We start from the raw sequence: 71191 nt of genomic DNA on the forward strand, positions 1-71191 counted from the left end.
GTTGCTGTGTGTGACCGATTTAACCAACGCCCTATGCATCGGTTTAACCGATGGTCCCTGGAGACGCTGCAACTGTGTCAGAGAAGCCAACGGCTACTTCAGTTGCTGTGAGTGACCGGAAGATCCGATGGCCTGCACCAGAAGTTCCGATGCCTACGCAGAAATATGCCCAACGGCTCCAAACGGCTAGTTTGTGTTGGAGGCCTATATATATGAGCTCCCCCGGCCATTTGAAGTTTGCTGGAGCCCCAAGATATCTCATACACATTCAAGAACACCTCCAAGCCATACAAGTGCTCATTGATTATATCTTTAGGTTTTAGCACTAGCTTTGTAAAGTATGAGTGCTAGATTAGCTCTTAGTGAGTGAGATTGCAAGGCCTTGAGCCTTTGTGCTGTGGTTCTCTAGTGAACCAAAAAGAAGAGCTTGGTGCGCCGGCCCTTGGAGCTGTGAATCTCACCGGCAACGTCATCGACCCTCCGACTTGATGTGGAGCGACGACGACAACTTTGTGCGGGGGACGTGGAGACCCCCATCCTTTGTGGTGAAGCTCCTTAGTGGAACCCGGGGCCAAGGCGATCGTGATTGTGTTCACGGAAGAGACTTGGTGGCCGAGTAGCAATACTCTTAGTGAGTGCTACAACAACGTGGATGTAGTTGTGCCTTTGTGGCTAACCGAACCACGGGATAAGCATCCGCGTCGAGAGTTTGTTTTCTCCTATCCCGCTCTTTAAGTTTCCGCATTTCATAATAGCAATTTGTGTGCCTTTACTTTCATAGAATAGTTTCTTAATAAAAAAAGCTATAGGTTGCTAAACTTTTTTGGGATAGGAGTTTCACACTAGAACAACCATAGTTGCACATCTAGATAGCATGTTTTAGTTTAATATTGTGTAATTAGTTGGAGCTATAGGTCTAAATTTTAGTTTGCTTAATTTACCCCTCCCCCTAAGTTAGAGCGCGCTACCGGTCCTTTCAGAAGGCCGTCAAGCCGGCTTATGGCGGTGGCGGGGTCGACGGCGCTCCATCCGCCACCGCCGTCCCGCTCACCGTGCTCGACAAGGCGAACTTCGACCAGTACATCTCAGGCATAAACTTCTTCCGCCTGCCGGCGCCGCCCAACGCCGTTCTCACGGCAGGGTTCGCCAGGGCGCTCGGCGAGTACCGCGAGTGGGCCGGGCGGCTCGGCGTCCACGCCGCCGGCAGCCGCGCGATCCTGCTCAACGACGCCGGCGCGCGGTTCGTCGAGGCGACGACGACGTCATGCCGCTGGAGCCGACGCCCGAGGTGCTGAGCCTGCTCCCGGACGGCGACGGCGCCGAGGAGCTGATGCTCGTCCAGGTCACGCGGTTCAAGTGCGGCTCCATCGCCGTCGACCACACCATGCACCACGCCGTCGCCGATGGGCGCGCCGCCTGCAACTTCCTGTTGGCGTGGGGCCAGGCCACCCGCGGCGCGGCGTTCGACCCCGTCCCGGCGCACGACAGGGCGTCCCTCTTCTTGCCCCGGCAGCCGCTGCGGGTCGCGTTCGAGCACCGCGGCGTCGAGTTCATGCCCCGTGAAGAGAAGAAGCCCAGAAGAGACGGCGGCGACGACGACGACGAGGTGGTGGTCCAGAGGGTGCGCTTCAACCGGGAGTTCGTCGCGGAGCTGAGGTCGCAGGCGTCGGCGGGGGCGCCGCGGCCGTACAGCACCTTGCACTGCGTGGCGGCGCACCTGTGGCGGTGCATCACCAAAGCGCGCGGGCTGGACGGCGGCGAGGTCACCAGGTTATGCGTCGCCGTGGACGGGCGCATGCACATGCGCGACCCGCCGGTGCCGGAGGGATACACCGGCAACGTGGTGCTCTGGGCGCGGCCAAGCACCACCGCCGGGGAACTGGTGTCCATGCCGCTCCGGCGCGCTGTCGAGCTCATATCCCGGGAGGTGGCGCGCGTCGACGACGGCTACTTCAGGTCGTTCATCGACTTCGCCAACTCCGATGCTGTCGAGGAGGAGCGGCTGGTGCCGACGGCGGACTTGTCGGAGACGGTGCTGAGCCCGGACGTCGAGGTGGACAGCCTGCTCCACGCCCCGTTCTACGACCTGGACTTCGGCGGCGGCCCGCCGTTCTTCTTCATGCCCAGCTACCTGCCGGTTGAGGGTTCAGTGTTCATCTTCCTGTCTTTCTCGGGCGACCGCAGCGTCGACGCCTACGCGCCTCTCTTCAGACGCGCCATGGAGACCTTCAACAAGTGCTGCTACTCGCTGGCAATGGCGGACGCACGTCTTTAGGGGAATGAAATGGAACCCATCTGATCTGGTGCTTGGTTTGCTCTTGCATTGCATCCATGGCCGATCGATCGAATTGTTGTAAGAAACATATATGCTGTGTGCTGATCTTAAAATTGTCGAATTTGCTATAATTAGCCGAGGTAAGATTATTCAGGTCGAATTCTCGTTTATACATTTGTTTCACGACTACTGGGCTGCGGTCATCAACTGCAGTAATATCAATTTCTAAAAAACTGCAGTAATATTAATTTCTCAAAAACTGCAGTATTATTTGTTGGGGCTTTCTATTTGTTGGTGTAGCTACTACTCTAAAAGTGTATATTTTTTACCTTTTCAATTACAAAATATCAATTCGTTAAAAATGCTGGCTCAATAAATCTACTCTTTTGTTCCAAAATATAGCTAAGTTTAGACTTTTTCAACTTTGATCGTGAATAGCGAAATAATTATAAAGATTAATAACATAAAAATGATATTGGTACATTTATCATGAAACCAACTATCAAAATATGTAATATTTTCTATTTAAAATAAATTATTTTAAGAGTTATTGTTGATCAAAGCTAAAAAAAATTGACTTTGAAAAAGTATAAACGCAGCTATATTCTGGGGTGGAGGGAGTATAAAATATTGAATCGGCATTTCTTGTAAAAGATTTTGAATAAATATATATAGTTTGTAAAAAAAATTGAGTCAATATTTCACACGTAAATAAGTTGACAATGCAAGTACCACCCCTAAGGCTATCGTGGCAGGAGGATGTCAGCAAGTATGACAAGTCTACTACGTAGTGGGCCATATGACGGCAAAGAAAATGAAAGAATTATCACGTACACATATTAGATTTTCACTTGGGAGAACACGTACTAGATAGGATTAGGTACAGGGTGTCTCATCTCATCATGAAAGGTTATAGCATCAATGATTGCTCGAACTTATTAAGAGCTGTCTCACATAAAATAATTTTGTCAGGAGTTCGTTTTACCTACTGGCCTATCTACGACTTATTAACAAAGTCAAATATAAAACACCGTTCAGGTATAAAAAAACAAGTCCGTCTGTATTTTTTCTGCAAATGGTTTGATGCTATTTGCTAACTGTGACTTCATATCGAGAGGGCTCAATTATGTACACACTAGCATATACCTTTATATATGTAGATGACGCGTGACAGACTCATGCATACACTATAAATTAAGAAGGGAATGTTAGCTACAAGATAAGTAACTTAGTGTGATTTTGTCAGAGCTCCAACAGCTTTGAGGACTTTGACTCTGCCAACATGACTTAGAACTTGTCTCAAATAATATTTTTTTTATAATTCATGTTTAGTCTAAAATATTAGCATGCATAACCAAATTAAATAACCCCAATATTTGACCCCAATTTTCTGCTCTAAAATTCTAGAACTTTGACTCTACCAACATGACCTGCAGCTACATGATTAGTGAACGATATAATCCGGATGCTCTTAAAGAGAATGAATCAAATGTAGGAAGAGGCCTCTCAAATTTGTCATACGGTTGAAGCTTTGAATGTTGATAATCATTCATTCTTTGAATGCTCTTAAAAAAAATTTGAGAGGCATCAGCTGCCCATCCAATAGCTTTCTTGGGCTCTATCTATCGCTTCTTTGCCATGTAATTGTCATTTCGACTATTCCAAATCGACCAAATTCCACACAGGATTATGCCACGGTCCCTCTCAGTACAGAAAGAATCATCCAAGAGATCATTTGTCCAAGTTCTCGGACAAAGCTTTGGAAGTTTGATGCCAGTCATATGCTTCATTTTCCACCAAAAGCTCCTAGCAAAAGTGCATTCATTCAGTTAGTGCATGGAAGGTGGATTCCTCACATGCTCCACAAAGCTCGCACGTTGCTAGACGATCAATATGGTGGTGAACTGGTGATGTGGTGATGGAGGTTAGCTCTGAACGACATTAAATCATTTGAAACCCTACACCAGAATACCCTGACTTTTTTTTTTTTGGGGGGGGGGGGGGGGGGGGGGGGGGACTTTCAGCAACCACAACTTCCACCAAAGAGGGTTGTTGTTTCCGGCAGAGTGAGATGTTTGGCCTGATTTATGATCTCGCTCTTGCGACTCGTTATCCACCAAGGCACGATAGGCAGACCGTACAGTGTAGAGAATATGATGTTCGCCTTCTTCCCAAGCCCAGAAATCTTCTCTCACCCTTCCCAGGGGAATGCGGCGAATAACATGTGTGTCCATCTGCAATAAGTTCTGATGCAGCGCTTGTTCATTCCATGTTATCAGTATCAAGGAGCTCACTAAATGTTGACACTGATTGGTAGGTGTAATAAGAATAAAAGGGATTGATCTAGAACCGTACCCCAACTGGATAGTCTTTTCGAAAGTAGCATATAAGTTGTTATTTTCTGATGGTTAGTCTGGTATAATCAACGAACAACAACAGAATAGCGCATCCTCTAGGATACATAGCTATTTTCTCGGTTTACTAGATTCACCAAACAATTGCCTAATGGAAGGGAGTGGATATGTACATATACAATGTGGGTAGTTGATATTCAGTCAAATAATAATCCAAAAGAGATCGTAGATTGGCCGTAGCTACTAATGTGATCTTCGTACCTTGATCTTTTCCATCGATCCTTAGAGGAATTCATTTACTTAATACTATCTTTTTTATACTACTATAATTTTTTATAATTGGTCACATGATTTGGGTGCCAAACCAATTCAAAGGGTGTGATTCTTTCATGTAAAACTTTTTTAAACATAAAGAACTAAATGCATTTTAATCTCACCTAAAAAATAATAGTAAAAATAGCATGGATTAGTACTTGTGTGTCAAATGAACTATTTAAGTCCATGACCTATCTTGCTAGGGAATGTAATCTTTTATCCGCAGGGGTGTTTTGTAGATAGTTCTAGCTATGGCGCTTCAGATATTATTCTGCACATGCATTTGCAAATTAAGCTCAATTTGTTAATCGATATATATCTAGAATTCTCCCTCAACTTCGGTTTTCAACTGCGCGGCTAATAATCTAGGGGCTTGTAAAACTATTCTATTCGTAATTTCATACACACACCTAAAATTTATTATTTTTGTATGATTTTTCTAGATTGAGTTTGGATCTCCACTTTTGCAACAAAAACTCTTATGCTTCTTATGCTTTCTAGGTGGGTTTTCATGTTTTCATTGTAGTGGTGGTTTGCACTTGATATATGTAACACCCAGGAAATCAGACGGTCCGCTCCGGAGCGGCGGATGGTCCGCCCAAGTAACGCCCAGATATTTATCTGGTTGTGGGCCCGGTCGCCATCTCCTCCTTCCTCCTTCCCCCATCAATCAGTGACGAGCTCCGCTCGTCTGCTCGCCCCGTCGTCGCCCCTTTCCTTCGATCTCCCTCCTCCGGCCACCATACCTCGATTCCTTGCACGAGCATCTTCCCCAGCACCTCCTCCACCTTCCCCAACCCCTAGCCCAGCTCCTTCCAGGCCGGAATCACCCCCGCCGCCGCCGGTCACCATTGGAGCCGCTTGAAGCTTGCTCCACTATCGATCCGCTTCTCCGATCATCCTCCGCCCGAACCGACCGCAAGAATGGATTCGCTGTGAGTTACTTGTACTCCCCGGCCTTTTTCCCTTCTATTGTGCGCCGCTGGCGCCGGTGAACGGCCGCCGCCACCACCGCCGTGCTTGCTGCCGCCTGTCATGCGATGTTAAAGAGATGAACCGCGGACGGTCCGCCAAGGAGGGCCGGACAGTCCGCCGTTAGGATTAGAAATTTGTCCAAAGACGTCATTGTCTCTGGTGGATTGGCGAAGGTGTATAGCGGACGGTCTGCTAAGGGTGAGCGGACGGTCCGCTAAGTGTGATCGGACAGTCCGCCAGTCAGTCTAGGAATTCTCTAGAAACATTGGTGGTTCTGGTGGGTCGATCGAGTTGAACCGCGGACGGTCCGCCAAGGAGGGCCAGAAGGTCCGCCGGTAAGTTTAGAAATTTGTCCAGAGACGTCGCTGGCTCGGGTGGGTTCGTAGAGTGAACTGCGGATGGTCCTCTACTGGGGAGCGGACAGTCCGCCGTAGAGTTTGAAATTCGTCCAGAGACGTTATTGGTTCTGGTGAGTTTGCAAAGGTGAACTGCGGACAGTCTGCTACTGGATCGCGGACAGTCCGCAGTATAGTTTTAAGTTTATCCAGAAACGTTGGTAGTTCGGGTGGGGCGACAAGTTGTGATGCGGATAGTTCGCTACCGCATACCGGACAGTCCGCCAGCTAGTTCATTTTTAGTATGGTTCTTTTGTAAGTAGGGAATTTTAGCTGCACTAATTTGTATCCTATGCAGGTGTATTAATTGGCATTTCATATATATTCATGCATATGCATTATTGCACCTCATTTAGGTACGCTAGAGGTACACGTGTGGACGTGAAGCACGCGGTGTTGGAGTCGACCCACAAGATGGTGTTCGACGGATATCGCCAGAAGATGGAAGGACCTGCGGAAGCAACCAAAGACCCGGCCCAAGGTCGGAAGGGCCTAAGGCCTTGCTAGAATTAACACTAACTTAGTGTTACCCTCAGGCAAGCCCTGGTGCACAACCTATTAATTTAAATTATGATATATATATATATATATATATATATATATATATATATATATATATATATATATATATATATATATAATTTGTGCATTACGTATAGAAATTGGTTGAAACCCTAGTTGCATGATCCCTAGGTTTCCTTGAGTTTATACTAGTATGTTAGGACGATAGTAATGATATGCTTAAGAGTTCTCGGCAGAAGTCGAGTGACTTCTTGTCACTCGCGAGATATAGGATGTTTAGAAGTCGAGTAATTTCCGGTTATTTGCGAGATATGAGATTTATTTATATTTCGACACATGAGTTGTTGAATGGATATAGAATGCATGGAAATTTGAGATCGGACGGGAATTGATGATGATGTATAGGTACGGCAGCAGGACAGGGTTCTTGGGTGTTTTAGTCCTGTCTGAGTCGGTTAAGGACCGAGCCGTTGTTGGCCCTACTGATCATGTTTGAACTGTACTAACCGCATGCCGGGAGTAGGAGGTAGTCAAAACCGGTAAGTCTAGTACTACCTCGCTTCGAAAGTACAGAACTTCATCACCACCCCTTAGAGCGAGTCGAGTAGTCGCGGAGAAACAGGATGCTTATGTTTACTTTTGGTGGTCTCTCGTTGAGCCCGGCTGACTATATGTAGGTGGGGGCGGTTCTGTAGTTCGAGGCGGGGAGGGGAAGGGTTGGTGCGTGTGGTCCGACAGGGCTTTTGCGTGCCGTGTTGGTTAGATCCACCTTGCAAGGTTAAATTGAATCGATTCGCCGTCAGTCGCTTTCGGATATGAGCACCTTGATCACTGCGTCGCAGCGTAGTGTTATGACGATATGATGAGTATATTTATATACATATGATGATGAACACCTTGAATTATTATTGATTGCACCACCATGTTTGTTATAGTTGATTCATGCAAATATTAGAATAGAGTTAAATCGTATAGAATCTGGGGCTAAAATACTGAAATTAAGGAATTACTTTAGTCGCTTTTCTGCAAAATAATCATCAGCCAAAAGTCTTGCATGTCTAGATATGTGGGCTAAGTTATACTCACTGGTCGGGTAAGTCTTGCTGAGTATTAGTTGCTCAGGGTTTGTTGTTTACCCTATTTCAGGTATAGAAGCTAACTAGGCTTCACATCGGTGGGCTCGATGTGGCGCTTTGGCTCCACGCCTTGGTAGTTCTTCATTTATTTTGTTTATTTTATTTGTTCTCTATTAAAAATGCTCCTCAGGCTAAATTCTCTTCTGCTGCTATCATTTCTTATGTTTATTCTAAATGGAAAGCGGTTTTGTAAATAATTTAAAAGTAATTACTATTGTTGTTAAAATTTTATCATGCTGGTACCGTCTGCGCTCGCCGTCGTGCGAGACTTCTGGTGTGTTTCGATCGGCCTGTGGGTTGGAAATAGCATTTCAAATTATACTTAATTAAGCTAATGTGTAAAATGGCGGTTACGCTTAATTAAGCGTTTTAATTTGGCGGGTCTGTCACAATATATAAAATGATTGATTTTGTTATAACACAGGTTGATGCACAAGGGTCTAGGACGCCCTTGAACCAGGAGAGAACTTAGTCAAAATTGGTCGCGTCGTCGTCATCCAATATATAGCAATCCTGGTAAAAGTTGAAAAGTTTGACTTTAAAAAAGTCTAAATGTAGCTATATTCTGGGACGGAGGAAATATAATTTATTAACCACCACAAGTTAAGAACACAGGTTGACACAGAAGGGCACCTCAAACCACGAGAGAACTGTCGTACAGACACCCAATATATAGCAAGAACTCTGTCAAAATTTGTCGAGTCGTCGTCGTCCAATATATAGCAACCCGGACGTGCCTAGAAATCATCGTCACGCCGGCACACCCTGGCCTCTCTGGCACACCTGCTGCTCGTGTCGTTCTTTGTTAGCAGCAGGATAGTGGGGACAGAAGAGAAAGGAATTTGGGAAGGTAGCAGGAGCTCGGGAAGGAAGAACACGAAAGGGAGAGCAGAGCATATGGCAGGAGGTCCGCTTGCTTGCTTCGGGAGGAAGAAGAACAAATATCTTGTGTTACAATAATTGATAATCTCTCTCTCCTCTCCTCTCCCGTACATATAAAGCCTATCAGCAAAACATGGGATGGGCCCGATACAAGTGCTTGCAAGCACTAGAAAGTCCAATCTGGGCCAACGAGTCACTGGTTGCTCTTCTGAGCCTCGACCTTGCCATGGGCTTCTCTTCTCCCACTTGCCTGGGCATTGAGCTACTGATATTCCCCCCTTCTTAAAATTCGGCTTGCCCCAAGCCGATGTGAAATATAACTCAAGCAGGTTCCCATGAAGCTTGCAAGTATTTGATGGTTGTTACGTACTTGGTCTTGATCTCCAAAAAGGAAGCAGGTAGCAGAGTTTCTTGTGACTTGACTAATATTTCAGCAATTGGTGATATATATACCCTGTCAGTGACAAGTAGAACTGCAGGGCAACCAGAGCTACTTGTTCCATATCAATGGAAAATTGAGCATCCATCCTTGAAAATGATTGTAACAGAACCAAATAACTTGATAGCAGCGGGTTCTTTCCACCGTGGAGTTGTCCATAATTAATGGCAGCTTCACCATGACAACATTCAGGTAGCCAAAGTATTGCAGAAACTGATGCCAAAATGGAGAAAGTAATGGAAGCCAAAGATGCCTTTACTGTATAACCCCTTTGAGCTGATTCAAGCCACATTAAAACTGCTAGAACGTAACAGAAATCACATTGGACCATTGCTGAGCATAATTGTGAGATAGCGACAAAGTGACCAAGCAAGGGCATTGCAATTCTGATGAGAGTGCAGTTTCAAGGAAGAGACTGAGAGACCGGATCCTTTTTTGCATATGCTCATATAGACCAGCACTACACTGTGAATGTGTAATATCCTTCTCTACCAAATTGAGTCTCTCATAACTGAACATCATTTGAATTCAGGTCCAAGTAGCAGCATACAATCATGTATAAGCACATCGCAGACACCCATGAGAGCTTCCACATCACTGGCTCATGAGAATGAGGAATTGACATCCAACACACATCTACCCAATATATAAATGATGAGGTCTGAAGTAACATATCAGAGACATCGATGTGAATTTTCAGTCTGCAGCTTGTCAACCAGAACCGAAAATGAAGAGTATATATCACCAAAATGACTTGAAAGGTATGCTGTGAAACCCTTAACTTGAGGTTCAGATGTAAGTATTGGAGGAACGCCGAAAGGCTTAGATTACACAACGTGTGATTACCCTATTATAGGAGAAGAGAGGGAGCCCAAAGGGCCAAGCCAGCCTGGAGTGGTGCGGGACCCAAAGAGCCAAGCTAGTAGGGTAGCCAAGCTAATAGGGTAATTAATTTTAACACCCCCCTGCAGTGGGAACGTCGGTAGAACGGACGTTCAGACTGGAGCGAAAATCCATAAAAACATAAGACGGGAGGCCTTTGATGAAGACATCGGCGAACTGCGACGTGGTGGGGACGTGAAGCACACGGACAGCGCCAATGGCGACACGTTCCCGGACGAAGTGAAGATCAATTTCCACGTGTTTAGTGCGCTGATGCTGGACGGGGTTGGTGGAGAGGTAGACGGCGCTGACGTTGTCGCAGTAGACGAGGTAGGCAGAGTCGAGGGGTTGATGCAGCACCTGCAACAATTGCCGTAGCCAAGAGGCTTCAGCAACACCATTGGCGATAGCCCGGTACTCGGCCTCGGCGCTGGATCGAGAAACCGTGGGTTGGCGCTTGGAAGACCAGGAGATGAGGGTGCTGCCAAGAAATACTGCATAGCCGGAGGTGGAGCGCCGAGTGTCGGGACAGCCGGCCCAATCGGCATCAGTGTAGACGATGAGCTGAGTCGGGGCTGAGCGAGGAATAACAAGACCATAGCCAACGGTGCCCTGAAGGTAGCGGAGGATTCGCTTGGCAGCAACAAGATGAACTTCCCGAGGGTCATGCATGTGCAGGCATATCTGTTGGACTGCATAGGCGATGTCAGGCCGGGTGAAGGTGAGATACTGAAGAGCACCAGCAATGCTTCGATAAGCTGTGGGATCATCAACAGGAGGGCCGGCATCGGCAGCAACTTTAGCACAAGTGTCGACCGAGGTGAGACATGGCTTGCAGTCGTTCATGCCGTGGTGAGCAAGGATGTCCAAGGTGTACTGACGTTGTGAGAGGAAGAGGATGTCTTGTTGCCGCTGAACTGCCACGCCAAGGAAATGGTGGAGGGTGCCGAGGTCTTTCATGGCGAATTCCTTTTTCAGTGCATCAATCACCCGCTGGAGAAGCTGCTGAGAAGAGGCTGTAAGAACAATGTCGTCCACATATAGAAGTAAGTAGACTGTCTCGGTGTCACGGCGATATATGAAGAGAGATGTGTCATACTTGGCTTCAGTGAACCCCAGCGAGAGCAGGTAGGAGGCAAAATGGCTGTACCAAGCCCGCGGCGCCTGCTTCAATCCGTAGAGAGACTTGTTGAGCTTGCAGATATGTCCGGGAAGAGTGGAATCGACAAAGCCAGTGGGCTGAGAGAAATAGATAGTCTCTGTCAAGATGCCATGAAGGAAAGCATTTTTCACATCCAGCTGATGAATTGACCAATCCCGAGAGTGAGCCAAGGTGAGGATAGTGCGGACAATAGCGGGCTTGACAACGGGGCTGAAGGTCTCGTCGTAGTCGACACCGGGACGCTGAGTGAAACCGCGGAGGACCCAGCAAGCTTTATATCTGTCCAGGGAACCATCAGCATGAAATTTGTGTTTGAAGATCCATTTACCGGTGACCACATTTGGCCGTGGAGGGGCGGGGAATGAGGTCCAAGGTGTGGTTAGCCGATAAAGCAGCGAATTCTTCTTCCATAGACTGATGCCAGTTGGGATCTGCAAGGGCGTCACGAACTGACCGAGGCAATGGAGAGAGAATCTCGGCGTGCAGGGCACGAGGTTGCCTAAATCCGGATTTCCCACGAGTTGCCATGCCATGGGAGTTGGCAACTGGCGGGATGGGACAGCACCAGCCGGAAGTGCCGCCAGATCCGCGGGCGCTAGGGGTGCCCGAGCCGGGGCGCGGGTGCCGGAGGTGCCAGGGTCCGGGCCACATGTGAGTGGAGGTCCGGGACCGGGGCCGCGGGCGCCGAGGTCCAGAGGTCCGGGACCGAGGCCGCGGACGCCGAGGTCCGGGCTACATGTGAATGGAGGTCCGGGACCAGGGGTGCCGGGGTAGGGACCGGGGGTGCCGGGGTCCGGGCTACATGTGAATGGAGGTCCGGGACCAGAGTCGCGGGCGCCGAGGTCCGGGCCACATGGGAATGGAGGTCCGGGACCAGGACCGGGACCGCGGGCACCGAGGTCTGGGCCGCGGACGCCGAGGTCAGAGCCGCGGGAGCCGCGGGCAACGGGGTCAGAGCTGCAGGCGCCAGGGTCGAAACCGCTAGCGCGGAGGCCGGCCCGGGCTGGGGAAAGCCGGGTGGAGGGGATCGATGCGCTGTGGTAGACCTGTAGGAGGGAAAGGAGCTGGTAGAGGGTCATCGTTAGTTAGAAAATCGAGCTCCGCCGAAGAGGGGAAGGCTGGCGGAGAGAGAAAGGAAATGTTGTTTCGTCGAAGACAACGTGGCGAGAGATGATGATGCGATTGGTGGTGAGGTCGAGGAAGCTGTACCCCTTATGGTCTGGGGAATAGCCAATGAAGGCACACAGAGTTGAGCGTGGGGCAAGCTTGTGAGGAGCGGTGGCGGAGAGGTTGGGGTAACAGGTACATCCGAAAGCATGAAGATCATGATAGGAGGGAAATGTGCCGTGGAGGGCAAAGAAGGGGGTGCTCATGTTCAAGGTCTTAGTGGGGAGGCAGTTGATGAGGTGGGTGGCAGTGGCAAGAGCGTCGGCCCAATAGGTCGTGGGCATGGATGCTTGGAAGAGCAAGGTTCGGGTGACATTGTTGGCGGTGCGAAGCATGCACTCGGCCTTTCCGTTTTGCTGCGAGGTGTAAGGGCATGACATACGGAGGGAGACACCGTGAGCAAGGAAGAAAGCGCGAGAGGCGGAGTTATCAAACTCACGGCCATTGTCGCATTGCACGGCTTTGATGGTGCAGCCGAACTGAGTGCGCACATGAGCAAAGAAATTAGAAAGAACAGAAAAAGTATCAGATTTTAATCAAAGGGGAAAGGTCCAAAGAAAATGAGAGGAATCATCAAGAATAGCTAAATAATATTTGAAACCGGATACACTGGCAATGGGTGACGTCCACAAATCACAGTGGATTAAATCGAAGTTTTTGGAAGCCCTAGACGAGGAACTGGTTAAGGGCAAGCGGACATGACGCCCCAATTGGCAAGCATGGCAGAGGGAGTCGTCGTCGGGCTTGGCGCAGGGGATAGAGGACGACTGGGCGAGGGACCGCAGAGTAGCCGCGCCGGGGTGCCCAAGGCGATGATGCCAGGTGGTGGGGGAGGGAGTGGCCACGAGAGTGCACGGGGCGGAAGTCGTCGATGGCAGCTGCAAGGTGTAGAGGGGCCCCGAGCTGTTACTGCGAAGGAGGATATCCCTGGTGCGAAGGTCCTTCACAGAAACACCGAGAGGGTCAAATTCGACGGAAGCAAGGTTATCTATAGTGAATTGACGAATAGAGAGAAGGTTTTTGATGATGTCAGGGGCGAGAAGAACGTTGTTGAGGCGAAATGGACCGGGTAGAGTGGAGTAGCCGGTGCCAACAACAGGAAGTGTGGCACCGTTACCCACGATGATGGAAGAAGGAAAGGAGGAAGAGGGGGACAGTGTGACCATACCAGGGTTGGAGGCGACATGGGAGGAGGCACCCGAGTCAAGAACCCAGTCCGAGGAACTCGGTGGAGGAGTGAGGTTGACGGTGCTGAAAGCAGCGGCAAGGGAGTGGGAGTCCCATGGCGAAGGTGCCTGGTAGAAGGACCCAGGAACCGACGGCGGACTGTAGAGGACCGGAGGCGCACCGGTCAGCAGCGCCTGCTGTGGCAACGCCGGCGGGCCGGGGCGGGGTGGTGGGCCTTGAGGACCACCGGATGGAGGTCCGGGCCACATGTGAATGGACCCGGTCCACGGATTGTAGATGGAGGGCCATGGAGAACCCCCGGTTGAGCCGCCAGGAGTGCCACCGTGGCCACGGCTGCCACGACGATGCCGGCCGCGGGTGTTGCCGGAAGAGCTCCCCCCGGCACCCTGCGGAGGGCGAGGGGAAGAGAGTCTGGCGGGTGGCGGCGCGGCAAGTGGCTTGCCGGGTGAGGTGGTGACGAGCGCCGAGGGAGGTGCCGCAGGGGTCGTCATGTTGAGCTCGGCGAGGCGGAGGTCGGCGCAGACGTCGGCGAAGGACGGAAACGGCCGCTGCCGGGTGATGAACTGGGACATGAACTGAAACCGCTCGTTGAGACCTCGGAGCAGGTTCAGAACCAGAGTACGGTCCAGAATGGGCTCGCCGAGATCGACGAGATCATCAGACATACTCTTCATCTTGCGGCAGTAGTCATCGATGGAGAGGGCGCCCTGGGAGAGGGTGCGAAACTCAGCGTCGAGGATCATGGCGCGAGACTCGCGGTTGTTCAGGAGGCCGAGCCAGGCGGTGCGGGCGGGGATGTCGTTGCGCTCGTGGAGGACGTCCAGGAGGTCGGGGGAGATGGTGTTGAAGATCCAAGAAACGACCACGCAGTCCATGCGGAATCACGCCTGATCGTTGAGGTGGGTGGCGTCGCTAAGGACGTGGTCCTGCAGCGAGAAGCGGACGAGGATCAGGAGGACGTAGCCGCGCCATTTGGAGTAGTTGGAGGCCTGGAGATCCAGGACAATCGGAATCAAGTTCCTGATGTTCTGGACGACGGCGGCTTGACTGTGGAGACGAGCGACGGCCGTGGCATCGGAGAGGATGGAGTGGTCGTCGTCGGCCTGGGAGGCGTCGTCGTGGGGATCTTCCGGGCGGAGACGATTCCGGAGGGCGGCGGCCTGCTGTTCCAGGGTGTCGGCCTGCGCGCGCTCCGTTTCAAGGGCGGCGGCGGCGGCGCGGACACGCTCCTGGGCAGCGGCGACGGACTTGAGGAGGACGACATCCTCCTTGAGCTGCTGGCTGCGCTCGGTGTTGGTGGATTCCAAGGAAGCGGCCTCCGCTTCCAGCGCCGTGGCGGCGGCGAGAGCTTCGTCACGGAGCTTCTTCGCGGCGGCGGCGGCGGCAGGGGCGCCAGAGTTGGAGGTGGAGGCCATGGGCGCGGCAGCCGGAAGGGCGCGCAGCTCGCGATGGGCGCGGCGGCCGAGGGGTCGGGCTCGGGCGACGGGGTGTCGGACGCGGCGGCCGAGGAGTCGGGCGCGGGCGACGAGGGGGGAAGGCGGAAGGAGTGGTGGGAGAGGAAGGGTCCAGGACCAGATTAGTCAACTGATACTATATTGGAGGAACGCCGAAAGGCTTAGATTACACAACGTGTGATTACAGGAGAGTTTATATATATATATATATATATATATATATATATATATATATATATATATATATATATATATATATATATATATATAGGAGAAGAGAGGGAGCCCAAAGGGCCAAGCCAGCCTGGAGTGGCGCGGGACCCAAAGAGCCAAGCTAGTAGGGTAGCCAAGCTAATAGGGTAATTAATTCTAACAGTAAGCATGGACTCCAACTGAAAATAAGGACTTGACAAATAGTGGATGCCCAGCAATAGTTGAAATGCCACAAGGTAGGAAGGTTTGAACATATAGTGATGACAATAGGTAGACCATTGAACATTAGGAAATCCTCTAATTGCAATGCAACTATATGATAACAAAAGGATGGCCGGGGTATTGGCCTGAGTTGAGCATTCAGCATTAGAAGAACCCGTTGTGTAGGTGGAGGTCGCGGTGGTACGTGCTTCACAACTTCCTGACCACAACTGAATGACAGGACTAAACAAAAATGTGAATCGATGGAGACACTGAATAATGTGTTCTTATTTTTCAGAGGGGGTGGCCAAGGTCCTATGTCGACCAAAATAGCATGCACTGGCTCTAGGATTACTGAATTCTGAATAGTCATTTTCTCAAGCACTTTGTAGTCTGCAGGAATATAGATAGCAGTCCCAACAACACCAACTGATAAAGCAGGGGTAATAGGGTTGATGTACCTTCTCTTCATTTTGTCAAACACCAGATGATCGTCCAGGTCTGTCTCCCTGAGACCGAATTCATATTGGTGATGTCCAGTGAAAATCTCCACCGTGAAGAGAAGCAAGGTTGTTGACGCAGTCCAGATAGTGGTGTCCACAGACTTGAGCTCGTCAACATTGCAGCTGAAACATTTTGTCGAACACTTGATGGGCGAGTTGGTGGGGGTCGCATCTTGTGCACTCGGAGCAGCTGGCGCTTGATCCGCTGGTGCTAGGAAGCATGACGGGGCAACAGGTTGTGCGGACATTCGTCGATGCCGTCGAGGACGCCGATAAGGGGGTCGCAGGCATCGTGCTGTCCTTGCTGCCGGAGTTGAGGACGACGGTCGTGGCGGCGGCGGCTGCTACAAAAGACGTAGAGGAAGCAACGGTGGTTGTTGCCGAAGGTGAAGCAGTGGGCGGGGACGCGGTGGTTGCCGGTGTTGGAGTGAGAACATGTGTCGAAAAGGAGACTTGCCAGCACTTATTTTTTTTATTCTGTAGTAGCTGTTAGGCTCTGGGACACAATTTCTCAAGTGGCAAGCAGGGGCGGATCCAAGGGGGGGCTAGGGGGGATCAAGCCCCCCTACCTCCCCAATATCAATGGATACCCTCTTAAGTCCTCCCTTTATTTTTAGGAAGAAATTATGAAGAAGAAGGGGAGAAGAAGAAAAGAAGGGGAGGAAGAAGATGAGAAGGGAGATGAGCCCCCTCTAGATATGTTTGCTAGATTCGCCACTGGTGGCAGGCACCAGGCTAGGGTGGTAGCTTTGAATCCATATGATCCTGCTGACTGAGTAATAAAAAAACCCGTTGACTAACATGATTAGTTTTGCTACTCTTTGGGGTTTATGGAAACTAAGAAATAACATATGTTTTCAGAATGCTCCCTGGCCTTCCACGGGAAACCTACTGCAGATGATTGTGGGGTTGGCGCAGGATTGGATAATTCTGTGTCAATTCTGTGAACCCCGGACAAGAAGGAGACTTTGATGAACTGCATAGCAAGTTTAAAGACATGTGCAAAAGGACCAGAGAGACTACACTGAGCTCCGCCAGATGGGATGGATCAACTTCCTAACCAAGAACGCGGCGAACTGGGATATCTCCATTCCACCCGACCTACAGCAGTGGTTCGTGCAAGGGGGAGAAGACCTAAAGGAAGTCGCAGGCACAAACAGATGGGTGGATATCAGAAGGATGGTGCAGGAAAATGATTCTGGGTTTTATCTGTAGTTTCCAGTATGGATGGATATGGTACAGGAAAGTGAGTCTGGGTTTTATCTATAGTTTCCAGTTCAATCAGTTTGTTTTTGTTGTTCCGAACTTTTGAAGCACGAAGCTGCTTCCTGTAATCGATGGGATGCCATCGTTTCATGAACTGTAAACCGCTAAAAACGGTCTTCTGCAATGCTTAAGACGGCGGCCTATGCCCTAAAACTCAAAAAACATGTGTCGCGAACACCCTGCGGGCGTGGTGCTGGTGATGACATCCTCTGCACCACAAGCCACTGGAGGTGAGGTGCATGCCGACGCATCAGGCTGGACGGGTAGCCACACAGTTGGTGTAGCGGTGGGTGCTGCTGAAGTAGTCGGCGGGGACACGGTGGGTGCCAACGATGGAGTAGGCAGCTCGCCGGAGAACCCCCATCTCGCATCCAATGCGTCAAAGCGCTTGCGGAGGGCGTCGAGGATGAGCTTGGTGTCAAGAGACATGGTGGTGCACGAGCGATTCGGCGTGGACGGGAATTACAGGAGACAGATCCAGATCGACTCTACCAAACCAATCCTGTGCCAAATCAAGCTACTATGCAAATCATGACTTCACAGAATCGAACTAGACTTATACCAATTGTTAGCAGCAGGGTCGTGGGGGCACAAGAGAGAAAGGAATTTGGGAAGGGAGCAGGAGCTCGGGAAGGAAGAACACGGAAGGGAGAGCAGAGCATACGGCAGGACGTCCGCTTGCTTGCTTCGGGAGCAAGAAGAAAATATATCTTGTGTTACAATAATTGATAATCTCTCTCTTCTCTCCTCTCCTGTATATATATAGCCTATCAGCAAAACATTGGCTGGGCCCGATACAAGTGCATGCAAGCACGCAAGCACTAGAAAGTCCAATCTGGGCCAACGAACGAGTCACTGATTGCTCTTCTGGGCCTCGACCTCGCCATAAGCTTCTCTTCTCCCACTTGCCTGGGCATTGAGCTACTGACATTCTTGGCTTCGATGTGCTCCTCTTCAAGCATCAACGACAACACGTCGTCTCAGTACACCATGGAATGAATTGCAAGAGTGAAGAGTTGCATATAAAATGAGGAGCCGTACCGGCGAGCCTGAAGGTCTCAATGAAGAATGTTGGGGTGGGCCAGAAGCCGACCATGTCGTTAACACCGTCGCCGGTGGTGTTCACCGGCACGCGGTAGACGGCCTTGCGGTGGCCGGGGTACCAGATGATGTCGGCGAACTCGTGCTCACTCGCGAACGCCACGACACGCTCCGCCAGGTCGGAGTCGACGTGCTCCTCGAACCTCACGGAGCGCTTGAACATGGGTTGCAGAGCCAAGGTGACCTGAGAGATGACCCCGAGCACCCCGAGGGACACCTTATTGGCCGCGTCCAGTTCAGGGTCGCCGGCGGCGAGCAGCCTCACCTTGGCGTAGCCCTAGCTCGCCGGCCCCGGCGTGACGACCCTCATCCCGACGACGTACTCGTGCACGGCGGAGCCGTTCCCCCACAGGGAGCTCCCGTGGGCGCCCGTGGAGAGCATTCCCCCGACCGTGAGCCCAAGCCAGTAGGGCGTGTACGGGAGCGCCAGCCCGGCGACCCCGCCGCGGCGTCGATGAGCTCGCCCAGCGTGACGCCGGCCTCGACAGTGACCTCCATCCTGCCGGCATCCACAGCGACGACGCGGCGCAGCAACTCGGTGCTGATGAAGAGACCTTGGTTGCCGGCGGGGCAGGCCAGCTTGGGCACGCTGTGTGAGAACCGGGTTGCCACCTCCATCCGCGTCCCGGCCGCCGTGGCGTTGGCAACCACGGCCAGGAGCTCGTGCTCGGACGCCGGGAACGCGGCCGCCGCCGCATGGCACGTGGAGCGGTCCGGGAACGCGCCGTACGCGTTGGTCACGGTGCAGCCACCGGACCCGGCGCACCGGACCACCGTTGGCGGGGGGCTGGCCCCGGCGAGGTGGCATTGGGACACCACGGCGACGACGACGATGATCGTTGACCAGGAGGCCATGCATGGGCATCGTTCGCCTTGGGCGCCGGCCTTCGCGTAGTCGGCGATGATGACCAGGGAATGCTGCCATTGGTTTATAGTGGCAAGCATCCAGATGATGGATAGGTAAAATATTGGGTTTGTCTGGATAACGATCGACAGATTTCTTGCAAGTATGGCATGCTAGGCCTTTGTATTCGCGCCGTACGTGTGTGGCGTGGTAAGCATATGATCCTTCGGTACCATCAACTGCTATGGCAACCCATAAACTTTGTGGCTCTGTCAGCCTGTCATTGACAAGGAAAGTGTGGGAACCACATGCCGAGCTGACCTCCTCCTCCCCTGCGTCGCCGCTCTAGTCATCCCCTCGCCGGCGATGTCTCCTTCCTCTTCCTCCGCCGTCGCCGCCACCGCTCCTGCCACCATCGGGTTTAGGGTTTCGGGTTGGGACCTGCCGAGGAAATTCATTTGCCGACGACATTAGAAAAGGGCGTGGTGGCTGCATGTAGGCCTGGCAGCGGAGGCGGGTTGACAGGCGGTGCGGCACGGCGGCGGGGACGCCGCCGGTCAGGGACGGTGGTTGGACAACCGGTGAGACAAGGAGGGGCGGGGGCAAGGATCCGAGGGGAGCTCCCCGGCAGAGCCGGGTTAGGGCAGCGAATGATACGGTGGTGACTGCGGATTCAGCAGTGTGAGGCGCCAGAGACGGTGGAGGACGACGGCGCGGGGGTGAGCAGTGGATAGAGGGGAGAAGGAGAGGAGGGGCACCAACGGCGGCGCGGGGTCAGAAGGGGAGCAGTGGCGCGGGCAAGAAGATCCAGTCATGGGCTGTCATTGGTCGCGTGCCCACGCTGAAGGCGCACGATGCCGAGACGCATCCGCTGGCCATGGGGTACTCAAGCATTTCTCTCGAGCCCAAGACACCCGTATTCAGTGGACACACGATACAGATCGAACAGCTAGGACATAATATTTAACCTTCATTCATCTTCCTCCTTATTTTTTTAGATAATGAATACAAATCCGGCCTCTATATCCACATATGTATATATATAGCCAAAAGTTACAACAAGTTCTTAGACTCAAAATTTCAAAACTGAGAACCGAAAACTAACAAGATATGAAGCTAAAAGACAATGGAAGAAAAAAAAAAGAAAGACTAAGCTTTAAACTTTCTCCATGTCTTCGCTTCAAACTGGTTGTATCCTAGCAGCAACAACTCCTTCCATCTGTCGTCTACTTAGAAACTTTCATGTCGGAATCATCTTACCATGAAACAGCCTTATGTTGCCTCACAAACTCTGTCATGTGGAAACCGCACTGAGTCGATCTCAAACACGACCACAAACAACCACTCAGCACATCCTCTCAACAATCACAAAAACGACCTTGCTTTCTCCCACGGTGCTGGATCTGCCTGACAACACCTTCATCAAGGTCATGACGCCGAATGCGCTGACAATGTCAGCCCGAATTAGGTTGAGTTTTCACCTTCATCAAGGTCATGACGCCGAATAGGACGAAGAGGTCGAGGACGCCTCCAAGAAAGGTAGCGACGCCCGTGCACATCGTCGTCCAGGTTTTCTCCTTGAGCTCAACAGACCCATCCCCGTGACATCAACCATGGCACTGGCACAACGGCCGCCGGCACATGGAAGCAGCTGCTGGTCCCAAATATGGCCGCCGGAAGCCGAAGAGAAGCAAGGGAGAATGAGACCTCACCAACAACAGGGCCTACCACCAACGGTCGCCTCACCCGCCCCTGCGCCACGCCAGAGACGCCGCCGGCCCAGGACGCACGGCAACGCGCCGCTGCACGCTCCTATCGCCGCCACCGGCCGCATCTCCATGGGGTCGAGTGTTTCATCTTCCTCCTTATGTGTCTCTCCTTTAATTTTTTTGAGCTATCTGCCCCACCGCCACCAGGACAACCTGCTTACCCGCCGTGACGGTCTCGCCAGTTCTCCGACGAGACCATAGCCCCGCCTGCGGCAGCCACCCTCTCCCGCTCCCTCCGCCACCACCGTCGCGACCCCCACCCCTACCTGGTCCAACGGGCCTCTTCACTGTCCGGACCGGCCCACCACCGGGTCTTCCCTCTAAACTCGGCAATAAAGAGCTCACCGAAGCACAACCCCCCCCCCCCCCCCCCCCCCCCCCCAAACTGGAACCCCGAATACTAACCTCGCCAATGAGAGCACCAGAGGCAGAGAAGAAGCAACACTTCCTTTGATTGGTGAGATGGAGAAAATTAAAAAAAAATAGAGTGTGAGGAAGCTAGGAATGCTCAGATGTATTTAGCAATCCAGAACTTTAATTCTAGGTGATTGCTAAAATACAACCTAGCATTATTTTACTGTTTTATTTTACTGGTTGAGTGCTCGTGTTGTTGATGATTATTGATTAATGGTAAGGGAAATTAGAAGCTTGATATACAATAACTCATGGTCGTTGTATTCTAAAATTTTTAAAAGAAATCGTGGATACAACATTTATTAGCATGGAGTTTGAGACAAAAAAAAAGAAGGAAGTTTGGATCTGTACCATTAAAAGATTGCAAAGTTAGATATATACAATCTCTATCTCACTTACATGTGAGGCTCACATGAGTCAATGACATGTGTGTCAGGATGGTATATATCTAACTTTGCAATCTTTCAGGTATATATCTATTTTTTTCCAAAAAAGAAACACTAGAGGACAAAAGGACAATGGGGCACAATTATTTTATTATTAGATTTGGGCAGCAACATACTACGGATTCATTACATGGAAGAGCATTATGGTATTGGCTGCATCCACGAAATGAATCTAGCCATCGGCATGGATCAATCCTTTTCAACACTATTCAATCAAGAGATCCATTTCCGCAATGGCAATTGTTCCAACATCACCAGTGACGAGCGGGGGCGGTTGTTGCTCCCGATAAAATAAATACGCAGCAACACTCCTTAGGTGTGTCGCACTTAGGACGAAAAGGCAGGTTGTTAACCTTTTTGCTCTTCTCTGAACATTCAGTGTCGCATTTTTTATAAGTGCATGGGCCCATAGGGTCACACGACGTGTGATCTGCATGTGCATAAAATCCACATCTCACTAAACCCCACGACTATAATGAAACCATAGTACTAAGTCGAAAAGCAGTTAGGTACACACCTTCCACCAGGGCTGAGAGGGTTTGATGAAGACATCATCAAAAGAACGCAAAGCGCAGCACACATAGACCTCACTATGTTCCTTTTGACCACAGCCATATGAAGAACACTATTGGTGTGCCTCTAGCTATTCGGTTCCGGTCGGTATGCACGTACATATTGCTTTGCTTGCTCTTGTCTATATAGAGGCAAATTAAGACACATCTTGAATATCTGTGACCACATCTAAATTAATGTTGAGCTACCTTTGTTGTATGGTTCCATATCTTTGCTCCATTATAAAATAAATGCAGCAGCATCACGAATTCAAATGTGGAAATCCTCCAAAATCTGGATTTAAACTATGCGACCAACCCAGCCAAAATAAGTTGGATACCTTGGGGTCGATTCAGTGATAAATACTGCACAATAAGGGGCACTATTAGTATTTTGGTAATTTAGCAGTGCAAAACTTGGATGCCTTCAAGAATTTCCAGCTTCTCAGGTAATGAGATGATGGTTAGTTAGCTAGGTGATTGGCTAAAAGTTTGCTACGCTACTATAGCTGCTTTAAGGATTGATGACTACTATTAGCTCACGGATTCCAATAGAGGCCTTTTACGGTGCATAATACTACCAGGTGGTAGTATACAATATAACTGGTTTTTTGTATGAATAATTATTTGGATTTTTTTCCCGCAGATGCATCCTCATTTTCCATTTATACTCCTATACTATAAATACAGGATATCCATGTTAAATATGGGATGAGCAAAAACAAAAGTAGAAAACAAGATGAGATGGGATATATCCCGGTTGTTTTAAACCCAAGTTAGGAATTTACATATTTGAGGTCTTAAACTCCAGGAGACTAGGTATAATCCTAGCTAAATTTAGAGTTTTTGAAGGTTTGTAAAAAATTAAACAGCTCCATAATCGAATGGTAAACCAACCGACTCTTCAAATCTCTTAGCTATCCATCATAAATTCACTCTTCCACTTGCACTGACAAGTGGGACCCACTCATCATCTCTTTCCTCCCACCTTATCCACTCACTCTCCTCCTCCCCCTCCCCCTCCCCCTCCCCCGTTCTCAGTCCCGACGGCCAGCCGCACCTCCTCTCCCGGCCGGCGGACGGCTGCGCGCGCTGGCCGGGACAGGAGACCCGCAAGTCTCCTCCTCCAGCCGGCCCCTCTCTCCCGGTTTTGCTGCAACAATTTTGCATCAGATCTTAACAACCTGCCCTTTTCCACAAAGTTCCATTCACCTGGGAGGCTGGGACTCTTTCGTACTGCATTGGATCGAGCAAAAACAAACAACAAGATGGGCAGCGTTGCTCAGATCGGAGCGCTGAAGATCAGACACACATACCAGACGCAAATTATTTTTCCGAAGCTTTTTTTCTTCCTCAGTCGGCGAGGGGCCGGGGCGGGCGCCGGCGAGGCACGGCTGCGGGGCGAGCAGTACCTCCTCTCGATCCCATTTAGCCTCGCCGCCGTCCTGCTCCGGCACTTCAAGTGGAGAAGAACCAAGCACTACCCCAAGTGCCAACGGCCGACCGAGAAGAACTACCACCGCCAGTGCTCACGCTACGACTACGACCAGCCGCGGGAGCTCAGGGCACGACGACGGGGGCAAGCGCACCAAAAAGGAGGGGGAGGGCGCGGGAGAGCCCGGGATAGTGCGAGAGATGCCGGGAGCGGGCGGGACGAGAGGGATGGCGAGGGCACCGCCCTCGCCAATTTTGGCTAGCGAGGCCGCTCGGATGACGAGCGTGATGGCGAGGAGAGGTGGATGCCGAGTCTCTTGGAAAGCTTTTTCACCTTCTAATCTTTATTTTTACCTAAACAATCTCTTTTGGCTAGTCTGTTGGAGCTGCTCGTTTAGTAGTTCAGCCGGTGCTGAACGTGGTTTGCGAGTATAAGCCAGCGAAGCTCTGCTCTTTGTCTGGTTACAATTGAATCGGATTCGCATGGAATCGAATCCTGATAGCACTTTTCACCACATTTTAACTCAAATTCAATTGTTCTCGAATATGAATGTAAAATGAATAACTCAAATCTGGATATCTAATAATATTAGAAGATTTTATTTACATATTTTCTTTATTGATTATTGTAGAAAAATAAATAAGAAAATAGAGACTAAAGTATGAGTACATTTATCAATAAATACTTCAATAGTGTATCTATACTATAAAGATCCTAAACAATTGAAAATGTTTCTCACCAAAACAATTCCCGCATACCTCTCATAGAGGTCCCACCTAGCATGTCGAGGGGGTTATTGGAAAGTGTTGGAAAGTGGTGAAAACCGCATGTTAAAATGACTCTGCTGTTTCCTCCTATTTTTTTCACCGAAATTTTTCCTACCTGCCCATCGTACCCGCTCCAATGTTTCCATATATGCTGCCGATAATTCAGCTATTTACTATCCGACGAATCGGCTATTTGTTTCCTTTCAACGGAAACCAATCTATATACATTGAAGGATACTATCAAACATGTCCATGCGTTGCTACGGACGGAGGTCACTTGCATTTCTGAACGACTTAGAGTCGATAACAAGCAATAATTTTTTGGTGATTTAATTTCTACCATCTCTGTATGATCTGTTCTATACAAACTTCTTCTGTTCTTTCGTTTCACTTGGGCATCAAAATTCAGAAAGAATTGTTAGAAAATACAATTTGATTTTGCATGGATCCCGGCTCTAAGGTAGACCCCACATTTCAAATGATGCAGCAATAATAAACAAACAAAAGAGAAAACGCATCCTGTTTATTTGATAATTCATTGCTTCTCTTCCTTTGTCGCAGTCGCAGACACACAAACCACATTGATCCAGGATACATGAGTGCCACTGCGACATAGTTTCTATGGCGTCATGCAATTCTACTTAGAAATGGGCTTCAAGTCCACCATGCTGCGCATGCCCTGCTCTCCCGCGCATGCCCAGGCTCCTGTGCGGCTCCGCCTTGCAATGCTTCTCTTTGCGCCCTTGGGCCAGCCACGGCTATGCAGGCATGCTGCATGCAGCACGTCCTGCTCCTCTTCTCTCCGGTCCCTACCGGTGCAGCTCAAGTTTCTTTTGGCGACTGGGAGGCATTGACTCTGCTGCATGGAGGATAGGGTGGGTATTTTTTCCCCAAAAAAGCCTATCACCAAGCTGAACTGAGTTGAATTGTCAGTTTTTGTTTTTTTTCTTTTGTGTCGCCGTGTCGGTATCGATTTTTAAGGGTCGCGGTAAACTGAAGAACCGCTCACAACAGGGCTATTTATACGAGAAAAAATAGTAATCGTTTTAAGATCCAAGAACTATTTTATTTACAGTTTAGTCCTTAGATCTTAAAATGAGTACTATGTTTTCTCGTATTTTTTTCTCGTATCTCCGCTTTAAGTATTTCAATTTATAATTAATCTTCATATAAATATTTATTATTAAATTAATATCATTGGTCATTAAAGAAGAGATAGCTTTATATAGTTTCAATGGACACAACAGTAGTAATATTAAAATTAACATCATTTGTCATTATGGAAGGGCCTCTAACATAGTGGTTACAGCACCTAAGTAGCACCCAGCACTCTTGAGTTCAAAAATATTACTTCAGTCAAAAATATTATTAATCATTAGTCATGGAAGATAACTTTTAAATGTTTTTGTGATAAATTGTCACTTTTAATACTATATATAATATCTTTTGTCCTTAATCATAGAGATATACTTTTACATAATTTCGATTCACATGGCCAGATATACACATAGTTAGATATTGTCGAATATGGTTGCGGAATCAGATAGAGAAAATCAATGAAAAATGAATATATATGGATACATCCATTTTATAGTGCCACACTAATTTTTTTCTCTTTTCTTTTTTGACCGAAGGCAGCAAGGGAAGCTCCTATCTATTTTTTATATTTTTATTCCAGCCCCGTTTATTTTAGCTAGAGTTGCATTTTACGTGGGCTCATCCCAAAACTACTAGAAAACAGGCCAAAAGTCCTGGCCAAAAGTACCAGCTGCTGTTGCAAAAGTCCTGGCCAAAAGTCCTGGCCAAAAGTCCTGGCCAAAATGCCACACATCAGTACCGGCTGCAAAAGCAGCTGGTACCTTTCGCCAGCGGCGATCAAAGGTAAGGGGTTTGGTACCGGGTTAAAGCATCACCCGGTACCAAAACTTCAATATAGGAACCGGTTAGTGCCACCAACCGGTACCAAAAGCACAAGGAGGAATAGGTACCGGTTGGTGGAACCAACCGGTGCCTAAAGGGTGGACAATGACACCGGGTTTTGCCATGGCCCGGTGCCGCCACGTGCCCACAACAAAGGCACTGGTTGGTAACATCAACCGGTGCCTATGCCTTTTGTTTGGCACCGGTTGTTGAGCACCAACCGGTGCCTTTGAGCCACGCCTATAAATACACCAACCCCTCCCCCCTCCAAACTGCCGTGAACTCACTGTAAGTTCATAGATCCCTTGAACAGGTAAGTTCAGTTTGCACAATCAAATCTTTTTTCTGTTAATAACAATTCATGAATATCAAACTTAACTTTGAGCGCAGGGTTTGGAAAAAATTTGTGAAAAATAACAAAGGACGTGGTCAATGGAGGCCCGAACTGAACGTTAACATGGATTATCCGGTATTTTCATTCATAAAGATTTGTCTAGTTAAGTATATAATCCCAAATTGTTCTAAATTGAGTAATTTATTTGTTTCTCCTTAAGTGTGCGAGACAACAACAAGGAACTGATTGGTGCGGGTACTACGTATGCGACTACTTGCACATCATGACTTCATGCGGGAAGGCTACTGATGAAGAAACGAGAGTACGTCCAAACCGTTCACTAGTATATTTTCATAATTGTACTAACGCACATAATGTTAATGCTTTTTTCCTAAATAATAGATGTCTCAAATGGGGGATGAATATTACTCTACTGATCGGATCAACGCCGTGTGCGAGCAGCTCGCCGGATTTATTTTGAACGAGATCTTGGATCCTAGAGGCGAGTTCTACCACGACGGTCACATCTATAGAGGACTTTCATCGACATCCTAAGGGGACTAGTAGTTGGACGGCTAACATGACTTGTACATTTGTAAATATTTTTAAACATTATGCATTGATGTTTGTAAATTTGTAAATATATTAGTTCATCTAATTAGCTTAATTATATGCTCGCATTTCACTTTTAGTTAGTTTTAAATATTCTCTGAAAACGAACACGAACAACCAATGAACGTAGAGTACTGTAGAGCTTGAGTGCGTTTAGCAATTATAAAATAATAAACAGTAATAAATATAACAAACAAAATTGGATTTGGGAAAAAAAGGAAAATGTCATTGGTACCGGTTGGAAATACCAACCGGTACCAAAGGGGTTGCCACCTTACGTCAGCGTGGAAACCTCTTTGGTACCGGCTGGTATTTCCAACTGGTACCAATGGAAGCCTAAAGCACCAGTTGAAAAACCCGGTGTCTTAAGTAGAGGCCAATGGTCGCGGTTGAGGGTTCCCAACCGGTGCCTTTGGTCTTTCTCAGCCGGTGCCCAAGGCCCGTTTTCTAGTAGTGAAAGTAGTAGATCTGGTACACTCAACTAAATGTAAGCCTACAATAGATACTCACTTGGTGTTTGAATGTATCAAATTAAATGCATTTAGAAATGTTTTTAAATAAAATCATGTATACAACATTTATTAGCATGGAATTTTGTAGTAAAAAAACACTAGAGGATCGGACAAGAGGACACATGGGACACCTTTATTTTATTAGATTTGGTAGAAACATATTATGGATGCAGTACATTATGTTCCTCCCGGTAAAATGTGCAGCAACACTCGTTAGGTGTGGTGCACTCAGGTTCAATAGGTAGGTTTGTACTTTTGTTCTGACATTCTTGCTCGCATTTCGCATCAGTGCATGATTTCATAGCGTCACACTCGGTGTGATCTGCATGTGCATGAAATCCAAATCTCACTTTGTAAATCCCACGAATATAATGAATTCAACCATGTGAGAAGTATAAAAAACAGTTAGATACACACCTTCCACCCACGCTGAGAGGGCTGAAGACATCATCAAAATGATGCAAAGCGCAGCGCACAGAGACCTCACTGCGTTGCTCTTGACCGCTGCCATATGAAGAAGATTGTTCCAGTTTGCACATATTGCTTTGATTGCTCTTGTTTATATAGAGGGAGAGACACATCTTTAGGCGGTGTAGATTATTTATTACATGAATCTGTGCGCCCTTCTAAATTAATGATGAGTTGGTTTTGTTGTATGCATGGTTCCATATCTTGCACCATTATCAAATGAATGCAGCAGCAGCACCAATTTAAATGCGGAAAGATCCAAAATTTGGGTTCAAACTATGGGACAACCAGCCAAAATAAGTTGGATGTACCTTGGGGCCAATTCACATGAAAATCCCTGCACGATAAGGGGCACTATTTTGTTCATAGGCCGGGCAGTGGCAAAACTTGGATGTCGTGGATGAGATCGAGATGCAGATGGCAGTGCAAGTACAGCGGCCTGCCGCAGTGGGGAAAGAACCGGAACGCCACCATCGAGGGCACCGATGGCAGGTTCAGCAGTTTGCATGGAACCGTTCATGACGGTCAAGCGCGCGCTACATACTACAAAAAAAAAAAAAAGTAGACGTGCCTCCATTTTTTAGGGTCCGATGAAAAGCGCACCCCCACCCACCCAAAAAGTGTAGGTATTACTGTAGCGATTCATGCACCCCTAAAACGGATTTTCAAGAGGGTGAGCTGCCCTAGAAATATATTTTCAAGAGGGAACCGAAACAAGACCTGTTCCTAAAAATACTCATCTATAGATGCAGGTCATGTTTCCCTCTGCCCCATTTTCAGGGAAAGCTCGTCGCATGATCCATCCTAGCTTGGAAATCCATTTTGAGGGTTGTTCACCCATCCATGCGCTTGCTCGCGCATTCCTCCATTTCACCTCATCCTTTTCCTTCAAAGTGTCCGTCATATTATCATCTCTTTCTTTCTTCTTTCTTCCTTTGCCTAAGCCACAACGAGCAGCACTTGTCGCAGGCCAAATCTGACCGTTCACCTTCGACAAATCCAAATCACCACCCATGAGAGCAAGGCCAGCGTATACCTCTTCCAAAACTCCAAGCAAGAAACATGTTGAGGGACCGAAACTGGTGACCAGAGGGGGGTGAATGGGAGCCGATCAAAGTTTCTCTCAAAATTGATCCGTCGGCTTATATCCCGAAAATCACCACAAACCCTCAAATCCTAGATGAGGTGTGGAGTAGCTATAGAAGAGCTAAACCAACACAAATCAGCTCTAGGAACAGGCGAGAGAAAACACGGAAGCGATCGAGAAAAACTACAATCCACATAGTTAGGGACCGGTCTGATCGGTGCAACGAACCGGTCTGACTGGTCGTGCTCATGTTTTGGAATCCAGAGGAGACCTGGTTTGCTGGATCGTTCCTCGTGACCGAGTTTTCTTGGTCGATTTCTCTAGAACTCCTTTTGGCCCTTCTTTCTGCTTGTTGACTGGTCCTTCTTCTGATCTGTGGAAGTGGCATAGGAGACTTGGACATTTGAGTTTTGACATGTTGTCGAGACTTAGCTCACGTGGCCTGATCCGAGGATTGCCCAAATTGAAGTTTAAAAAGGACCTTGTTTGCCACCCGTGTCGTCACGGGAAGATGGTTGCCACTTCCCATCCGCTTGTTAATCAGGTGATGACCACTCACCGTGAAGAGTTATTACATATGGACACTGTTGGTCCTTCTCGGGTGATGTCTGTTGGTGGGAAGTGGTACGTTCTTGTAATCGTGGATGACTTTTCTCACTATTCTTGTGTCTTTTCATGAGAACCAAAGATGAGGCTTTCGAGTTTGTTCGAGACTTGATCTTGAGGTTGAAAAACGAGCTACCCTAGGCCATGAGAGCGATTCACAGTGACAATGGCACAGAATTCAAAAATGCTCGTTTTGACACCTTTTGCAGTGATCAAGGTCTTGAACACCAGTATTCTTCCTCCTACACTCCACAACAGAATGGAGTTGTAGAACAGAAGAATCGGACGTTGGTTGAGATGGCTAGGACGATGCTCGATGAGCATAGGACTCCTAGAAAGTACTGGGCTGAGGCAGTGAACACCACTTGTTATGTGTCCAATCGTATTTTCTTGCGTGCTTTCATGCACAAGACTTCTTATGAGTTGCGATTTGGACGCCAGCCCTGTGTTGATCATCTCAGAGTTTTCGGTTGCCGGTGCTTTGTGCTGAAGGAAGGAAATATTGATAAGTTTGAGTCTCGATCGTCTGACGGTATTTTTATCGGTTATGCTTCTCACTCTAGAGCTTACCGTGTGCTGATTATTGATACTAACATCGTCAGAGAGACTTGTGATGTCACTTTCGATGAGACTGCACCGTGCAATTCTTCTGCCTTTGATGTTACAGGAGATGATGAGCTCGGCACACCCATCTTTGAAGATGAGGAAGAAGAAGCTGCGGAGGGTGATGCTGAGGCTACCATGCGGGCTGTGGACCCAGCCGCCTCCGCCACGAGCTCGGACGATGACGACGGCCCCGACCCGACTGCATCTACTTCCCGGGGGCCGATCGAGCAGGTGACTCAGCCTTCCCCAGCTGCACATGAGGAGACACCAGCTTTGGTTGAGGAGGAGGCGACTTCGGCAAGGGAAACACCACGACACATTCAGCATCGTCATCCACCTCAACAGATGCTAGGTGTCCTCAACGAGCGAGTCACATGGTACAAGGTAATAAGTATCGCTGGCTTTTCTCATTCAGCATTTGTTGCCTCTTTTGAGCCCAAAGATGTTGGACACGCTCTTTCTGACTCCAATTGGGTAAATTCCATGCATGAGGAACTCGAAAATTTTGAAAGGAATCAGGTTTGGGTTTTGATTGAGCCTCCGCCTGCTTGTAATCCCATTGGAACCAAATGAGTTTTCAAGAACAAGCAAGGTAAAGATGGGTTGGTAGTGCAGAACAAGGCTCGGCTTGTAGCCCAGGGGTTTTGCCAAAAAGAGGGTATTGATTATGAGGAAACTTTTGCCCCGGTAGCACGCTTAGAGGCGATTTGAATCTTTCTTACATTTGCTGCTTCCAAGGGTTTTAAAGTTTTCCAAATGGATGTGAAATCTGACTTCTTGAATGGTTTTATTGAAGAGGAAGTTTATGTGAAACAACCCCCTGGTTTTGAAAACCCCAAGTTTCCAAACTGAGTTTACAAACTCCAGAAAGCTCTTTACGGTTTGAAACAGGTGCCTAGAGCTTGGTACGATAGGTTTAAAAACTTCTTGCTTGCTCAAGGTTTTAAAATGGGATATGTTGATAAAACTTTGTTCCTCATGCGCTCTGGCTCTGACTTTTTATTGGTTCAGATATACGTGGATGATATCATCTTTGGTGGCTCTTCTCACACTCTTGTGTCCAAGTTTTCTGAGCAGATGTCCAGGGAGTTCGAGATGAACATGATGGGTGAGCTGCAGTTCTTCTTCGGGCTGCAGATCAAGCAAACTTCTCAGGGCATGTTCGTCCATCAAGCCAAGTACACGAGGGACTTGCTGCGGAAGTTCGACATGAGTGACTTGTAACACCCTAGGTGTCTGTACAGTAATTAAATAGGTGTCTGCACAGTAATTGTGTATATTTTATATGCATCATGTGCTTGAATTGCTTGAAAAGGATCTTTTTTAAATATAAAAGGTTCTATGTGTAATTATGATTTTATGCAAGGTCCTTTCTGCAATTTTTATTGATTAAAGTGTGCAATTATTGCTTTTGTGGAGGGTGTTTTTGCAAAATTCAGTGCATTTATTACATGGCAGAAAATTTTGCTTTTAAATCTAAATTTAAAGTGAAATTACCTTGAATTTGATAAAATTCCTAGAATTCAAAATCCTTTCCATGTTTTCAAATTTAGCTCTTGAATCTTTGATCAAATAAATTTTTGCACAACATCAAAGTTGTAGATCTTGAAAAATTGAACAACTTTCATGTTGGGCACTTTTTCAGTTGAGCCCTAGATTAATAGTTATCAATGTTTTACAGATAGGTCCCAGAAATTTTGGAAATTTCGTTTAGGTCCCTGCCTTCTTCCTCAGCCCGCCTCTCTGCTCTGCTCTAGTTTGACCTGTATAATTCAAGATTGATCTAGGTGCTGTCTGAATAAAGGTTTTGTTGTGAATAAATGGCTACATGTCTTGGCATGAATTTTACAGGATAGCTTACTTTGTTCATGTTCTGTTTAGTGTAATATTTGCTGAATTTATTACTTATTGTGCACTGAGTGGTGGATTTATTAGCAAACTATGACCTGCTTGTTATAGGAAACAACTCCCACTATTTTATGAAGTTAGTATAACTTGTTTGTGCTGTTGATCATGATGCCTTGTGTAGTTAGATTTGTTATTTTACTACTCTATAAACGATTGCCCATGTGTGTTTTTGTTTTGTTTGCTTAGCTTCACTACATCGCGAGTGTGTTTATAATTCTGTTCTTGCATTACATATAGATACGACTACTTTATCAGACGGGACGTACGAGCTGATCCCGGATTCCGAAGAAGGTGATTTCGAAGCTCAAGTGAACACTGCCGTACTAACTGAAGCCCCGGACCAAAGTTAGCAACTACCGAGAAGGCAAGCCCCGGACATAACCTATATTTCAAATTATTATCATTTACTGTTGTTATTTACTTGTGCATCTACAGTTCTTAGGATTTGAATTGAAAACCCTAGATGCATGATCCTAGGAACCTATGTACTGAACACTAGACCTGAGTTCGACTACTTGCTAAGCTTATAGGACCGGTAAAAGTCGAGTGATTGCCTGTCACTCGCGAGCTTTATAGGAATTGCTTGTTTACTTTCTGTTATCAATATAAGGACGACGGACGGGGTCGTGTTCGATATCATGACCTTTGGTGAGACCCCGTCTGTGTTGATGAACTTGCTATGGTCGCGGTGTGTGGTAGTGCTGGTTAAGTTTTTGAAAGTACTAGCCACATGCCGTAAATATGGTACGCGGCAAGCCTAGTAACTTCTCGGCCCGGCAAGTGGACATACCTCCCACTTTCTTTTAGGGATAAGATGAATAACATGATAAAGGATATGGAAACTCATAGTGGTACTTTACGACTATGAGGGACGAGGTATAGAGTGCCATATGGGACGAGAGAAGTGCCCTGTGGGACGAGGGGGAGCCCTATAGTCGGGGGAGAGTGGCACTGATCCATGAACCGGAAAGAAAAGCCAAAGGTTGCTTGGAGGTGACTCGACGGTGCTTCAAGCGTGTGTGCTAGGTTTACCCTTGCAAGGTTGAATTTCGATTCAGAATCGTCCGCCTCTCACAATGAAATGAGACTGCTTGATCTCTTTGCCACACAGAGTAATAAGAGCAACATTACTATAATTAATCTTGATGTTTGCTTAGAAGATCTACCATGTTTGAATAGTAGTTGCTTACCTAGAATGGTTAATCAACTAGAATCTGGAAAGCTAAAATTTGAAAGTAAGGACCTACTCTTTATTGCTTTTCAGCAAAGGAAACCATAGCCTCACAAACCCTACATAGTCTAGCTAATGTGGGTTAAGTATACCCGTTGACGGTTAAGTCTTGCTGAGTATTAGAATACTCAGCCTTGCTGTTGAAACACTTTTTCAGGTACGAGTTTTGAGGAGCAAATCGCTAGCTTGACCTATCCTTGCTCGTTGCCTCCTGGCTGGTCCGTAGAGTGGGATACGTCTTCGGCCGGCAATGACCCTGACGAGTGATATCATGCTTGGGCTAGCTTGGTACCATTTTGCGACGTGTTGTAGCCGTCGTGTTTTATCTTTCGCTGTTTAAACTCTGAACTTATAGTTATGGTTTGTATAACTGTTTTACCAAAGTTGGTTTTGTAATAATGTTTTGAACTGGTTGTAATCACTACTGAACTTGCCTGTGTTGTAAAATTTGTGGTTGTAATATCTCTGGACTCGCCTTCGTGCGGGGTATGCTTGTTCGATCCGAGAACCGGTGGTTGTATCGGGACGTTACCCGACAGACCAAAAATTGTTCCGTTTGAAGTGCGTTTGAGCTAGTGTTGCCTTTATGGTGATGCCCTGCGCACTTGAGCCGGGATAATTCAGGTGGTTCTGCCACATGACTTGTCTCCTCAGCCGACTCCGATCAGCACATCGACGGTGCTTGATGAGGACTTGGACGGAGAGGCGGTGGACCAGAAGGAGTACAGGAGCATGATCGGCTCTCTCCTATACCTGACGGCGACCCGGCCGGACATTCAGTTCGGTGTCGGCCTCTGTGCGCGGTATCAGGCTTCACCGCACACCTCCGACAGGCAGGTGGTGAAACACATCTTCAGGTATCTGAAATTCACCCCTGAGTTTAGTCTTTGGTACTCTGCGTATTCTTCTCTGGTTTTGGTTGGCTTTTCTGATGCCGATTTTGGTGGGTGTCGGTTGGATCGCAATTAGACATCCGGCACTTGTCAATTTCTCGGTACATCTTTGGTGTCTTGGTCCTCTCGCAAGCAGGCTAGCGTAGAGCTTTTTTCCACAGAAGCCGAATACGTTGCCGCTGCTAGCTGCTGCTCTCATATTCTTTGGATGAAACAAACCTTGCAGGATTATGGGTTGAGTTTTGGTAGGGTTCCCATCTTTGTAGACAACATGTCCGCCATTTGCATTGCAAAGAACCTTGTCATGCACTCCAGAACCAAACACATAGATTTCCGTTTCCACTTCCTGCGAGATAACCATGAGAGAGGCCACATAGACTTGAACCATGTCCCTTTAGAGAGGCAAACCGCAGATATCCTCACCAAACCACTTGAGCAGGACACCTTTGCTCGCTTGCGAGGGGAGCTTGGGGTTTGTTACCCTTTTTGACCGCTGACTTCTCTTTGCTTAGCTTTTTGTAGGTCTTTGTTTTTGTTTCTCTTCGCTTTCTAGCTTCTGATAGATGCATTTGTATTGTACATGTTTGCATTTTGCATTGCTTCACTGCACTGCCATTCTTGTATACACTGTTATGATCCTCTAGTGCTTGCTAGTGTAGTTTTTTAGACTTGATCATGTATAACTTGCTCTTCAGTATATGTCATATCATCTGAGTTAAGCTATTTTGATTTGAAAATCTGAAAACATGATCACCCTATCTTGGCAACTAGCATGTTAGGGTGTTTTGATACGCGTTGCTATCTTACTCATGCTAGTGTGGTTTTAATCTTTGACATGAGCTAAAACTGTTAAAATTGTTTCATATATGTCTGTAATGGATTGAAAAGATCCAGGTGGGATTGCTTGTCACACTGATCGAGCTTTCGGGATGGCTCACATAGCACTAGTGAGAACCCGGGCAAGGCTGTGCATGACTGAAGCGAGTGCCTTAAGCTTCTGACTGCCTTTGGCATAGGCTTGGCCTCGCTGCTAAGTAAAGCATGACAAGCTTTCAACCCCTGGCAGTATCACTTACTTGATATAACATGTTAACTTTTCGTTCAAATGCCAGTGTTGAGATGCAGAATTAATTCATGATAAAATATGTTGGCTGTTTTGGATCACCATGTATGAGTTTGGCTAGCACTGCTTTCGTTCTCCTACTTGCTATTGCTAGATCATGGGTGATGCTTTTATTTTTGCTGAACTGAACTTGCTAGCTCTAGACTTGATTGATATACCCTGTTGAGCTAGATTCAGTTTCTGTTTATGAAGCACACATGCCTGTCACTAGATGATCATATCTTTGTATGCCTGAATGTTTCACTTACACCATCTGCACGACATTCATTGCATAGCATGATTTCAGGGGGAGATTTAGGTATTTTTTAGGCTTGATGTGTGCATGTGCCAACAAGGGGAGAATTTTTGAGAGAGAAGTGATCGAACAAGGGGGTGTTTGATTTTTGAAGTTGTTACGCACAGGGCTTTGAGAGTGCATCATTTTGTGAGAGTTGCACGTGTGAGGGGGAAATGCATTTCAGGGGGAGTTTCTATTTTGTTTTGGCTCCTGATCTTTCTTCGCTTTCCCTCCGCTTCCTGCATGACTGCGTCGAGCATTACCTCTGTCTTCGAGGAGTCGTGTTTTGGCTTTTGGTCGATTGCGTCGAGCCGTCGCCCTTGTCTTAGGGAATCGATCTTTGCTTGAGTAAATGACTGTTCTTGCCCTTCTGAGCTTTTTGTCACTTGCTTGAGTTCTTCACCTTCTTCTTGTCACTTTTTATTTTTCACTTCTCTGGTTACAGGTGGTGTGTTGACAATGCACTCATCAAGGGGGAGATTGAGGAATGAGCAGTACTCACTCCTGGCTGTGATGAGTGAATTGTCAACCGTGCGGTGTGATCGTGTGCTTGGTCTTTGGTTGCAGGTACACGGGCGTCGAGTGTCGACGGCGAGCTGCCATGGAGGTGCTGTGGCCGATGGACCGTGCGGTGGACGATGGTGAAGGGCAGCCAGGACCGGAGCTCGGACGGGGCAGCAGCTGTGGCGTCCACTCTTGGATCGAGGGCGCAAGCACCGGTGGATGGCGGATTTCTTGGTTTGCACCACAAAACCAAGTTGGCGGACGGCAGTTGAAGACGCCAAATCGTGGAGGCACGGGCGTCGGTCTCGGGACTGGCGGAGGTGACGGGCGTCGACGGCCTCCAGGGCCTCGTTGCGGGCGAGGAGGTGACGGGCGTCGGGTGGCGTATAGGGCCGTCAGAAGGCCGAGGCGGAAACGGCGTCTAGGGCCACGGCGTGGAGGCGGGAATCTTCCCGCGCGTGGAGTTTTGGCGGTTTTCTCAAAACCGGCCACCTACCCGGGTTTCGCGGACCCTCCAAAACCGCGGACCGGATCTTCATCGACGTGGCGGCATCGCGGAGAAGATCCGGTCTATAGTGGATTAATCTAGCGAAAGAACCAGAAGCAGTCTAGATCTTTGGTTCGCCTGTAAAAAGTTAGTAGAGCTTCCTAACCCTAGCTCAGCGCAGTGACGGTAATGGATGTTGTGTCGGAGTGTGAGGTGGTTATGCGTGTTGGATAAAAAATTAATGCTGCATTATCTGATAACCCATGTTGGTAGTTAATTTTTAGAAAAAAATGTTAGTATTTAATACTTACTCATATAATGCACTCCAAATTTTTATCAAGTCTAACATCACGTGAAGTATAACATACTTATATTTTCAACAAAAAAGAACGATCGATTTGGTAAGAAAATAAAATGTCATGCATGTAGACGCGCTACTTGCATGGCCATGGGACACCTTACAAGATCAAACATACTTCAAGTTGATGCCAACTGAATGAATAAGCACAAACTGTTATTAGCTGAATGGATAGCACAATTAATGGTTACACGTCCGTACACACATATCAGTTAGAAATAAACAAAGATGTATATAGAGTGCCTTATTGCATCAAGCAACAAAAACAAGAAAATTAAGCGCGCAGATCAGAAGCGGGGCAGAGCCAGAGACACCAACATATAGGTTGTTATTTGCCCCCAGTAACTGGATTTGGTGTTGCTTTAAGGATGGAGCAGGGACGGAGCTATGTGGTGTGTGTGTGTGGGGTGGGGTGACACCGGCGGCTGCCTCGGCTGGCTCCGCCAAGGATCGGACGGAGCTGTATTCCGGAGGAACGTAGAAAGCATATACCTCCTTTAGTTTCACAAATTGAGCACGATCAGTATTGGTATTGGTAAGTTGGATCCTCCTAATACTTGAATCCCCGATCCCACAGTGGGCCATGAGTAGCCAGACGAATGTGATGAGCTCTCCTCCTCCGCTCAGCTGCGCTGCATGCATCGCCGGCCGCGTAAAGAAGGAGCCGCGTCCACATGCGAGCAAACTCCTCCAGTGTTCCCTTGCTTGGCTCCAACTGAGCAATCGTACCGTCCATACTGAACTCTACAGAAGCGCGTTCAGGTTCCTGCAACCTATCTAGGGCAGCTTCTGCGCTGATGGAGAGCGGTAGAATGGAAGGGTGGGTAACCGAAAGGTACATCATGTGTTTCGATAATTTCCGGCATACCTCCATGAGACCAGCATTTGCCTTCATGTCTGAATGAGAAGCATATTTTCTTAAATATGTCTCAGTGGCGTAATGCATGTAAATAATACCCAAACCAAAATCTCTGACGAAAACTGCATGCAACTCATAAAGTCAGGGGGACTACTAGATATGTCCACTCATGGGGATTATCATTGTCAAATTCAGATATAAGGAGACTAACCTCTTTTGCAACACCCTCCACAATCATGGTATCCACATCCGTAAACTCAGTGTCTAATATCATGCTCAGCCAAAACAACTTCTTCCTTCCAACACCGAACAAATCCACAAACAACTTTCTGAGCAAGATCATTATTTGTTGGTTGGTTGTCCTTGGCTGCAGGTAGCTGTCAGTACTCAACCAGTTATGATAGTTGTACTGTCCAATGGAATTTGGCCACCGTGGTTTCATCTTTTTAGGGCCGCAAAAAACAAACCATGAAAACCTGGCAAGTGCATTACATTTGTGAGCCTTCAACCATGCCCATGTCCATGGTGACACCATGGGAATAAACATTGAACAGACATCCAGGAAAAAGCATCCGAAAAATAGTGCGTAGGCGTGATTGCCAAGGTTGTTAAAACGCTAAAACGACAAAACGCTCATGAGCATATTTTTGACTTTTAAACGTTTAAACGTCTTTTAAACGCCTTTTCAGGCAATATAGGTAAAATAACAATATATCATAAGTTTGCATATAATATGAAGGAAAACACCAATCATCTTGACATAATAACATGTTCTAAAATGACCATGTCCACACCCACAAGCACACAATAAGCACATGTCCGCGAAACCGCAACCACAAGAGCACACAATCAAATAAAATGACACATAGAGATAGAAGTAAAATGACCAAGTCCAAAAGAAACGCACAATAGTAAATGGTTGGTCTCAAATATGATCTCTCATCTCTCAATAGTCATCGTCCAAATCATCAATACTAGCACCATCCTTGTCTTGCTCATGACCATTGGTACCATCATTGTTTGTTTCTTCCTCATCATCCACATCAAGGTCATCAAGCACAAACACTTCCTCGTCATCCTCATTTCCTTCATCCATCAGCACTGGCACTATTGCTGGCCATTTCTTCTCTGCAAAATCAAAAATTCAAAAGCATGTGCCATGTGGACAGTAGTGAGCAGAGCAGTAGAGAACTGAGACTGAGAGCAGTAGTGACAGAAGGAAAAGAGGGTACCTGGGCACTTGGACTTGAAAACTTGAAGTGGAGGAGAAGAGGGACAGGCGGCCGGGGTGCTCGTGGCTGCAGAGCAGAGTAGGCGGCCGGCCTATGGCTTGCGACGGTCGACGGAGAGAAGAGCAGGCGCTGCAGGCAGCCGTCCGCTGACTTGCGACAGAGAGCAGCAGGCGGAAGAAGAGCAGAGCAGGCGGCTGGGGCTCTCGCGATGCAGAGCAGAGCAGGCGGGCCTCGGGGCCTCGGCTCGCGGCCGTCTCTACTAGACGTGCGACGGGCGACGGGGATCTACAGGCCCGTGGCCATCTCTCTGGGATCCGGTGGAAGGTCGGCGGCGGGGAGATGGTGGCGCGGGGAGAGGTTGCGGCGCAGGAGGGGTGGCGGCGGATCTGAGCCGTGACCCCGTGCCTGTGCGTGCCCGTGGAGGCCGTGACCCTGTGCCTGTGGGCTTTTTCTTCCTCCTCAGCCTGGCAGATTGGACCAAAGCGCCAAAAACGTGGCGTTTCAAGAGGTTCTACGTTTGAACGTCAAAACGTGGCGCTTAAACGACATAAAACGTCGTTTTAGACGACTTCGTGCAACGTTGCAGCGTTTGAACATTCCTGTGTCGTTTTACCGTTTAAACAGTGATTAAACGGCGTTTAATCGACATTTTAATAACCCCAATTGCAATGTCTGCTTTGCTATATCTCTCTTTCCCACTTGCATGGAAGAGCGCAAAAGCAACAATAATAGAGGCCTCAGACATGCATCGAAGGATGACATCAAGCAAGGTGCGGTTGGAAAAGACATCAAGGACAGATGGCATGGATTTAAGAGCAGCACCAACAAAAGGGGCAACATCACTAGCGCTTCCTTCAGGCAGTTCTTTTTTGTAACGGTTTGCAGCTGAGCTCTCAATACTTTTAAGGCTGCCAAGCTTGAGAGACCATGGTAATCCGAAGACGGAAGAAAGAAGAGCTTACTCCACGCGGCGACGAATCACCGACGGGGCATTCGAAGGACCCTCATCGGGGCGCTAGGAGCCCGCTATTGCTACAGGGAAACCTAGGGTTTTTGCTGGAAGAAGAAGAAAGGAGGCTCTGTAGCTAATGGAGACTTGTTGCCGATACAAGGACGGAAGGTGATATTTATGGCCCAGTCTGGATAAGTGAAAAGACGAAAGGTGAATCGGCGCATTAGGTTTGTGCGGACGGAAGGTGAAAGGCTAGGGGCAAAGAAGAGTTTTACCCAGTTGTACGGGGCAAGCCATGTGCACGGGATACGAGAAATGGCTTTAAATGCCGATTGGAGTAGTTTCAGAACAAAATAAATTATTTCGAAACTGGGGGGCATGTGTTGACACCGTTTTTTGACACGTGTCAAGGAATGTGATTTTTGTGAAGAGAAGGTGACCGATTTGGAAGAAACCAAAAGATGCACAGTGTTGGAATCGGCCGATGGAGTCCGTCTGATGGACCAGAGAAATATGCCATGAAGATGTTGATTTGACCAATGTTCGACAAGGCGCTGTTCCGCGGCCGCCTAGGCGCGCCTAATCGCTAGGCGGAGGGTGACCGCGGGGCCTAGGGGGTAAGCGGGCACCTAGGCGGCGGCGGCGCCTAGGCGGGAAAAGGCGGCGCTGAGGCGACGAGGAAGCGGCGCGGAGGCGAGCGAGGCGGCGCGGAGGCAGGCGAGCGGCAGGGTTGACTGATTCTCGCGGGGCGGGAGCGCGCGAGCGGGAGCGCGCGTAGGCAGGAGCGCACGGGCTGGAAAAATTGGCGCCAGCGGGAGTAGCACGGAAGGATAAGGAGGAGGGATAGGGAAAATGAAAGAGAGGGAAATAGAGGAGCTGGTGCCCGCCGCCGCCATTGGAGTTGGAGCTCGTCGTCCCCGTCCTTGCCTCCATCTCCCTACCACCCGCCGGATCCCCACTCCCTGAGCTGCTCCCTCGACTCCCAGGCGACCTGACCCCGGGCTCGTCCCTCGCCACGCTCTAGCGAGCCCGTGGTCCGGAGACCCGAGCTGCTTGCTTCCGGCTGCCATGACGCGGCGACGCCCAAGATACGTCCTCTGCTCTGCTCCTCCCTCCTCTGCAGCTCTGCTCCTTCCTCCTTTACTGGCTGGTGCCCGACTCATCCTTCTGCAGATCTGCAGCTAGACTCTGCTCTGGTCCTCCCTCCTCTGCTGGTTGCTGCTCGACTCCTCCCTCCTCTAGTTCTCCCTCTGTTACCATGGCTCTTATAGTGGTCATGTGCATTTTATTATTGCTTGAGTGTGGATAGTACCTATGGATTGCAGATTGTTTTGTGTAAAATATACATGTGCATCTAGATTGCTGGATTCTTTTTGTATTATATGTCTTATTGCCTCTGCAGCTGTGTAGTTTAAGTATAATTACTGAATCTATGCATCAATTTAATAATCAACATGCACATGTAGGATGTCGACACCTGAGAATAGAACCAATGAGACCAATGTGACTGTTGTAGAGAATCTCTTGAAGAGGAATTCAGATGATGTGGGATGGGAGTATGGGGTTCTAATTGATGCTCAGAATAAGGACAAAGTGAAGTGCAAGTTTTGTGGTCACCAAAGCACTGGAGGAATTTATCGATTGAAGCAACATGTGGCCAATGTTGGAAAAAATGTGAAGAAATGCAGGGAGAGCACTCAGGAAGCTAAAGAAAAGTGCAAGAAATCATTAGATGAGTCAAAAAGGAGAGGGAGGAAAAGGCTGTCCGTAAGCTAGAGCTTAGAGAAGAGGTCAATGTTTCTCGGGTTGGAGAGGATGATGATGAAGTAACTTGTGTTGGAAGCTCCAAGCCTCACAAATTAGGACCCATTGATAAGTGGACTCGTGCTATTGATCCTAAAGCAACAAAAACTAAATCTTTGAAGCAACAAAAGTTGAACAAGGAGCTTTGGAAGGAAAGAACACGTGAGGTGCAGAAATATATTGCAAGATGGGTCTATACACATGGTAATTATCTAGTCACCCTTACTGCCATGATGCCATCTATTGTTCTGTTTTTTTTTCAATTTAAGAATATTTTGAAACTGAATACTAATAGCCTTTATTCATACCCTTTTTGTAGCCATACCATTTAATGCTTGTGACAATGATGAATTCAAGCAAATGTGTGAAGCAATTGGTCAGTTTGGTGCTAGATTTCAACCTCCTTCTCAGCGTGATCTACGTGAGACTTTGCTGGAAGAGGAGTATGCAAGAACCAAGAGTTTGCTTGAAGAACGTGATGCTGAAAAGATGAAAAGTGGGTGCTCTATCATGACAGATGCTTGGTCAGATAGGAAGAGAAGAAGCATAATGAACTTGTGCACAAATTGTGCTGAGGGATCAAGTTTTATCAGCTCAAAAGAGATGTCAGATGTGTCACATACAAGTGAAGTCATCTTTGAATTGGCGGGCAAAGCAATTGAAGAACTTGGTCCAGATGATGTGGTGCAAGTAGTGACAGACAATGCCTCTAACAATATGGGAGCAAAAAAACTCTTAGTGGAGAAGAGGCCACACATCTTTTGGACCTCTTGTGCAACTCATACTATTAACTTAATGCTCCAAGGAATTGGCAGCTTGACAAAGTTTAAGAAGGTGATTTATCAATCTAAAGCATTCACCATATTTGTTTATGGGCACACAAGAACATTGGAATGCATGAGACACTTTACAGAGGGTAAAGAAATCATAAGGCCAGGAGTAACTAGGTTTGCTTCAGCCTTTCTTACTTTGAACAGCATGCTAGAGAAGAAGAATCAGCTGAAACAAATGGTGGTTCACAGTAGGTGGGACCAATTGAAGGATGTGAAAACAAAGAAAGGTAAGGATGCAACAACAACAATATTGAGTCCAGCCTTTTGGAAAGATGTGAAGATATGTTTGAGTGTTTTTGAGCCATTATTCAAAGTTCTACGTTTGGTTGATGGAGATGTGAAGCCATCCATGGGTTTCTTGTTTGGAGAATTAATCAAGGCAAAGAGAGAGATCAAGGAGGCATGTGGCAATGTTGAATCTCGCTACAAGGAGATCATTGCTGTCATTGACAAGAAGATGAAAGGAATACTTGATTCTCCATTGCATTTGACTACGTATTTGCTGAATCCATACTATAGTTATGCAAACCAAGCCATATTTGATGATCCCACAATAACAGTAGGCTTTATCAATTATGTGGAGGTTTTTTTACCATCATGATGAGAATATGCAAGAACAGGCTGTAAATGTGGAATTAAAGAAATTTCAGAGTAGAGAAGGATCATTCAGTAAAAAGCTTGCAAAGACTTGTCAAAACTTTGACTACAACCCAAGTAACTAATTGTTCATTTCAGCATAGGGTCCAACTATTTTTTTTGCATTTTTACAAGTATTAATGGAGTAATTGACATTCATTTCAGCATCTTGGTGGAGACTCTATGGAACTGAAACAGAAGCTTTGCAAAGGTTGGCCACAAGAATCCTTTCTTTGACATCAAGCTCATCTGCTTGTGAAAGAAATTGGAGTACTTTCGAACTGGTGTTGTCCCTATGCTCATCTTTCATCTACAAAATTCAGCATTAGACAAGTGCAGAATTTTTTATGCAATGTTCTCATGATTAATTTGCAGGTACACACTAAGAAAAGAAATAGGCTTACTACAACCCGCCTCAACAAGCTAGTTTTCATTTAATTCAATTCTAAGATGATGAGTAAGAAACAAAAATAAAATCAAAGAAAATTGATGATATCCTTCTGTCCAGCGACACATCTGAAGCTCAAGGTTTCCTGCATGAGGATGGAGATTCTTGTGCATTAATTGTTTATAGGGATGAGCACGAAGAGGATCAGGATGTGATGCCCGGTACTGGAATACCATGGTCTGTTCTTGGAGATGCTGTGGGAGCAGAAGAACAACTTGAGCTACGTAGAAGTACAAGAGTGAGACAGCTTTATGAAGAAGAAGAATTTGAATCTGAAGAAGAGGAATTTGATGAAGATGATGATGATTATTGAAGACTAGAAAGGCTTTGGGCTATGGCAGTGGGCTTTGCTTTGTCTTGTCATCATGTCGTGTTTTATTTATGAACTTGTGTTGTGTCTGTTCCTGTTCCTTTTGCATTGTGACATGAACTCTGAAGTCTGAACTAGAACTCTATTTATGAATTATTCATGTGCTGTATCACTGTATGTGCTATCTCACTTGTCTCAATGATTTAAAATCTGTTATTTGCTGGAGCTACGAGCTGCTGTTTTTTGTTGCTAATATGGGCATATGGATGGCTATGAAATCATTCAGATAAGTACCTACTTCCTCGCTAAAATGTAAATATGTCAATAGTGAATTTTATTTGATAGTTCTCACAACCTTCTCTCTGGTGCTGCTGCAGGAACAAGAATTTGTACTAAGAGCAATGTTGTACTAGGAAAATCAAGGCATTAAAGTAAGGTATGTATGCAGCCATCTTGATGTTTCACTCATATATTATATAGTAAATTGCACATATGCAAAATCTAAAAAACACCTAGAAAATGCCTAGAAAACGCCTAGACGCGCCTAGGCCCGCCTAGGCTCTAGGCGGAGGGTCACCGCCTAGAAACTGCCTAGCGCCTAGCCGAACATTGGATTTGACCGTTCTGGTGCTCGGCCAATGGATAGTTGCCGATGAAGTCAAGGAAGGAGGAGAGGATCCGGACTCTGCGAGAATCTTGATGATTTGGTTGTAATATTTAAAGTAGTTTATCTTTTAGATAGTCTTTTCTTTAGGGTCAACTAATGTTTGCCGTAATCGGCTAGGACTTGATAGCGCTAGGCTATAAATATGAGTTGTAAGGGACCGAAAAAACTTGATACACATCCAATACAACAAACTTTAAATTTCTTTGCACTTTTTCGGCGACTTCGTTTTTTCTCTTCTTTTTTCGATGAGTTCTTTCAAATTGATCAAGGACGCCTCACATTCGAGCTACATGATTTGCTGGTGAGTTTTCGTTTTACTGAGTATATTTGAGCTTTGGCTACCAGGCGCATCGCTGTGGCTTCGTTCAAATCTATTCAAAAGTTATCGAGTTCATCTAGGCTTTGACTTCCGGGCGTATCGCTGTCGTCTCGTCTAGATTTATTCACCAATTATCGATATCGGCCAAATTTATAGATTTTCCTATGCTTTTTGGCCATTATCACATCTAAAAACACACTAGACCGGCTTTAGATTTTGAAGTGACCCTTTTGTTATCTCAAGAGCCGGTTTAGACCTGTTTTTAGCTCCACATCATCTAAGTTACACATTCATAGCTTAGATTTTGTCATACATACACGATCGGCTATTCAAAGCCGGTTTTGTCGTTTAGTGCCTCGGCTGATCCTGCCGATGCGCTCTTTACTACGCGCTTGTATTTAATATCTTTTTGTCATCTATAGTATCGGCAAAGCTTGCCGATACGCCCATTTGAGAGATATTCGGAATGCAGCCGATACGCTCTCGAATTTGACTTTGTTTTCTCCCTTGTCAATTTCAGGTCAAATTGACTGGCACGCTTGGTTGACTTTCCGTGACTTGGCGAACACTTGCCCTCGGATTCCAGTGTGTTGATTTTTGCGTCAACACGCACTTAAGCCAGTTTAATTTGAGCGGTTCTGCTACACGGGTGTTGCTCTCAACCGCATGGCCAATGGCATCCTGGGACTGCTCTGCAAGCGACACTACCCAGGCTGCATGGATATTGCTGGGGTACGTCAGCCGGTGTCTTTGTGGGAGCACTACATCACCGCATCGGATGCACCGGATATGGAAGGCAGGGCATTCGACAACAAGACGCACCGGGTGTTGAGCGAACTATGGGTAAGTCTTCATGGCACTACATTTACGAATACATCATATTCATTGCACATTTTTGAAATAATGACTTTGTTCACGTTTTTGTGCTGGATTTCTACAGATGCGACGAGGGAATGATGGCCAGGGCGATGCAGATGTCTAGCAAAAGCATGTTTCAAGCTGGCGGCGGATATGCTTTATGAGGTGCGCATCCAGGACGTCATAGACTACAAGGCTCGCGTCGAAAAGGTGAAGATCTACAAAGGACCTGCGAGAGACATCAGACTCACCCGGGAACAATACTTGCGGGTAAATACTCAATCTTTCTTAAATCAACTATGCTCTATTTGTTCTTTTTACATGTCATAACTTGATGATGTGCAGGTGCCTCCATGGTGGATTGCCTCGGATCATCCGTGCTAGAAAATGATAGTGGACCGGTGGTGCTCGCAAGAAAGGCTGGAGATGCACGAGGCTGCCCGGTAGCGGCATTTGTTGATGCCAAGTGCATCCCACCATCAGGGTAACTGTAACCTCAAGGTGTACGCAGCTAGATATATATGTGAATTAATTTCTTTATTTTAACGCTCAATTCTGCATAATTTCTAATCATCTTCCTTTTTTCGCAGTCGGCGGCACATGATGGTGTGCCTTGCTCCCAAGTCCAGGCATATTGTTTGGCTCACAAAGGGAAGGCGACATCCGATGTCACCTTCAACCCGCAGGATCAGCCCGAAGCGTACAGCAACGCAAGCGTCCACAGCCGCCTCAGTGGGTACACCTCGATGGCATAAGAAGTTTATGGGCCGGAGTTTGATCCGATCAATGAGCCCATTGATGGAGAAGTTGTCATGAGGGCGGGAGGAGGCAAGAAGCATGAACGGTACTGGTTTGGCGTCAGCTTAGTCGACACGGCCACTACTCCCACTCTCTCGCAAATTCGAGTTAGGAGTACCAGCTCAAGCCTGGCCATACACCCATGGCCCGATACTACACAGACTCAGATTGAGGCGGTCAAGGTTATTTCTATTTCATCCGTCATTCCCTGATTTTTACCTATGTTTGCTTTGAATTCTCACCCTGGGATCAAATCCTGTAGGCACAGATGGAAGCAGGCTTTCAAGCACGGCAGGAGACACGAGAGGAGAGGTGGTGGGTCGAGCGGGACGAGATGTAGCAAAAATTGGATCAAGCTCTCACATATATGCAAAGCTTGGGCTCGACGATGTGTCTTTCGTCTCCACAATTCCCTCCGGCCCCACTTGCTCCTCATGCAGATACTCCTCCTACCGTAAGTGGCTTTGACTCCTATCGAGTTTCATTCATCTTAGTGACTCAGCATTAATCTAGAATGACTTAGAACTAATGATTTATGATACATCTATAATGACTTAAAACTTAGGCTAATGCTTGTAGTTTTATTTCTCACAATACACATGATCGCAACTTAGGATACAGTTAGAATGACTAAGTTTGAATGTCCGTAACTTAATTCTTATGTAACACATGCAATATATATATTCGCGTATGTGCAGAATCAGTAGCGACTTCTAATGATGTGCCAGTAAATTCTGACTTCTCGTCTCGGGTGCAGCAGCCTCAGCAGCCTCAGTAGGTTGTGTGGCCACCGCCTCAATGGGTGGCTTGGCTTAAGCAGCAGCAGCAGCAAACTTGGTCGCAGACGTATACATGGCCGCTCCTGCCGATGTGGCCGCAGCATCCGCCACCGCCACCGCTGCCGCCGTCGGCCCCGTGAGTTGTATGGACTATTGTATGGACTTGCATGTACTACTTGTGATTGTCGATGAATGATACTAGAGTTTATTTGAATCTGTGCATTTCTGGATAATATAAAATACCTGCGATGCTTATTTGAAATTGCATGCGATGATAATTATGATATATATATAAAATGCTTGTATTGTTTGGGGTACCATATACGTAATCCAAACAAAATAGAATCTGAGCCCTTTTGCCGTGTGTAATGACCATGTCACACGGTAAAGTTACCATCTTTTGCCGTGTGCCAAGGTCACTGCACAAGGCAAAGATTCAGCCTTTGCCGTGTGCCAGGCCGGGGAAGCACACGGCAAAGACCCTTGCCACGTCATCCGGCCGGTCATGCCCAAAAATTTGTCGAGTGTCAGATTTGGCACACAGCAAAATCTTTGCCGTGAGTTTTTCGAACTTTACCGTGTGTTTTGGGCACACGGCAAACAAGGCGTCTCCCATAGTGAACCCGTTTCCACGTGACTACATTTTTTACTCAGTCATGTCTCAAATGAAAATCTTGCCATTAGAAATATTAAATAAAATCTAACCGCAAAATTGATTGGAGAACCCTGGACTAATTCACGAGATAAATTTAATAAGAACAATTAATCTATGATTAGTAGATGCTTATTGTAGCACCAACATAGCAAATTAAAGATTAATTAGGCTGCTTAGATTCATCTCTCGAATTGTCACCCACCTGTGTAAAAAGGTTTTGTTATTAGACTTTATTTAATACTTCTAAATAGTAAGATTCTCGTTTGATGTGAAAGGACTAAAGTTTAGCCATGTGGAAATGATTGTGCGACTTGACAGTGAATACCGGAATTTGTATTAAGCCCTATTTAGTTTCAAAAAAATTTATACAGTATCTGTCACATTGAATCTTTGGACACATGCATGAAGCATTAAATGCAGTTGAAAAAAATAACTAATTATACAATCTAACTATTTTATACAAGATGAATCTTTTAAGTCTAATTAGTTTATAATTGAATATTAATTATTAAATAACAATAAAATATGCTACAGTATTAAAACCCAAACTTTTTTGCGAATTAAACACAGCCTTAGTTATTCTAAGAGCTAAGTCACATTATAAACAAGTCATGTCAGCATGGCTAGAAGCCCTACTGTAATCTTTCTTATTTTTTTCATTTTGTTTTTCGTCTCTTGATCTTTTTTGGTTTTGTACTCGTTTTATACTCTTTTTGCTTTTTAGTATTTAATCAGTAGGGAGCTCTCCCTCAAAATACTGTAGGTACGACAAACTGAACAACAAAGGACTCGTACCTCTGATGAATAATCCAACCAAAAGGTGTGGGTACAGATCTCGTCTTTTAGTCAAGGTTTTAAAAAAACACTAGACGCTAGGTGAACGCTAGCCTATGATTTAGAGTTTTTTGTGATTAAACATAGATTAAATGTCTTTTGTGATTAAACGACACTGTGATTAAACACAACTCTAGGCCAAAGTTTAGAGTTTAATCAAGATTAAACGTAGTTTTAAAACGTTTTTTAAAATTGGGCTTTTAGTACATACAGATATATTCTTGGGTACCGAAACAAGTCAACACCCCGCAGAATGACCATATAAAGTTAAAATTGAATTTGAACGAAATAAAAACTTAGTCTATACGAATCTTCTAAACCAGAGCCCGGCTCTCCTCCGCTCCGGTCGATGAGGGTTACCAAACTATAACAAGCATCTTCAAGAGATTCTCTATTTCTTTCCTTATTAATAAATATAGAGATTTTGATGAAAAAAATACCCTCCAATAATTTTTTTAAATGGCTATCCAAATATAGTCATCCTCCATTCCACATTTCTCGCTAGACAAATATAGATACAAAATCAACTTTTTAGAGTGCACACAAGATATAGAAAAGTTGTTGGAGAGTAAAAGCATATAGAAAGCAATTTTTATACACAAAGTTTTTCAAATAATAATTTAGAGAGTGAAATTTAGAAAAACTCTAAAAATACATTTTCTAGTTTCTAGTTGGAATGCATATCAGGTAGGAATATAGGATGCTAACCGGTGCATTCCGTTCTCCGCCTTTGAATATTCCTTTTCTTTTCAAGAAAGTCCTCTCCGAAATTTACTTTCATACCTTTCCAAACAACTTGTTGAGTAAATTTTGCTCAACCACTATTACGTCGTAGGAAACTTGTTTAAGACAAAAAGTTCCACGCAGGCAGAAAGTTCTACCGTTTAAATTTCACGGCGGAGATTTAGACAGTTAAATTTTATTTTCACTTTGTTCGAATGCAACCATCCAACAATATTCACTCTATTCGAATGCAACCATCCAATATTTTTCTACCAGCCAACAGAATGTCAACGAGTCGGACGGGATAAAGGCCCGCACTCCAAACCCCGGATTCAACAAAGCGAGATCCCTTTGGCTGCCAGTGCACACATTTCATTCGCACCCGTAGTTTGACGCCTGCTGGGAAAATCCCCATACTCCAGCCGACCACCGTGGTTTTTAAATTTTAAATTGGTTCTTTTCCAAATCCGATTCGTTTTTCTTTTCAAGCCTCACTGGACCGTACGCGTGTATATAAATCCGGCGCGGCTTCTCCCCCTCGGCGTGGCCGCCCTAACCGCAACGGGATTCCTCGAAATCCCGGCACGAATTCCCCCGGCCGGCGCCCTCCTCCAACCGCGCGCGCGGTGCCTGCCCACCGGTGGTCCTCGGCGGCGGCGGCGGAGATGACGCAGACGCGGGACCTGGAGATGGCGGCGCGCGACGGGGACGGCGGGGCGTACTACTACCCGCCGCCGCGGGCCGGCGCCGGCGGCGAGGAGCTCGACGACGACGGCAGGAAGAAGCGCACGGGTAAGCCCGACCCCCGCCGCCGCGGCCTCTTCTCCCATCTCTTGTGCCTTGTGGTGGAAAACAATCGGGCGAACAAAAAAAAATCTTGGGCGGTCCGGCGTACGGACAACTAACTGCCCGGTGCTAGCGGTGCTTGGCATCCAAACTTCTCGAGGTAGTTGAAGAAGAAGAAGGAGGAGGAAAGAGAGCACGAGTGCCCGTTGTAGCCGGGCCGCCGGGGGTAGTTCATTCAGTTCGTGTTCCCGCGATGGAGTTCGGGTGAGGATTTGCTTCCTCTTTCCGGGGAAGTACGGTCAAGGCCCACTTTTTTCTTTTTCTTTTTTGCTTTCTTTTTTCTCTCCTTTTCCCCTCGATTTGCAAGCACCTCTTGGCTCTTGCCACCAACCTCATCTAGAGCTGATTACCATGGACGGACGGACAGTGTGTATCATCATCCACAACTAGTCATATTGGCAAGAATGCCTCGAAATTCAGGTGACCCCGATGGGAGCGCAGCGCGTCACCCATCCGTCGCCCCTGACGCGCACGGCGCAACCGGAATGCTGCTGGCTAGCTGGTGGGTGCGTCGTGCTTGTTTTGCGCGGCTCGAGGAGGAAGAAGACGACGCGCTTGCGGCTGTGTGGGGACTGGCCACAGTGGCCCAGCGTATGGGTCGCGTGCTGGGCCAGCGCAGACCCGGGTCAAATGCCGCAGACGCACAAGTGGGGGGGGGGGGGGGGGGGGGGAGTGGCCGGCGTTGCGTCAGCTTCTAGCAAATTTTATACTCACCCTGTGCACCAGATACTACTATTTCGTTTCGATAACATCTGGCTAAGGGCTTAGTTGCCTCGTGTGTGTAAATTTTTTGAAAAGACATATTTCTATATTTGAAGTACTAAATATAGAATAATCACAAAATGAATTACAGAACTCGTCCGTAAGTCGCGAGACGAATCTAATGAGCCTAATTAATCTTTCATTAGATGTTATTTACTGTAGCATTAATGTAGTAATTTAGCGTCTAATTACAGCTTAATTAGGTTCATTAGATTTGTCTCGCGATTTACAGGTAAATTGTGCAATGCGTTTTTTATTTCGACTAGATTTAAGTCTCCATGTAGGTGCCGGAATTTTTTTTTGGAATTTTGAACTTTGCAACTAAACAAGGGGTAAATCCTTAAACATTGGAATTAAAACGGTCACATGTACACGTTGGGAACCATGACATGTCCACAGCACAAAGTACTTCTCCCCCAGAGGATTAAAACAAGGCAACGTATGATATGCAAATTACCTTTGTATGTAAACTATGGAAACTCCAATCTGGACCACCGGATCAAGATCCAAGGGCGGACGGCTAAGTGTAAAATTACCTCCCTCCTCATGCCCCTTGGATCTTGATCCGGTGGTCCAGATTAGAGTTTTCATAATTTGTATACGAAGATGATTTGCATAGCATACGTTGCCTTAAAACAAAGCTTAGTATACTTGCATCTAGGAGCAGTAATTGCTTTGTATAACATCCGGGAGCAATCATAGATTAGTAGGTCAATGGTTTTTGGCGGCGCTGCTACTGTGCACATCTGCATCCACTCTCCGATCAATTTTCTATTGATATCCCCAGAGTAATTATTTTGACACTAGACCATTTTGGAATGTGAAAGTTTATATTTGTAACAAAAATTCCAACAAGGAAGTCTCATTATATTTCATTAATCAGTGTGGGACAAAATAGAAAAGATCATCTCCAACTTAGGCCCTGTTTAGTTTCCAAAAAATTTTCTACAGTATCCGTCACATCGAATGTTCGAACACATGTATGGAGCATTAAAGGCAGTTGAAAAAAATAACTAATTACACAGTCTAACTAATTAGCACGAGATGAATCTTTTAAGTCTAATTAGTCCATGATTGGACATTATTTTTCAAGTAACAACGAAATATGCTACAGTACCAAAACCAACAACTTTTCACCAACTAAACACGCCCTTAGAGAATCCTGGTCCTTGAGGCCATCAGATGTTAATTTTTTTCAACAATGCCATTAGATGTTGATCATCTGATTGTTTGGAGAGTTTTATTTGGTGAAAGGGACCACTCGTTTTTTATGAAATAATGTTGCTTGTTTTGTTTTTTTCCCCCATGTTTCCTATCGAATGTGCCTATTGGAATTGTGTTAGGTTTAGAGGCCAACTAGGCTGCACAGTACACAAAGCAGACGCCAGTCAGCCTGGTATACATTTCAACTGCGTGCTTCGTTAGCTACGCGTATGCAAACTTTTTTTTTTTGAAAAGCAGCAACTTTCTGATTCAGCTTTTATCACTTTATAGATTCCTCCTTCTGCACGTGTTGGGAAAAAGTCACCGTGCTTCTTGACACGCAATGTTTTGCATTTGCTTTTTCATGCTATCTCTGTCTTCGACTGGGGAGTGTTATTAGCCTGCGTTTCCATGCCAGGGGCCCTACGTCAATCAACAGACCCTTCGGCTGGTCTTCCTAGTGATTTTCTGTCAAGCAGAATCTGTGTCCTTTACGCAAAACCAAACAGACATTTGGACAGAATATCTGCATAGTATCGCAGAAAATTAAACATTGAGGGAAATACGGTCAGCAGAGTTACTCTGACCAGGAGTCTAAAATTTTCAAAATAGGAGTCTAAAATATGGCATGGGTGAGTGGGAGGTTGGAGCAGTACTACACTGAAAGAATACAGGATCGATCCAGCCTGTCTGCAACGAGATATCACAAGCAAGAATCAGCGGCGATGAGCTTACCAATGCAAACATAGATGGACTGTAGGCTGCTGTCTCTGACATTTTGGCACACAGACCTATAAACACCATTGCTCCCTCTTTTTTTTGGATAAATACCTAGAAATATTTCCCCTTGGTTTCTTCCATTTCTTCTCACTAAAGAGGATGCAGATGATATATGAGAGCACTTCATCTCACTAATCTTTGTCTTGTGTTAGTAATATAATCGTTAATGTTTGAAAGGGCAAGGAAAATGCATGCCATTTTTTTGCTCTACTTTAGTCAATTACTAGGAGTAGCATTTCTATCGGCAATCCCGAGCAGCAGTCGGGTCAATCGGAATTCTATGTAGCGCAAATCAAGGGACCTTTTGTTTTTTTGACAAAGGAGCGTGCAAGAGGCCTTTTTATTGTTGACTTTCTGTGAGAGTGATGACGTACATGTCTCCGGGATTCAATGATTCATTTGGACTTGTATATGCCTCTCTTACCATGTGAGACAGGGACATGGGTCTTCTCTGAATGTGGTAATTAATGTGTAAAGGTTAAGGCAACTGGTCAAATTATTGCTTGTTAATTAGTAAGTGATAATGATACATGAGGAAGATTATGTTTAGGGCTCGGATTGGAGACTACATTTTTTTCCCTTTGAAACAAAAATCAGCTTTCCATTTCAATGTGGTTGAAGTCTCTTGTCATTTTTAGCTTAGGAACTGATTGTATCTGAGCAAAAAACATTTAAAGATTTAGAATTGTTTACTGCAACTCACAGCTTATTCAATTTCTTGATTTATTTCAGGAACGGTCTGGACAGCGAGTGCGCACATCATCACGGCGGTCATCGGCTCTGGCGTGCTGTCTCTCGCCTGGTCGACGGCACAGCTTGGCTGGGTTGTTGGACCGGTGACCCTGATGATCTTTGCCTTCATCACGTACTATACCTCCAGCCTCCTTGCCGACTGCTACCGGAGTGGTGATCAGGCCCCAGGGAAGAGGAACTACACCTACATGGATGCAGTCGCTGCATATCTGGGTACGTTACTGCTTTATGTTCTTGATCGCCTGAAGTAGACCAATGAATCATTTTCTGAATTTTCACATGGATATGGTATGGATGGAAGGTGATGTATGTTGTGTATGTGATACAGGTCGATGGCAAGTCTGGTCCTGTGGTATATTCCAGTATGTCAATTTGGTTGGAACCGCGGTTGGGTACACCATTACAGCATCCATCAGCGCGGCGTAAGCAATTTTTGCAATAGGCTCATTCATAGATTTTGATTGAGATTTAATCTCACCATCGACTGAGATCCCTTTTGGTTGAATTGATGACGAGCAGGGCTGTGCACAAGGCCAATTGTTTTCACAAGAAGGGCCACGCGGCCGACTGCAGCCAGTACGACACCATGTACATGGTTGTCTTTGGGATTGTGCAGATCTTCTTCTCCCAGCTCCCAAACTTCAGCGACTTGTCGTGGCTATCCATCGTTGCCGCCATCATGTCCTTCTCTTACTCGTCCATTGCAGTTGGCCTCTCGTTGGCACGGACCATTTCTGGTGAACTAGCTATAAAGCCTATAAATTTGATCAACAAGGTATTACGCAATGTCATGTAGGCTCATTTTCTGATGCTACATTACGTGCCCTGATGTGTTCTCACAGGTCGTACTGGTAAGACTACTCTGACTGGCACTGAGGTTGGAGTAGACGTTGATTCAGCCCAGAAGATCTGGATGGCACTCCAAGCTCTTGGCAACATTGCTTTCGCGTACTCCTACTCCATGATTCTCATAGAGATCCAGGTATGCACGAGCACTTCATGAAAATGCTCAAAGTTTAGCAATCTGAACATCAGTCAGTCACTAACTCTGAATATAAACTGAAACTTCAGGACACGGTGAAGTCCCCTCCGGCCGAGAACAAGACAATGAAGAAGGCCACCCTGCTGGGCGTGTCGACCACCACGGCGTTCTACATGCTCGCAGGCTGCCTCGGCTACGCTGCGTTCGGGAACGCCGCACCTGGCAACATCTTGACGGGGTTCGGCTTCTACGAGCCCTACTGGCTGATCGACTTCGCCAACGTCTGCATCGTGGTGCACCTGGTGGGCGCCTACCAGGTGTTCTCCCAGCCCATCTTCGCCGCTGTCGAGACGGCGGCCGCCGCGCGCTGGCCGAACTCCAAGTTCGTCACTCGCGAGCACCCCCTCGTGGCCGGCCGGTTCAACGCCAACATGCTCAGGCTGACCTGGCGGACGGTGTTCGTGGTGGTGAGCACCGTGCTCGCCATCGTGATGCCCTTCTTCAACGACATCCTGGGCTTCCTCGGCGCCATCGGTTTCTGGCCGCTCACCGTGTACTACCCGGTGGAGATGTACATCCGGCAGCGGCGGATACAGAAGTACACCACCAGGTGGCTGGCGCTGCAGACGCTCAGCTTCCTGTGCTTTCTGGGGTCGCTCGCCTCGGCGGTCGCGTCCATCGAGGGTGTCACCGAGTCGCTCAAGCACTACGTACCCTTCAAGACCAAATCATGATGACTGAGCTTCGCCATGTCACAGAGGGTTAGGAATGGCGTAGGACCATGCGATGCTCTCTCAGCGGTTGACAGTAATGCTTGTTGCTGTGCGAGAGATCAGAACTGGTCAGAAGCCATCCCCATAGGGCGCTAAAAAATCCGAGAGGTTTCATGGCGTCTTGGATATATTGTACATTGTACAGAAGCTTGAGCTGATGTAAGAATTTAAGAGTTAGTAAGCCTGTTCAAACTGAAATGATGGAAATGGCAATGCAATCAATGAAAACTGATACAATGTTTTTTGGCTTTTCTGCCTGTCCATCTCTGCAATTAGGTGTTGGGCCATTATATACCACAGCCAAAAAACTGCTCATTCGTTCCGCGGAAGTTAGTACCGGACGTACTTTGGCCTGGTACTAACGTGCATATTTAGTACCGGGCCAAAGCAACAGTACCCCCTGGAGCCATTTAGTACCGGCTGGAGCCACCAGCCGGCACTAAAGTGCGCCACCGACAGCTGGGCGCAACGGCTAGGCGGCCACTTAGTACCGGCTGGAGCCACCAGCCGGTCCTAAATGGAGCCGAGCCAATTTAGTACCGGCTGGTGGCAGTCGGTACTAAATTGCGACTTATAGTACCGGCTGGAGCCACCAGCCGGTACTAATCCGCCCACTATAAATCAGCTCGGCTTCTTCCTCCCTGAGCCCGAGCCAACTATTTGACCGAGCTCAGGCTTTCTTCCCATTACGAGTTAGAGAGGAGGTGCTGCCCCATTTTCTCAAGGTTTGTGGAGATTTCACTCATCCAAGTGCACTAAAGGTTTGCAACTTCTTCCTCTCTTGTTTGATGGTATTTATTATTTGTTTCATGCTCTGTAGTTTGATATATTTGTGACATTTAGAAATATATAGAATGAGCATGTTTTCTATGATTTATGAATGGATTTGAGATGCATAGAAGCCATTACTTGAATTTGGAGAAGGTGTATTGGATAGTTTCAATGTGGATAATTTATAGGTTTTTTTTTTCAATTTTTTTTCAAGTGGCATGATTAATTAGTTTGGTATTTGTTATGGATTTAGTTGCATTATTTTGGCACTCTAATGATATATTTATTGGGGCTCATATGAAAATCATCGAGAAATTTAAAAAATATATATTTCGGATCAAGAATATGTCGTTAATCTTGATTCTTCGGTGAAAACTCTGCTATTTGGAGCCACAATCGATATCCACAATGCGGTGCGGTATATATAAGGACGCGATGAAGGAGTACGGTCTTGGTCCTAATAATGAAATCCTTCATCGGGTCCTATTGTACCGCATTGTGTCGTGGATGTCAATACTAGCCCCGAATGTCAGTGTCATCACCGCAGGGTCAAGATCTCATGATGAGTAGTTTGTATTAGGTAGCTGGCATGTAGTGTAATGTATATATTAATTTGGACTTCTATTTATCATGTTGTGTAATTTAAGCATATTAATTTGGACTTCTATTTATCATGTTGTGTAATTTAAGCATGTAGTGTAATGTATCTATTAAATTGGACTTCTATTAATTTTGTATTTCAATGTTAAATTCGCAGAAATGGCTTTTGTATTTCATTATGTTATGTGCCAAATTAAATGATATGAATACAAGTAAAATAATGTTGTTACTTAATTCAAAATTGTAGATCGATGGACCGACAATGGATGTATGGCGACCGGTGCACCATGGTGTGGATTAATGGTCTAAAGTCTTTTCTCGATGTGCCGGAGGCCCACAAGTCATCGAAAGATTTTATGTGTTGTCCGTGCCGCGTTTGCCAAAATAAAAAGGAATACTCTAAGAAAAGCACTCTACACGCCCACATTTATGAAAAGGGTTTTATGGATAACTATACTCTTTGGACCAAGCACGGTGAACCTGGAGTTGTGATGCAAGATGGTGAAGAAGATGATGATCATAATATTGCAGACTGGGCTCATCTATATGAAGCGGGAGCCTTTGAAGATGAACCCATGGACGATGTTGAAGAAATAGACGAGACTGGAGAAAATGCTTCAGAAGACCAACCACCTGATGAACTAGGTCAAGTTCTAGTGGATTCACAAAGAGACTGTGAAACATTGAAGGAGTCAAAGAAGTTTGAGAAGATGTTGGAGGATCACAAAAAATTATTATATCCAGATTGCAAGCAGAGGCTTAAAAAGTTGGGTACCACACTTGAAATGCTGCAGTGGAAGGCAGCTAATGGTGTCACCGATAAGGGATTTGAGGAGCTACTTGGAATCGTAAAGAACATACTTCCAGAGGGGAATGAACTGCCCTCTACAACATATGAAGCAAAGAAGGTTGTTTGCCCTCTTGGATTGGAGGTACAGAAAATTCATGCATGTCCTAACGATTGTATTCTCTATCGAGGCGAAGAATATGAGAAATTGGATGCCTGTCCTGTCTGTGATGTAAAACGGTACAAGATCAGGCAAAATGATCCTAGTGAGGTCGACGGGGAGCCCGTCAAGAAAAAAGTTACCGCTAAGGTGATGTGGTATTTCCCAGTAATACCACGTTTGAAGCGCTTTTTCAGAAATAAATCCAATGCTAAATTGATGTGGTGGCACAAAGAAGAGCGTAAGCAAGATCAGATGCTGAGACTCCCTGCGGATGGGTCCCAATGGAGAAATGTGGATAGAGAATTCCCAGATTTTGATAACGACCCAAGGAACATAAGGTTCAGTTTAAGTACGGACGGAATGAATCCATTCGGCGAGTGGGGCAGCAGTCACAGTACATGGCCTGTGACCCTCTGTATGTTCAACCTTCCTTCTTGGCTATGCATGAAGCGGAAGTACATGATGATGCCGGTGCTTATCCAAGGCCCAAAACAACCGGCCAATGATATTGATGTGTACCTAAGACCGTTGGTTGATGAACTTTTGCTGCTGTGGAAGGAGGAAGGTGTACGTGTTTGGGACGAGTACAAACAAGAAAATTTTGACCTACGAGCATTGCTTTTCGTTACCATCAACGATTGGCCTGCACTTAGCAATCTATCTGGACAGTCGAATAAGGGATACCAGGCATGCACTCATTGTTTAGAAGAATCTGACAGCTTGTATCTAAAAAATTGTAAGAAGATTGTGTACATGGGTCATCGTCGATTCCTTCCCCTCAACTACCCCTTGAGAAGAAAAGGAAAACATTTTAAAGGGGAACCATAAACTCGTGCTAAGCCTATGTTCTGAAACGGAAAGCGTGTTTTCTCGATGGTGAAGGATGTCCATGTCGTGTTTAGAAAGGGTCGTAGAAGCCCACAAGTTTCGAATGTTGAAAACGGCCATGCCCCAATGTGGAAAAAGAAGTCCATAGTATGGGAGCTCCCATATTGGGAAGTCCTGGAGGTACGCAACACAATCGATGTGATGTACTTGACGAAGAATCTTTGCGTGAACATGTTAGGATTCCTCGGTACGTATGGGCAGTCGAAAGATACACTTGAAGCAAGACGTGATTTGAAAGAAACAAAATAACGAGAAGACCTATGTCCTGAGAAGAGAGAAAATGGACAGCACTACTTACGTCCTGTTAGCTACACTCTCAGCAAAGAGGAGAAGGAAAGCATGTTTGATTACTTGAACAGTATGATTACTCCTCGAATATGTAGGGAGGAATTAATATGAAAGAGAAAAAGTTCACAAACTTAAAGTCTCATGATTGCCACGTTCTGATGACCCAATTACTTCCAGTCGCGCTGAGGGGTATTCTACCAGAAAATGTAAGATTAGCAGTGGTGAAGCTATGTGCCTTTCTGAATGAAATTTCACAGAAGGCAATCGATCCAAATAAGCTCACAAGGCTACAGAATGATGTGGTCTAATGTCTTGTCAGTTTTGAGATGGTCTTTCCACCTTCATTTTTTAATATTATGACCCATCTCCTGGTGCATATTGTGAAAGAGATAAACATTTTAGGCCCTATATTCCTACACAATATGTTTTCTTTCGAGAGATACATGGCAGTCTTAAAGAAGTATGTTCGAAATCGTTCTCGGCCAGAAGGATGTATCGCCAAGTGCTGCGGAACAGAGAAGGTCATTGAGTTTTGTGTTGATTTCATTGACGAACTTAGTCCGATTGGAGTCCCCATATCACGCTATGATGGGCGACTGAAAGGAAAGGGCACACTAGGTAAGAAATCTAATATGCACATCTCTGAAAGTGAAATCCGCAGAGCAAATTTCACCGTTCTACAGAATTCATCCCTCGTGGCCCCATATATGGATGAGCACATGAATATTGTCTGGTCTGAAAACATAGGGAAGTCTGAGGCCTAGATTATACGTCATCACATAGATAATTTTGCGGTTTGGCTTAGAAGGAAACTCATGGGTGATAGCACGATTGATGTACAACTGCAATGGCTTGCTAGGGGACCATCGGCCACAATCATCCAATACCAAGGGTATGAGATCAATGGATATACATTTTACACAAGAGGCCAAGATGAAAAGAGCACGAACCAAAATAGTGGTGTGCGTATTGATGCAATAGGCCATGATGGAAATAAGGACAGCTACTTTGGTGTCATAGAGCAAATATGGGAGCTAGACTATGGGCCTTTGAAGATTCCTTTGTTTCGGTGCCAATGGGTGAATCGAGTTGGAGGTGGCATAATGACAGACCGATATGAGATGACAATAGTGGACTTCAAAAAAATTGAATATAAAGACGAACCATTCGTCCTCACCAAGGATGTGACGCAGGTGTTCTATGTGAAGGACATGGCAAGCAAACTTAAGAGAAATGAAGGCAAGTCCGACGACGAGCCAAAACGCCACATAGTTCTTCTAGAAAAAAGAAAAATCATTGGAGTTGAAGACATTTCGGACAAGTCAGAAGACTTTGATCAGTTTGATGACCGTCCTCCATTCTCGGTCGATGTTGACCCCAGCATCATGTTATCCAAAAAGGATGCTCCTTACTTGCGCCGTGATCATGATCAAGGGACATTCATAAAAAGAAAGGTTATCAACGTTCCATTAAACAATGATGTGTAATTAATATGTTGTACTTTGATGTTTATGTGATCAAGTGATTGATGTAATATATTTGAAACTTATTTTGAACTCAATATGACGAGTTCAGAGCGTAAACCTACAATCGATTTGATGTTGTGATGTAAAGTATAATACTATTAATTTTTATAGTTACAATAGTATTTTTTTCATTTTTATGCATTTGTTTAATACTTTGGACACTAAAACACATTTGACACACTAATATAACAAATTTTGAACTCAATACGATTAATTAAGTGCTTAAATATTAAATATATGCATTTTATGCATTTGTATAATACTTTACACACTAAAAACACACTTGACACACTAATATATCAAATTTTGATCTGAATACGATAAATTAAGTGCTTAAATAGTGAATTTATCTATTTTCTAGGCTTTAATTGAATTTATTGCACATAAAACATATTTAAACGAATTGAAATTTGAAATTTAGTGTTAATACTTTGAATTTAGTGCAAAGACTAATACTTATTAAGATTAATGTATGTTTAACAAAAATAATATAATTTTGCATGTTGAACATAGTACATATATTTATTTTTTAATCATTTATTGAATTTTATTGCACATAAAATATATTTAAATGAATTACAAAACAATTACAAACTGAAAAAGACAGAATCATTTTGGGCGTTTAGTACTTGGCCATTGTTGCATCCGGTACTAAACTGCCTCCCAAAAATTTCCCGCGTGTTGGGGCAGTTTAGTACCGGGCCCTGGTTCCAGCCGGTACTAAACCGCAGTGGCGACAGTTTAGTATCGGACGAGGAGAAGGTCCGGTGCTAAACTGTCTGCAATAAAGGGGGGATCGGGGACTTAGCTGTTTTCGATCCCCCCATTTGAATCGCCCGCTCGATCGTCGTCGTCGTCGTCACCGTCGCCCCCGTGCGCCGCCGCTCCGGGCCGCCTCCTTCCCCGTGCGCCGCCGCTCCGGGCCGCCTCCGCCACCGCGCCACCGTCCCCTCCACGCGCCGTCATCCTCCACACGCCGGCGTCGTCCTCGCCTCCGCGCCACCGCCCTCCTCCGGGCCGCCGCCGCTCGATGCCGCCACGCCGTGTGCCTCCTCCTCGGCGCCATGCCGCCGCCCCCTCCACGCGCCGCCGGCGACCGCCTCGCTACGTCCGCCGCCGCTGTGGGTAACACGCCCGCCGGGCACCCCTCTCCCCTGCAGGATGCTGACGTCAGCCCTCTTGGGGGCTGACGTCAGCATTTTTTTTCTAGGACAAATGTAGAGAAACTATGAATAATAATGGAAAATGCATGGAAAATATAGAGAAATTATGGATATTTATGGAAAATGTAGAGGAATTATGGATAATTATAGAAAATGTAGAGGAATTATGGAAAATAATGGAAAATGTAGAATTATGGTTTGAATGTCGCGGCCTTCTGGCCCTGTCCTTCTGGCCCGTTGGCCCCTGTCTGGCCCCTTCTGTGTCTGCCCCTTCTGGCCCCTGTCGCGCCCTTCTGGCCCTCTCGGGGCCTTCTGCCCCTTCTGGCCCCTGTCGCGCCTTCTGGCCCCTTTTGGCCCCTGTCTGTCCCCTTCTGTCCCTGTCTGGCCCCTTCTGGCCCTGTCGCGCCTGCCTCTTGTCTCGCCGTCTGTCCTTCTCTCTTGTCGTCCTTTTGCCTCTTGTCCCCCCTCTTCTCTCTTGTCGCCCCCTTCCTGTCTTTCCGCGCTTCTCTTATTGTTTTTTTTTTGTCTTGTATATGATGTAATTTTGGATATTGTACAAAAATCTTATATATGATGTTTTTGTCTTGTACAGCTTTATCTATTGAATTTCTATTTTTCTTTGTAAATTTTAGTTTGCTATACTATAAACAGGTGTAATTAGTAGAAATTCTTAGAAAATTCAGGGCACATTGTATATAAGATGTATATGATGTAAATTTTAGAAATTTTGTCCATGTATGCGTTGTACGGCTTTATCGAAGGTGCGCTTGTAATTTTTTATACATTGTTAATTAGTATAAAATTGCATATCATACATATATTGATTCACATAGGAAACGAAATGGAACCCTTTCGCCGTGATGACGGCGAGGCCTTTCTTGCGGACATAATTGGTATGGGCACGCACCACTACGAAGAGGATGCTGCCGAGGACGATGGCAGCCAATACCTTAACGATACTGGCGATGGCGATGATAACCAGACAGAACAAACAACTGTGCAAGATGATAGTGCAGAGGTATATACAATTCGTGCTTATATATATAAACATACGTATTAATTCTGTATGTAAGTACAATGCGTACTAAATACATATTTTTTAGGCATCTAGATCGTCTAGGAAACCAAAACGGAAATGAGGGTCGAAGAAAATCATGGAGGGGCACACTATTATCACTTCATTGCATCCTGACGGTGAACCAAAGTCTCTGAAGGGTGTGAAGACGACGGTGGTGAATCAATGCGGATGTTATGTCAGGGACCACATTCCCATTAGCTTCAAGCTATGGAAGAAAATTAAAGCCACAGATATCGATGCTGACATCGTCCCCGAGACCGAGAAAGAAATGTTATGGGCAGATGTGAAACGGCACTTCAGCTTTCCGGAGGACAAAGAACAACTGTTTAAGGATTGGGTCATGAAGAAGGTGGCTATTGCTTTTCAGACGTTCAAGAAAAATTTGAACAAAGATTATGTTAAAAAGGGACTCACGCCGGACTTCAAGAAAAACTTCAAGAATCAACATCCTTATTGGGAGGCATTCATGCAGTACAAGTCGTCCGAGGATAGCGAGAAGAAGACAGCCCAAGCCAAAGAGAATGCGAGCAAAAAGAAGCACTTCCATCATCTTAGCCAAGGTGGATATGCGTCGGCGATTTCGAAATGGCAGAAGATGGAAGATGATCTCGTTACCAGAGGAATCGTACATGTGACTTTCAACTGGCCGTTGCGAGCAAAACATTACTTCTACGCTCATGGAGGCTCATTGAATATGGAAGATGGGTCGTTCGTCACTAGCGATGCCATAAGGGAAGCAGCCGACTGGCTCAAAGTGGCAATAAAGGCCGTGTCCGAAGGCAGCTTCAAGTCGGACAGAGAGAAAGACGAGCTGACGCACGCTCTTGGCACACCGGAACACACAGGACGTGTGCGAGGCATGGGCGTAGTTCCGTGGAAGCATAGCTTCAGTGGGGACATAAAGACTTATCGAAGCCGGCAGAGAAGAAAGGCTGAAGTAGCAGAGAAGGTGCATGCCCTAGAAGAACGGGTTGCTTCGATCGAAGGTGCACTTGGAACTAGCCAGCAGCAGCCACTAGAAGCCAGATCAGCAGCTCAGTTGGAGACTAGCCCCATCGGCTCGCAGCGTCATAGCAGCGTCGCTTCAACGGAACACCCAGCTACATATCGAGAGGAAGCGGTTGCGGAACATTACCCCGTGGATGACATCGCCGTGAGGACCCCGTGTGAGCTTCTATATCAGCTCAGGAAAAAACTGAAAGTAGTCTCTCACGGGATTGCTAAAGTCCCCGTTCAAGACAGGACACTCCATGGCATGGCGATCCCAGAAGGATATGCTAGAGTCATGGTTGACCGGGTCGAGAATGGATCCCTGGAGGCGATGGAGAAGAGGAGTTAGGACAGGCCCTCCACACTTGGATTTGTTGGAAGAAATAGTACATAAGAATTGTAGGAAGGGATTCTAGCCCATCTCCGAGGTCACCGCCAGCTGCTCAAAGGTCTCCGAGGCCCAGTGTGGATCCACCGTCACCGGCCGCTGCCCAGGACCCCAGCGTTAGTCCATCGCCATCATCGACTGCTTCCGGGGAGCCCAGTGTTAGTCCGCCTCCGCCATCTCCTCCCCCCGCAAAGGAGAAGAAATCTGCTTGGGTGCCGCCACCGCCACCTCCAAGGCCGAAGAAGACCCAAGCATGAAAGAAGAAAGAGAAGCCCGCGCCAAAGAAGTCAGGTTACGAAATGACCCCAGAGGAATTGACTGCTTGGGTGCAAGAAGACGTGCGCAAGCAGTTGAAGCCAAAGAAGCCTCCGCCAAAGGAACCAGTGGATCCAGCAGCGAAGAAATTCTTTCTATCCATGATGTGCCAACCAAAGCCTCCACTGATGTCGGATTACAACCGGTCGATTACAAAATCATGGGAGAAGAAGAGTAATCGGAAGTACAACCAAGTCCCCCAGCTCGGCAAACAACCCAAACAAAGTGTACCTGATCTCAAGGTCCTTTCAAAAGAGGATGAAGCACTTGCACAGTTTGCGGCTGAAACCGGGCTCACAAAAGTTCAGCTGGAAGGGAAAGAAAAGGTCCCCATTCATGAAGGAGCAGGCAGAAAACCATTTGTATTGGGACAACCTCTTATGTGGCCAGAGTTGATTGACATGCTACCAACGAGAATGCGTGAGTTGCATAACTGGTATATGAAATATTCTTCAGAGGGAAATGTTATGTTCGCTGCTCGCATTAAAGATAGACATTTCCCTCGGGGGATGGACAATGTATGGATTGAACTTGAAAATCTGTGGGATCTATACCATCAAGATGCTCTAGACAAGTCCCTCCTCAGTACATTCTGTATGTGTTTTCTCTCTCATTTCTATACTCTCTAGTTATACGAAGTCTGTGGTTTCTCATCCCATCCTCGTATTTCTAATCATGTAGGATGAAGGTTGTCGGTGTCCTGACCTGGCAGTCTGTACCCAACTAGTGATGATGTTGCATGTTCCTCGTTCCATATGGTTGATGCAAGAGGCAACACAGTAACGCACGGGTTTATCCTGGTTCCGACCCGGGGGGGCGTACGTCCAGCAAAGGGGTGTGCGAGAGCACTGTACTGTCTTGCACCGGGGGTGCCTGTAGTAGGGGTACAAGCGAGGCGAGAGAGGGAGGGAAGCTCCCAGGTCTCTGCTAGTGGTGGAGTTGATTGAGGCGAGTGCCAATATCGGGGCTCAAAAGAGCGTATGTGCTTTTTTTAGTGGTGCTGAGTGTTGCGTTCTACCGGATCGACCCCCCAAGATAAAGCCCGCCTCCTCCTTTTATAGACACAAGGAGGGGTAGTGTACATGCACAGGAGATCATGGAAGTCGTCGTCTTCTCCCTGAGTCGCGGGGGTGCAGTGGGTTACTACTGTAGAAAGTACACTGTGCTGCACTGGAGAGTGAGGCGCTAGGCATGGCGATCGTCCTGGGCGTCATCCTTGGTCTTGCGGAGATCGCGCCAGCATCTTTGTAGCTCTAGCGAGCGGCATGGCAGTTGCTGTAGGGGGGTACCGTCCTTCAGGCGTGGCGTGGCGATGTTCCGAGGTCCTGCAGGCTAGGGTCTTGTCCTGGTCAAGGCCGGAGTCACTTCCGAGGGTCGTGCCCATGCCATTCGAGGGCTCCACGGAGGGGAAAGTCTGAAGGAGGTATGGGGAGTTGGCAGTACAGTTGCTGGGGTAGTGCCGAGCACATCTCGCGCCGCGTCGCAGGTTCCCACAGTGTCACCACAGCGTCCGGAATGGCAGAGCAGTGACTGGAGTTGGCGGACGGGACTCCGGTCACATCCACTATGGGGAATGGCGGCCTGACGCCGTCCGACCCGGGCGCTGTGGAGGAGTGGTTGGCATTTAATGCCTTCGTACGGCGGGCGGGTGAGCGGAAGGACCGTTTGTCCTTTCCGTCGAGGGGTGGCCTCGAGCGAGGCGGAGACACGGGGCGCGGTCGAGGGTCTCGACGGGGAGCCCTTGAGCGAGGCAGAGATCACCCCGCGGGTTCGAGGGGGCTTGGATGGGCCACACTGTGTACGTGGGCCGTGTATTGGGCTTCTTTGAGTCATTTCCTTTCTTCTGGATTGAAAGGAGGTTGTGGGCCTTCGTGGGCCTAGTTGCCCAGCATGTGTTTGCGTTTTTAGGGCGATTTTAGTCCCCTGATTAGGGTGCCCCTAATCATGGTACCCGACAGTAGCCCCCGAGCCTTTGGTCGAGTCAAGGGATTCGGCCAAAGGGTATTTGGCAATTTTACCCCTTGAAGTGATCGATCGGAGTTGCGTTCCCGCCGGGCGCATACGGGCGCTTGCCTGGTGGACGTGACAACTCGTCGGCCAGGGTAGTGCACCTACAGAAAAAGTACTCCGACGCGCACGCCCCTTCTTGTTTTGTTTTGGTGACGAGATGCGTCAGCGTGCTAAGCGGGCCAAGGTCATGATGGCGCCTGCTGCTCTGCAGCCGGTGCTAATGCCGTGCTGCCCCACGTGCAGGGTCTCAGCCCTGCTTTCCCTAGTTGCCTTGCAACGCGCCGTTCGAGGGCAGTCGGCCAGCACCAATGCTGCGCTGCTCAGCGTACAGGGGCTCGGCTTTGCCCTATCTGGTCACATCTCGGTGCGATAACTGAGGGCATCTTTCGCTCATGGGGTGCCACGCTATCACAGGCGGTCCAAGCCTCCCCCCTGCGACAGGCTTAAAGCTTGGCACCCGACGCAGCTATAAATATGAGTTGTGGGACTCCTTTTCCTTTCCAACTTCCCTGCTCTTACTTCTAGGTTCGCCTAAGTCTCGTAATGTTTCCCTTTGCCTTTCACGGCCGACCCCCGGACGTGATGGCCTGGCTTCTTTAGGCATTGATGCTAGAAGAATGCTTGCGAGCTGCGGGGGAAAGCTGGAGAGGGCGTGCTCACCATCCCTCTACTTCAGTGGGATTAGCAGAAGAACATTGGGCCTGTGGGGTCCTGCTTCTGCGATGTCCCTCAGCCTGAAGGGGCGTTGAGACGCCTGACCATGGCGTCGGTGCCACGTTTGGCGGCCGTTCTTCGCATCGTCCCTCTTGGCAACAATGTCGCTCTCGGGGAGGCGGTGTAGAGGGTGTTGTCCGCCAGCTTGGCCCCCCACAAGGTCTTCGGTGGAGGAGAAGCTAGAAGAAAGCTTGCGAGAAGGGCATCCTGTTGACGCTCCTTAGAGCTCCAATTTACGTACCGCAAGCGCACGGATCATGGTAGCTTTTCCCTTAGAGTACTCCCCCAAGGTTTATCAATCCGTGGATCGGAAGTGAACCGACTAGGGTGTACCATCTAATCTATTGAACCTATCCTAAACATGAAGCGAAGATTGCATATAAACTGAACACTTGATAGATATGAATGAAGCATAAGTGTTCATCACACCCACAACCGTAGATGAGATAACTCAACCAAGGAGCTAGGGTCTATCGTCTCTAGGTACAGTTCTAGTCAAAAAGGTGATCAAAACATAGATTGCATTTCAACTAAAAGGTACACTAAATCATCTCTCAGAAAGGCGGCTCACAAGCGGCCTACTTTCCCAAGGTCACCGGTGCGAGGTGCGTGTCGACGCCTAAGGTTTCCCAAAGTTTTACCCCAAACGCCCACCAAGTGCTCTAACTCGGAGCTACTCCTCTTGGTGGCTGCCCCATGGCTCCCATGATACTCGCCATCGATCCTATTCTACATCATGTCGTCGCTAGTGCTTTTCCCTCCTCCATGCTGTCACCACACCGGGGTAATCAACCAACTAGCTAAAACACGCTACCTCAATGTATCCGCAAGATATAGACTAATCACCATGAATAGATCTAATCTTACTAGGAACATATGGATGCATCACATATGAGAAAGAAAGCATGCATTGAAGTAGACCAAAGTCGAGACAACAAGAATAAAGAGTAGATTGATATCACCATCGTGTGTGTACATACCCCGACGAATGTTGGGGGTGACTCCCGAACTCCACCATGGCACAACCTCGCAGGGAGGCCATGGCGGCTAGGGGTGGCATAAGCCATCTCCTAGGTACCCTCGAAGACTCGCGGCGGCCATCGTCTCCCTCCGGCCTTGGCCCTAGGTTTTCGTCGAGTTCTGGGTGGATTGATGCTGCGAGTTGAATAAGGTGCGAGTTATTTATAAGCCGAGGAAGCCACTGGTCGAAGGAGAGGCCGAACCGCCTCAGAAACGGGCTAGGCCGGCCGGCCCCATGGGCCTAGGCCGGCCGGCCTCCCCCCTTTCGGGCTCGCCTCGGTCTCATCTTTTGCGTGTAGACTCCTCGCATCTTCTAGAGTTTACGTCCTTCACGATTACACCCCTTTGGACGTCGTTATCTTGGAGATATCTTCGAGGAAAGGATAGGATAGGGAATCCTTCCTTAAATCTTCATTTGCTTTGCTTAATCCCAAAGTATCTTGATCTCATCTTCGTGGGCTCGGTCCTTTGGGTTCTCTTGGAGGATGGATGTGCGTGAATGGGCTTCGAATCAACATGGGCTTTGGTCCTCCCTTTGGGCTTTGGCCTTCGTCTTTCTTCGTGTTAGCGCTCGATCACGGGCCTCGTCATTTTATGCTCCAAAATAGGCCAAAAACCTGCAAAAACGAAGTTCCTCCAAAATATATGTGCAAGTGTGAAAATGATGAATAATTAGGCCGGGGTTAGGACGGTTAGTGATTTTGATATTAAATTCATGCCATTATCAAGGATAAACAAGGGATAAAAGGGGTACTTAAGGAGTCCCAATACATCCCTTCGAACCCATGCGGTCTAGGGGCTGCTCCTCGCAATCCCGAGCAACCTAGTCATAATGTCGGCCAAGGACTCGGTGCTCTTCATCGGCGCTCGCTCCTCCCCTAAGACAGGGAAAACTGCCACGTAGGTGGCAATGCATTTGTACTTTTTGACGGCTTCAAGCCGGTAACCCATTGTAATCTTTGTTTGCAAAGAGCAATGAAGTCTCCTTCTTCTCCGTGGAGAGGATGACCGAGGATGTAAAGGTGAGCATCGGTCCTGCAGAGGCTTAACCCTTCGAGGGTGTGACTTGGGTACTGACCGCGGTGGTCTTGGTTTGCCCGGCGGGGGTGCAATGGTGTTCCAGGGAACATTGTTAGAGGAGTCTAATCCGGGATCGGGGTTCGTCGCTGGAGAATCAAGGAGGTGGCCACTCCGAGTTGCCTATGCAGATCATAATCGCCTCGAGCACCATGGTGCCGCTGCTGGGCATGTTGCCATCGTGCTGCTGAAGGCGTTCGAGCAGGCCTGCATAGGATTTTGGTCCTCGAATGTGTGAAGTTTCCTCCGTGGGGGCGCGTCAGCGCACCCGTGGGTGTAGCCCCCGAGGCCTTGGGGGAGTGTTTGCACTCGTCCAAGGGCTATAAATGTCGCCCTGCTTGGTTGCTTTACAGGGGAGACTGCTCAGCTTCCTTTTCAGCCGGCATCGGCGTTCCTTTTAGCCAGCCTCGGCGTTTTTTTGTGTTGGCACAGCGACTCGGGGTCCCGTCGAACCATCTGGCAGGCGCGCGTTAAAAGTGGGGGTTTTGGCTAAACACGTGGAACTTCACAATCGACGTTTGTCAATCCATTCGAGGGTGCGGCCTGAGCCGCAGTGTGTGAGGAGCCCCCGTGCCCTGGCCTACGTGAAGGCATTTAGGGGACCCTCAACTTTTATTACGACCCTCGTCGCCCTTCTGCAGGGAGGAGGGGTGAAGCACACCATGCTACCCATGCCCGGGCCGCGAGCTATGGCTGCTTCAGTGAGCTGTTATCGGGTGGTTCAAGTGGACGTCTGTGCCCCATTCGATAACGGTCAGCTCATGGTCCGTGGACACATCACATAAAGCACTCCCAAAGGTTTGCTAGGTGGGGCTCGGACCCAATCGATAGGGTCCGAGGGCTCGGTGCTCTCCCTCGATGGGATCCCCCTGCTAGGCACCCTCGACTGGCCTTGAACACTGCGTAGGATGTCTCAAACTCCGCATTTGAGGGTAGCTTGTATGGCACATCCATGCAATCCCTGACTCTGGTGATTTGGGGCGCCTGTCGAACCCTCGACGGGCCAGGCTTCGAACCTCTGATCAG

The 71191-nt window shown here is 47.2% G+C and overlaps 3 protein-coding genes, 2 long non-coding RNA genes and 1 pseudogene across 5 annotated transcripts; 3 read left to right on the forward strand and 3 right to left on the reverse strand.

Annotated features, from left to right (window-relative positions):
* Positions 1-1186: 1186 nt before the first annotated feature.
* Positions 1187-2317, forward strand: LOC120704833 (agmatine coumaroyltransferase-2-like). The gene has a single exon (XM_039989365.1). It carries the CDS (start codon positions 1265-1267, stop codon positions 2273-2275), a length of 1011 nt encoding a protein of 336 aa, XP_039845299.1. The 5' UTR covers positions 1187-1264; the 3' UTR covers positions 2276-2317.
* Positions 2318-18150: 15833 nt separating this feature from the next.
* Positions 18151-19285, reverse strand: LOC120702157 (annotated as a pseudogene).
* Positions 19286-21967: 2682 nt separating this feature from the next.
* On the reverse strand, positions 21968-24236 carry LOC120704834. Its single transcript, XR_005687696.1, has 2 exons — positions 22421-24236; positions 21968-22333 (listed from the first exon to the last, which is right to left on the reverse strand). It is a non-coding gene; the product is annotated as an uncharacterized LOC120704834 (long non-coding RNA).
* Positions 24237-38230: 13994 nt separating this feature from the next.
* On the reverse strand, positions 38231-40427 carry LOC120704835. The gene is made up of 3 exons (XR_005687697.1): positions 39674-40427; positions 38653-39569; positions 38231-38563 (listed from the first exon to the last, which is right to left on the reverse strand). It is a non-coding gene; the product is annotated as an uncharacterized LOC120704835 (long non-coding RNA).
* Positions 40428-42092: 1665 nt separating this feature from the next.
* LOC120702158 lies at positions 42093-44352 on the forward strand. The gene is made up of 3 exons (XM_039985908.1): positions 42093-42392; positions 42503-42632; positions 42748-44352. Exons 1-3 carry the CDS (start codon positions 42093-42095, stop codon positions 43860-43862), a joined length of 1545 nt encoding a protein of 514 aa, XP_039841842.1. The 3' UTR covers positions 43863-44352.
* A 6414-nt stretch (positions 44353-50766) lies between these two features.
* On the forward strand, positions 50767-56638 carry LOC120704836 (amino acid permease 8-like). Its single transcript, XM_039989366.1, has 6 exons — positions 50767-51080; positions 54612-54845; positions 54961-55054; positions 55152-55369; positions 55475-55614; positions 55704-56638. Exons 1-6 carry the CDS (start codon positions 50954-50956, stop codon positions 56346-56348), a joined length of 1458 nt encoding a protein of 485 aa, XP_039845300.1. The 5' UTR covers positions 50767-50953; the 3' UTR covers positions 56349-56638.
* Positions 56639-71191: the final 14553 nt, after the last annotated feature.

Source organism: Panicum virgatum, chromosome 4K, assembly GCF_016808335.1.
Source record: "Panicum virgatum strain AP13 chromosome 4K, P.virgatum_v5, whole genome shotgun sequence".
Taxonomy (NCBI): domain Eukaryota; kingdom Viridiplantae; phylum Streptophyta; class Magnoliopsida; order Poales; family Poaceae; genus Panicum; species Panicum virgatum.

Bases quoted from the DNA above. Each gene is read 5' to 3' on its own strand.
- LOC120702158 (XM_039985908.1), top strand. From the start codon at position 42,093: ATGTCGACACCTGAGAATAGAACCAATGAGACCAATGTGACTGTTGTA. The intron at 42,393-42,502 runs GTAAGCTAGAGC...CCCATTGATAAG, and splicing joins GAGGGAGGAAAAGGCTGTCC to TGGACTCGTGCTATTGATCC. The intron at 42,633-42,747 runs GTAATTATCTAG...CCCTTTTTGTAG, and splicing joins AAGATGGGTCTATACACATG to CCATACCATTTAATGCTTGT.
- LOC120704836 (XM_039989366.1), top strand. From the start codon at position 50,954: ATGACGCAGACGCGGGACCTGGAGATGGCGGCGCGCGACGGGGACGGC. The intron at 54,846-54,960 runs GTACGTTACTGC...TATGTGATACAG, and splicing joins TGCAGTCGCTGCATATCTGG to GTCGATGGCAAGTCTGGTCC. The intron at 55,055-55,151 runs GTAAGCAATTTT...GATGACGAGCAG, and splicing joins ACAGCATCCATCAGCGCGGC to GGCTGTGCACAAGGCCAATT.
- LOC120704833 (XM_039989365.1), top strand. From the start codon at position 1,265: ATGCCGCTGGAGCCGACGCCCGAGGTGCTGAGCCTGCTCCCGGACGGC.